The 72,089-nt window shown below is 48.1% G+C and overlaps 2 protein-coding genes across 13 annotated transcripts in view; both read right to left on the bottom strand.

Moving 5' to 3' along the window:
• LOC137439601 (cadherin EGF LAG seven-pass G-type receptor 2) overlaps positions 1–6,118 on the bottom strand; it is a 460,955-nt gene extending 454,837 nt beyond the window's left edge. For all 12 annotated transcript variants that reach the window (XR_010986965.2, XM_068135567.2, XM_068135551.2 and 9 more), the window contains exon 1: positions 2,385–6,118. Coding sequence is in view for 11 of the 12 variants with exons in the window: in XM_068135567.2 (XP_067991668.2) it covers positions 2,385–5,847 (3,463 nt within the window). In the remaining variant the exon portion in view is untranslated. The remainder of the gene's footprint in view (positions 1–2,384) is intronic.
• A 43,727-nt stretch (positions 6,119–49,845) lies between these two features.
• On the bottom strand, positions 49,846–55,787 carry LOC137419463 (perilipin-1). Its single transcript, XM_068105508.2, has 5 exons — positions 55,665–55,787; positions 53,342–53,537; positions 52,554–52,636; positions 50,358–50,580; positions 49,846–50,279 (listed from the first exon to the last, which is right to left on the bottom strand). The coding sequence occupies exons 1-5, from the start codon at positions 55,695–55,697 to the stop codon at positions 49,954–49,956; spliced, it is 861 nt and encodes a 286-aa protein (XP_067961609.2). The 5' UTR covers positions 55,698–55,787; the 3' UTR covers positions 49,846–49,953.
• Between the last annotated feature and the right edge of the window lie 16,302 nt (positions 55,788–72,089).

The following is a 72,089-nucleotide window of genomic DNA, read 5'->3' as shown; positions in this document are numbered from 1 at the left end:
TATGAATTCCTTAAGAATCACAAAGGGGCTATTTATTTTATTTTGTATTCATATTGGTTGATGTTGATTATGCTGAGAGAAATGGAGATGTCATAGCACCTGATATATCTGATAAGAAGTCTGTAAACAAAACAAGATGCTACAGTAAGAACAGAGGATGGAGAGACGGAATGGTTTGTGATTGGAAAATGAGTTGGTCAGGATTTCATTCTCTCCCCTTGTTCAATCTGTACATAATGAGGAAATTAAACTTGGATGACATATAGGCTGGAGTCAGGATTGGAGGAAGATGATTCTACAATCTAAGATATGCTGATGATACCACTCTGCTGGCAGAAAAATAAAGAGGTCTTGACGAAACTGCTACAGATAGTGAAGAAGAAGAGTGGAAAGGCTGTCTTCATTGAAATCTAAAAAAAGACTAAAATTTTGTGAAAGATGTACAGATAGTGAAGAAGAAGAGTGGAAAAGCTGTCTTCATTGAAACCTAAAAAAAGACTAAAATTTTGTGAAAGATGTACAGATAGTGAAGAAGAAGAGTGGAAAGGCTGTCTTCATTGAAATCTAAAAAAAGACTAAAATTTTGTGAAAGATGTACAGATAGTGAAGAAGAAGAGTGGAAAAGCTGTCTTCATTGAAACCTAAAAAAAGACTAAAATTTTGTAAAGATGTGCAGATAGTGAAGAAGAAGAGTGGAAAAGCTGGTCTTCATTGAAACCTAAAAAAAGACTAAAATTTTGTAAAGATATACAGATAGTGAAGAAGAAGAGTGGAAAAGCTGTCTTCATTGAAACCTAAAAAAGACAAATTTTGTAAAGATGTACAGATAGTGAAGAAGAAGAGTGGAAAAGCTGTCTTCATTGAAAACTTTAAAAAAGAAAAATTTTGCCAAGATGTACAGATAGTGAAGAAGAAGGGTGTAAAAGATGGTCTTCATTGAAACCTAAAAAAGACTAAAATCTTGTCAACTGAGATGATTAATGTGTTCACATTGGGAGAAGATCAGGTGGATATAGTCAAAAGTTTCATCATTCCTGGATTCCAAGATTGAAGTGAGTAGATAATGTGGAGGAGAAATTCACAGAGGGTTAGTGTTGGGGGGAACATCAATGTCGGGATTGACAATGATCTGGAAAGACAAAGATGTAACAATACAAACCAAGAGGAGGAGAATGAATGATCTGGTATTTCCAGTTGCAAAGTATGGATGTGAGTCGTGGACAGTGGAGGATATGGAAAAGAAGAAGATTGACAGTTTTGTAATGTGGTGTTGGAGACGAATGTTAACGTTCCATGCATGCAAGAATGAAATGAATAAGAATGAAATGAATAAGAATGAAATGAATGAATGATCGTTTTTAGGCCATTTTCTCCACTAGACCAGGGGTTAGCCTTGCGTGCCCCATGACAATCATGGTTCCCTGTTTGAGGCAATGTTTTTATGGCCGGAGGACCTTCCTGACACCAACCCTTGGTCACGCTCTTACTATGCGCAGGGATACGGTGTACCTATTCTAAACCAGGGCACACACCAGGATCATTCATCCCAGCAAGCTGGTACTCAATTTGCCGACCTTGGAAGGATGATCAGCTGAGTCAACTCCCCTGGTTGTTAATTCAGCGATCGACCGGGATTCGAACCCAGGATCCTAGGATCCCAGGATCCCAAGCCAGCACCCTAACCGCTAAGCCAACACCAGGTTAAACTGTTCATATTAAATATAATTATATATTATAGTTCTATAATATAATTATATATTAATATTATAGTTCATATATATAAATATAATTATATAAACTATAGTTTGCAAGAAGAACAAACAAATCAGTGATTGAAGAAATTAGGCCATCATGAACATTAGAAGTGCTGATGGTAACACAGAAACTGTTATACTTTGGACACATCATGGGTGGAGGAAACGAAAATCTGGAGAAGTCAGCCAGGCTGGGTATGTTTGAGGGAAGAAGAGGAAGAGGCAGACCGTATATGTGCTTCAAGGATGGGGTAAATGCTGGATTCAAGCAGTCTCTGCCAGAGCTTCAGGAAGTAGTGCAGGATAAATCTCATCATGAATGTCACCAGAAGTCATACACGACTTGCCGAACAAGATAACTACTCATGTTGGAGAGGTGGGGATGAGATTAGAAGGTTGAAGGGTAAAAATTTGAAGAAAACATAATTAAGAAAAAAAATGAAGATGAAGGAGTGAGGAGAGAATGGAAAGGATGTTTGGAGCTGATAAGAGTAAGGGCAAGAGAGGAGAATGGCATAGATGGGGCAATCAGTGGTACAGTTTTGCATACGTAATAAATAAACGACCACAATCAGCAGACTGAATAATAATCTGTAGACCCTTCTCGTCAACACGGTACACTTGACATACCTGTTATGAAGACTGTAAGGGTGACCAAGCGCTGGTGATTGCTGTCGAGGTTCCCACTGAGTCGTAGATCTCCAGTGCGGTTGTTGAGGATGAGGAGGTCGTTTCCTTCTTCAAAGGTGTAAAGCAACTGGTCTGAAACATCAGGATCGTAACCTGGCACCCGACCGATGATCCCCGAGGGAAAGCTGTTGGACTTGTTGGTCATGTAGTTATTGAATATTATCTCAAAGTTCTCAAGGACTGGACTGTTGTCGTTTTTGTCAATAAGCCGAATGTTTACAGTGGCTCGGCTGACCAATGGCGCCGACGTGGCCTGCACCACAATGGTGTATTGCGGTTGAGACTCGTAGTCCAAGTCCGTCAACGCCGTAAGTTCACCAGAATAAATGTCCATTTGAAAGGCTTCAGGAATATTGCCCTCTACAATTTGGTAGTTTACGATGGCATTTCTGCCCTCATCGGGGTCCACGGCAGTAACCCTAGCAACCACAGACCCCACAGGACTGTTCTCCTCAATGAAAATGTCAAATTCATCGGCATGGAAGACCGGAGGGTTGTCGTTCACGTCAGAGACGGTGACGATCACTTTGACCGGAGTTTTCCGGGGTGGTGTCCCACGGTCTTCCGCGTAAGCGGTGAGGTTGTAAAGCCATATGGTCTCACGGTCCAACCTCCGGGCGGTACGGATAAGGCCCGATAAGGTGTCGATCTCGAAGTCCCCGTTCCCATCATTTCCACTTTGAAAAGTATAGTAGATCTGACCATTTATTTTTGAGTCCTTATCCTTGGCAGAAACTCGGACGATGCTGGTTTTCAACGGTGCGTCTTCACCTACCGAGGCGTAGTATTCATTTTGCAAGAACTCCGGGCTATTGTCGTTCACGTCAGTCAGAAGAATGTCCACAAACGTCGTGTCGGACTTCTGCGGTATGCCGTTGTCCTTCGCCGTTATGGCAAGCGTGTACCCGTTTTGGTATTCGTAGTCCAGTGGGAGCAAGGTGTTCACGGCACCGGTATCCGGGTCTATTTTAAACTGCGGAGTGTTGTCCTCCATGAGGTAAGTGATCCGGGCATTGTCCCCAATGTCTTCGTCGGTGGCACTGATCACCACCACGAGGCTTCCAACAGGTTGGTCTTCACCGATACTCACCGAGTAATGAGAGCTTTGGAAGACCGGTCGATGTGTGTTGGCGTCCGTTACATTGACGTGCACGTACGCCTTGCTCCACAGCTTGCTGTCCGAGGCACGGACCGTCAGCGAGTACCGTCGCTCCTGCTTGTAGTCGAGCGGTCGAGTCAGCGAAATGAAGCCGCTCTTGCTGTTCATGGTGAACCTGCTGCGGGTGTTTCCACTGATAATTTCATAGGTCACGATGTTGTTCAGGTCCTGGTCGGTCGCCGTCACCGTGAGCACACTCGTGCCCACGGCGGCGTCTTCGTTCAGGCGGACGTCGTAAGTATCCCGCGTGAACTTTGGCTCGTTGTCGTTCACGTCTCGGACGGTGATGCCCACTATCGCCGAGGAGTTGAGACTTCTCTTTCCGTGGTCTTGTACCACCACCGTCACCTCGTAGCGATCCGAAAGCTCACGGTCGAGCTCAGAGGCCACCGTGACGAGTCCCGTGACGTCATTGATGGCGAATGGAAGTCGTGGTGGAACGTTGGAAAATGAATAGGTCAGACGAGAATTTTCTCCAGAATCAAGGTCGGTAGCATGGATCTCATGGACAGAGTGACCAATGGGCATATCCTCGTAAACGGTGCTTTCAAAATATGGATTAAGTAACGGTGGGTTGTCATTGACATCGTCAACTTTAATGGTAACGACGCTCTTGCTCGAGCGGTGGGGTCTTCCGTTGTCCTGCACCCGGATGTTCAGCACGTAGTCCTTCTCGATCTCAAAGTCCAGCGGAGAAACAACTTGGATCTCTCCAGTGTTGGGGTCAATGGAGAACTGCCTGGCTCCATTCCCACTTATGATACTGAATTGTAATTTTGCATTGTCCCCTTTATCGGCATCGGTGGCAGACACTGTGAGCACGGTATTCGGGATACCGACGTCCTCAGGAACAGACACGCGGTAGCGGTCTTCACTGAACTGCGGTGCGTTGTCGTTCTCATCCAATACGACGATAGAAACCACGACCGTGCTGCTCTGAGGACCCGGGTCGCGGCCCTCGTCCCTGGCCTCCAGGACCAAGCGATAGCGCTCCGCCTCTTCTCGGTCCAAAACGGCCGCGGCGGTCAGCTGGCCGGTGGTCTCGTCCAGCCGGAACATTTTGTGCATGCCGCCTTCCTCGGACACGATGCGGTAATGGATCCGGGCATTGAGGTCCGTATCCTGGTCCGTGGCAAGAACCTGAAGGAGGGGTTGACCCTCATAAGGGTTTTCACTGATGGAGCCGTGATATTCTTTTTCCTTGAACTGGGGTGTATGATCGTTTCGATCTTGGACGTCGATGAGCAGGGTGCACGAGGCCTTGCGCCTGCGCCGATCGGTTCCGAGCACAATGAATTGATGTTGGTCCATGCTCTCCCGGTCCAACACCTGTCTGGTACTGACTACACCCGTCACATTGTTGATCATGAACATGTCGTTGGAACGAGTATCCATAGATGCAGACATCGTGTACTCTATGCCCGATGACGCAGGACCTGCTAAAAGCTGGATCACCATAGCCCCCGAAGGGTCATTTTCAGGAACTTTCTCCAGGTAAATGCTTTTCTCGAAGCGAGGATATGTGGCAGCGGCCCGAACTAGCCTCGGGCGTTCAATTCGCTCATCTCCAGTTTGAGTTGCCGCCGCCAGTGCCCAACGCAGCGCGACGTGCACGGGGAACTCGAGCGACCCGTCCGGATGATGCGCGACCAGAGCCACTTGAAGCGGCAAGCAGAGGAAGCGTGCCGCGCGCAGCACTCCCTTGGAGGCGAGATCCTCAAGGAAACGTCCGTCCTGGCACCGGAGCTCCCAACGACCGGCGGTCAGCGACTCGGGCCACAGGTCGCGCAGGTCCACCAGGTAGCTTCCGGCGGACACGCACTGACTTCCATCGCGAGGCGGGAGAGACACCGCGAGGCGGCTCGCGGGCCGAGGTGGCATGTTTGCGCACACAGGTCGGCACGACGGTGGTCCGTCCTGGGGTCGCCGAACGCGCAAGGGGAAGAGCGCGCGAAAGCCGGGACGCCTCGCACGCACGGCCACGAGGAGCCCCCCGTGAGCAGGAAAACTCCGGGTCGACACGACGGACACCAAACCGCTCCGGACGCCCACGGACAGCAGGTCGGCGGCTTCGTGTCGGCTTCGCGCTCCTTCAACAGAATAAGTCCAGCCAGGTCCCCGCAGGGACATGTTGAAAAGGAAAGACCCGCCGGAATGGCACCGGTCCGCGCACAACAAAGGACTCGTACCGAGAGCGAGCAGCGAAGGCAGAAAAAAGATCCACGGCGCGGCGGCTGCGCCCATGTTCGCTCCCAAGGTGGAGACCTTTTTTTTTTTCCCCGCTCACGGATCGGAGCGCGTCTCCTCTTGCTCGGCGGTCACCTTCACATCGGCTTCCATCGTCTAGCGTGCTGTGCCCATCATCGCGCCCAGGAGCGCGGGGAGACGCACGATCGAGCTCCGCGGGGTCTCCACCATTCGCGCGTCTACAGTCCACCCCTCACTCCTCCCTCCGTCTCTCTCGCACCTCCGCTCGCGTCTCAGGCGCTTTCAAGATGGCTCAAGCGCGTCCGACAAACACCCCCGACCTCGGAGATCCCCTCCCCGCTCTTCCCCTCCCTCTATCCTCCTCTAGCTCTATTTCCCACCTCCGCGCATTAACATAATGAATTCCCCGATGGAGCTCAGTTTGCGACGCCCTTCATCTTGCAGGGGGTTAGGGCGGGTGGGGGTAAATGGAGAAGAGGAAGGGAGGGGGATGAGCGGGTTCGAGCAGGTGCCGGATGGACAAGCTCATCCCGCCCGTGAAGGTGGTTATTAAAGGTTCGAGAGGTGTGACTCATCCAGGGTCTTCATTTCATGGTCTAGGTGGGAATAAAAAGCGAAACTTCGTGCTTCCAGGGGGCACAGCACGTGTAACAAACACGTTTATCACATTCGCAACTAAACTGAGCAGTTTCGGTCTCGCTCAAAACCGTTTAACCCCGCCCCCAACATGACGTCACGTGCTTGTTGTTGGACGTGGCAATTTACGAGGTGGATTTATAAATCCGTGGCTGAGCAAACAACTATAAAAATGCCGTGACGTGAGGGTGGTCGCTCAGTTAAAAACAAAATATCTGTAAAACAGCCCATTTTGAAAAATTCCTGCAATTGTAAGGCCACGAAGTTTTTGACCAACACGGGGATTTTAATGTGTTCTCTTCGTGAAGACCTCGTCACGTGAATCCATTGAGGAGATTTTCATTATCCATCTTTGCCTTACAGAATGTCTGCAAGGTGTGGAGAAGCATCGTGACGAATGAAAATGAGACTCTGCAATTATCACAGGGGCACTGTGATCCCAAATCGCTCAAATAACCCGCTAACCCGAACTTCAAACATCGAGAACATCGAAACCGCGAACTGATGACGTCATGGAACTGATGTTACACACACACGTACACCTTCCACTGGAGCTGATAAATATTTAATCATGAATCACGTGGTGTGGACTGTGGAGGAAGGGAGTGGATATGTCGAGCAATATGCTTTTCTGCTACTATTACTGCTGCGACTGCTATTACTGCTACTATTACTACTACTACTACTGCTGCGACTGCTATTACTGCTACTATTACTACTACTACTACTACTGCTGCGACTGCTATTACTGCTACTATTACTACTACTACTACTGCTGCGACTGCTATTACTGCTACTATTACTACTACTACTACTACTATTACTACTACTACTACTACTACTACTACTACTGCTGCGACTGCTATTACTGCTACTATTACTACTACTATGCACTTTGTACGGTCTCCCCACATGATACTTTGCTCGTATTTGTATAAATGTGTTCTTTGGCGTCCTTTTTTTGGCGTTCTTTTACCTTCCCCTTATCTGTCTTGGTAGTACTTTCTCTTCAAAATGCTCTACCTTGTCGACTGTAGTTCAAACCATGGACTTGCAGAGATGAGGAATTGAGCGACATTAAACTGGGAACATATGTTTGCCTGAGCTTGCATGAGCTCTGAACGCAAATCTCTATAGCCTTTCCAACAAAAGCACTACTACTACTACTACAACTACTATTACTACTACTACTATTACTACTACTACCACTACTACTACTATTACTACTACTACTACTACTACTATTACTACTACTGCCTACAACTGCTACTACTACTACTATTTCTGCTACTATGACTATTACTACTACGACAACTATTACTGCTACTACTACTACTATATACTGCTACAACTACTACTATATACTGCTACCACTACTATTATTGCTACTACTGCTACTATTACTGCTACTACTTATATTACTGCTACTACCTCTACTATTACTGCTACTACTACTACTATTACTGCTACTATTACTGCTACTACTTATATTACTGCTACTACTGCTACTAGTATTACTACTACTACTACTACTACTATATACTGCTACAACTACTACTATATACTGCTACTACTACTACTATTATTGCTACTACTGCTACTATTACTGCTACTACTTATATTACTGCTACTACTTCTACTATTACTGCTACTACTACTACTATTGCTGCTACTATTACTGCTACTATTACTGCTACTACTACTAATACTACTACTACTGCTACTACGACTATTACTGCTACGACTACTACTGTTACTGCTACTACTACCTCTACTCCTGCCTACTATTACTGCTACTACTCCTACTATTACTGCTACTACAACTACGATTACTGCTACTACTGCCTACTACTACTTCTGCTATTACTGCTACTACTGCTACTATTACTGCTACTACTACTATGATTACTGCTACTACCTACAACTGATACTATCACTACCACCATTAGCTACTAGCTACTGCTGCTACCACAGCTACTGCTACCACTACTACTAGTACTACAGCCACTGCTGCTACTGCCTACAGCTGCTACTGCTACTGCCTACAGCTGCTACTACTACTGCCATTGCTGCTAATGCTCCTACTACCACTACTACCATTGCTGCTACTGCTACTACTGTTACTGCTGCTACTACCACTGCCATTGCTGCTACTGCTACTACTGTTACTGCTGCTACTAGTACTACAATTACTGCCACTGCTGCTATGACTACTGCCATTTCTGCTACCGCTACTACTGCTGCTATTACTACTGCAATTTCTGCTACTACTACGACTGCTACTATTACTACTACCACTAGCTAAAATACCTACTGCTGCTACTTCTGCAACTGCTACTACGACTACAGGCACTACTTCCGCTGCTGCTATTACTGCTACTGCCATTGCTGCCACTGCTACTATGTCGATAATGCTTCTACTACTACTACTACTACTACTACTACTACTACTACTACTACTGCCACTGCTTATACTACTGCTACTGCCATTTTTTCTACTGCTACTACTACTACTGCCATTGCTGCTGCTGATACTCCTGCCTACTATTGCTACTGCTACTATTACTCCTACTACTGCTTCTATTACTGCTACTACTGCCTACTACTGCTACTATTACTGCTAATACTGCTACTACTGCCCACTACTTCTACTATAACTGATACTATTACTGCTACTGCTATTATTACTGCTACAACCTACAAATGCTACCATCACTACTACCATTAGCTACTACCTACTGCTGCTACCACAGCTCCTGCTACTTCTGCTATTACTACAGCCATTGCTGCTACTGCTACTGCCATTGCTGCTACTACCACTACTGCCATTGCTGCTACTGCAACTACAGTTAGTGCTGCTACTAATACTGCCATTGCTGCTACTGCTACTACTGCTGCTACTGCCACTTCCATTGCTGCTACTGCTACTGCTGCTATACTACTGCTACTGCTGCTATTACTACTGCCATTTCTGCTACCGCTACTACTACTGCCATTTTTCTACTGCTACTACTGCTGCTATTACTACTGCCATTGCTGCTACTGCTACGACTGCCTACTACTGCTACTATTACTACTACCACTAGCTACTATACTGACTGCTGCTACTACTGCTACTTCTGCAACTGCTGCTACTACTACAGGCACTACTTCCACTGCTGCTACTACTGCTACTGCCATTGCTGCTACTGCTACTATGCTACTAATGCCTCTACTCTACTACTACTACTACTACTACTGTCACTGCTTCTATTACTGCTACTGCCATTGCTGCTACTGCTACTACTACTGCCATTGCTGCTACTGATACTACTGCCTACTATTGCTACTGCCACTATTACTCCAACTGCTACCTATTACTGCTACTACTGCCTACTACCACTATACCTACTGCTGCTACTGCTACTGTCCTTGCCTCTACTGCTGCTACTACTAATGCCATTGCTACTGCTGCTACTACTGTTGCTACTACTAATGCCATTGCTGCTACTACTGCTACTGCTACTGCTGTAGGGATGAAGGAGGCAAAAATACAAATGGCGTCTTCTGGCATCGAGCCAGAAAGCTGGTTGGAGGTATAGACTAGACGGATTTCTGAGAAATGTGAATGTTAGGTGCATGTTTGGGTAAAAGTTGGGAACCTCACTTTTTAACATAATTTGGGTATGCTGAATTTGATTAACCCGGTTCCCAAGCCGAATTTTGAGTTTTTGACCTTCTAATTAGCATGAACAAAATGGCCTCAAAAATTGCTATCTTTGGACAATTTCTTTGAACAAGCATTTATATATTAGCCTAGTCAAAAAATCTGAAAATGTGCCTTTATAGAATGATTGAGGCATTTTTGAGTAAAAGCAAACAAACCACTTTTTCTGGGGTAGTTTTTCATGCTGAATATGAATCTGTTGTTTGCCAAGCCCAAAAATGCGTAATTAGGTCACTAATCAAGGTCAAAGGTCAATGAGTGCAAAATTCAATTTTTTTGAAAAAATGCTTTATTTTACATCCCCTATCTGTACATTTCAATTATTTTACAATATTTTGTCTAGTAAGGTTGCTAAAGCTTTTCAAAATCTTATTTTAAAAGGAAAACGTGAGGACACATCTATGCTCATTTGCCTTTATCTCTGTAAGGGGCGACAATTAGTTTTTGCGTAATTTGCTTGCAGTTTAACCTCTAAATGCACAATGGGGCAGAGTTTTTATGCTCCTATTGATGGTCTAGAGATAGATTTTATAAAGACAGAATCTAAATGTCACCGGTAAACAACATAGGTCAAAGGTCAATGAGTGCGAAAGTCTTGCAATGACGTAACAGTTACTTGCACTTGAAACCATCCCTTTCACTCAACAGTGAAAGTGGCTTCATCTTTCTGACCCCAATGCATTTGCCATGTTTGTCAAATCATTTCCATTCAGACAGAGCAGGGTGTTCTTCAATAGACCCTTAATGATGAAGAATGAATCTAATAGCCTAGCATAAGCCATCTAGTTCGTACCCAAGGCATCAGGCATTAAACATTTCAGGAGTACAGGTAAGGGTCTTTTTAAGATTGTTAAAAAATGAAATATAAAATCAAATGAAAGTAAAGGAATGCATTCTTCTTTGGTGAGATACATGTACATACAAATGTGTAATGTATGCTTGGCATCTCACATCATAGGCAGGCCTACATACATGTACATTTACCTAACAGTAGTAAAAAGACAGGCAGGGCATGGGCATTGACGATGAGTGCCTAATGCATCTACCACTAATGAATTAGTGATATCGGTTAGATGTTTTGTCTTGAAGAAGCTTTACTTTGTGTCTTTGAGAATAAGATTAAAACCCGGGCCAACACTGCCTGCACTTATTCGATCATTTAAGGGCTGTTGCAGTATATCATACAACGTTGTAGTTTTCATGGTCAGAACATGCGTGCCTGGTGCTTAGTTTGGTTTCTGTTTCTCCCCTCAGGCCAACCATGGAACCTATTGCCAGCCTCAAGCGACAGCGTGAGGATGTGTCGTTTGAACTTTGTATCATTTGTCAGGGAACTAGCCAGGTCAAAGATACGATTTTCAACCAGACAAACCAGGGTATTGCTGCCATCAGAGAGGCGACCGAGCTCCGATGCAAACTTAGACACTATGAATTTCGATCAGCCGTGGACAGGCTTTCGACTCTCTTTGCAGAGCCTCCAGAAAGTCTCCCCAAACTTAAATGGCATAAGCTATGTTACTCTGCATACACACACAAGGGGAAAATAAATGCTAAGCTAGCCAAGGAACAATCGAAAAACGAAAAAGATCCTGAAAGAAAGAGTGTTTCGGCTGAAGCATGTCCGTTTTTACGCAGTAGTACTACTAAGATGAACTGGACATTGTGTATGTTCTGCCAGAACTTTGACAAGAAGCAGAAGACAAGTCGTGTCACAACCTTCAAAATGAGTAATGAAATTACGGAAAAAGCTAAATTTGTACATAACATCTTAGTCCGTACTGCAAATGAGAATGATTTAATCTCAGCTGAGGCATGTTACCATGTTAACTGTCTTAGTAAATTCTTTAGGGATGTCAAAAGGGCGGAAACTGAAAGCAAATCAGCAGACATGGCGATATCATGGTTGTGTCAAGAGCTGCGTCACTCTGCTGAGAAAGGGCACGTATTTGAACTATCTGCAGTGTTCGAGAGGTACAAAGAGTTAGCCAGTGAGTGCGACGGCACAATTCCTACATCGTATCTTAGTAGACTGGGGACTTTTAAAGAAACTTTGTCGAATTGCATTGGGGACATTTATGAATTTCTTGTGCTAAGAAATTTGGCGCCTTCAGAGAAACAAACTTTGCTTCTTCCACGACATTTCAGTCACATACCTCTTTCAGAAATGGTGTGCGGTCAGAACAGTGCAGACTATATTCCCATATTTAGACAACAGGATGATCATTTTCTGTCTTTAGTGCACGTTGCTCTGCAACTCCGCAGTGATATCATGTCACATCCTGCATTCGAAGGTTGCGATGTAAGCGAAAAAGCAGAGTTGGCAAGTGTACCACCATCTGTACTCATGTTTGTGAATATCTTGCTTGGAGGCCAAAGTAGTGTCGATGCTGAGTTTGACGAAAGTGAGATGTCTGAAACTGGTTGGGTGAAGAAGACAAGGGTCCTTAGCATTGGACAAGACATGGTCTATGGTGTATGTGGAGACAAGAAGGCACCGCCTAAACACGTTGGAATGGGTATGACGCTGCACCAGTCAACTCGATCAAAGAAATTAGTTGAGCTATTCCATAATGCTGGGCACATAATCAGCTATAACCGGGTTCTTAGGTATGACACTGCCATGGCTGAAAACACTCTGAAAGCGCTTGATCAAGAAACTGGGGCAGTTGTTACCAGCAACCTGGTTTTGGGACGATTTGTGCATTTTTCTGGCGACAATATTGACATCAATGACTCTACCCTAGATGGCAAAAATACATTTCACGCTACTCAGTTAGCTGCCTGGCAGAGGGGGCCATCTGCTGAAAGCGGTCTTGGAGACATCAAACCATCCAATACGTCAACGTTGGATATACCAACAGCAGTTGAAAAGATCCAACAACAGCAGTTTCCGACACCATCAAAGAAGGTCACAGAAGATGCTGAAAAGTTCATTTGCCATATCTACAAGGAACCATCTGAGAACTGTAATCAAGCCCGCATTAAACTGTTCAACAAATGCCATGCAACGGAGACCCTACCTCCATCTAGTGATGCAGCAAAGTTCCACATAGAGCGTGCAAACTACCAAAGTTTCATTTGGAGAGAGGCCAGTAATCCAATGACAGATCTGCCACCGCCGACTGATTGTGGATGGAAACTCGTTGATGACAAGTTGTCACCGGTTCTTACAACTTTACCGTCAATTCCAAAGGGATGCCGAGAACTTACTCAGTGTGGTTGCAAGAAAGGTTGCAGTTCTGATAGTTGCTCTTGTCGGAAGTGGGGGAAACAGTTCTGCACTGAGGCCTGCAAGTGCAATGCCAGTGAAACACCATGTCGAAACAGGCCAAAGTAGGGGGGGGGGGGGTCAGAGCTTACACAGTTAAGCTAATTGGCATTCCCCTGGATGGCTCCTCCTTCCAGCCAATCAGTCTGACAGACTGCAATTGATTCAGGATTAATTAAGAATACATGTGATAATGATCAACTGCCTGCACTCCAAACATGTTTGCCATGAAGTGCATTTTGCGCCTTGTGCCATGTAAGTGCACTTTGCGCCTTGTGACCGTTAGCCTTAATTAAGTGGCTAATTAGTCAAATATTGACATTTAGTGTAGAAAACAATCTTGCTATTATATAGGACTCAGGTAAACCACTTCACTGATGGTATTTAAGGCAACAATTCAAGTGAATTAAAACAGTATGTCAAAAAACGAAAAGTTGCTTCATTACGGATATATTCACAAAAATCTGATTTTTTCCCTTCACAATTCCCTTTACTTTCATAATTGTGAAAAGCTGTAGTCACCTTACCAGACAAAATACTGTAAAATAATTGAAATGTACAGATAGGTGATGTAAAATAAAACATTTTTTCAAAAATTTTGAATTTTGCACTCATTGACCTTTGACCTTGATTAGTGACCTAATTACGCATTTTTGGGCTTGGCAAACAACAGATTCGTATTCAGCACGAAAAACTACCCCAGAAAAAGTGGTTTGCTTGCTTTTACTCAAAAATGCCTCATGAATTCACGTTTCCCAGAAATTTGACTAGACTATATCATGTATATATATATGCAGCTCTTTTACTTTAACTTTACAACTTTTACCCCAGAATGCACCTAGAAGCTTATACATGGCCTTTTTTCATAAATCCGTCTAGTCTATATATGGTTGGCGACATATTGAAAGAGACATTCAATCTGATATTGAAATTGGACACTATAAAATGGGAAATGGTTTTAATAAGACAATGTCTCATACAACCATTTATTCTAAAACTAGCAGAAGTACCCGGCATTGCCGGGCGGGGGAGGGGAGGGGAGGGGAACGGGGGGGAGGGGAGGGGAACGGGGGGGAGGGGAGAAGAGTGGGAGGGGAGGGGGAGAGGGGAGAAGAGGGGGGGATGGGGAGGGTGAGGGATGGGAGGGGGGAGAGGGGGGAGGGAGGGGGTAGGGGGGAAGGGGGGAGGGGAGGGGGAGGGGCCGGAGAGGGGAGGGGTGAAGGGGGGAGGGGGAGGGGGGAGGGGCCGGGGGAGGGGCCGGAGGGGGGAAGGGAGGAGGGGGGGAGGGGGGAAGGGAGGAGGGGGGGAGGGGGGAAGGGAGGAGGGGGGGGAGGGGGAAAGGGGGAGGGGAGGGGGGAAAGGGGGAGGGGAGGGGGAAAGGGGGAGGGGAGGGGGGAAAGGGGGAGGGGGGAAGGGAGAGGGGGGATGGGGAGGGTGAGGGATGGGAGGGGGGGCCCGGCAGAAGTACCCGGCATTGCTGGGCGGGGGAGGGGAGGGAGGGGAACGGGGGGGGGAGGGGAGGGGAGGGGAACGTGGGGGGGAGGGGAGAAGAGGGGGGAGGGGAGAAGAGGGGAGGAGGGGAGAAGGGTGAGGGAGGGGAGGCGGAAAAGGGAGGGGGAGGGGAGAAGGGGAGGGGGTAGGGTGGAGGGGGAAGGGAGGGGGAGGGGAGGGGGAAAAGGGAGGGGGATGGGGAGGGGGAAAAGGGAGGGGGAGGGGGAGGGGGAAAAGGGAGGGGGAGGGGGAGGGGGAAAAGGGAGGGGGAGGGGGAAAAGGGAGGGGGAGGGGGGAAATGGAGGGGGAGGGGGAGGGGAGAAGGGGAGGAGAGAAGGGGAGGGGGGATGGAGGGGGGAGGGGAGAAGGGGAGGGGGGATGGAGGGGGGAGGGGAGAAGGGGAGGGGGGATGGAGGGGGGAGGTGGAAGGGGGAGGGAAGGGGATGGCCAGTCAACAATGACGTTGCAGTTCTCATGGTCGGAGAGCAGCACAACAATCGGACATAGTCCTGCATATTCGCAACAGCACGAAGCGGATTTTGGAGACTCACCGATCCTGTGACGTCCTCCAGTACCGGCGTTGCCGGGCGGGGGAAGGGAGACCCGTACATTCCCAACCCGTACATTCGCCCTCTCGACTCAAGCTCACTCGGACAAAAGCCTCGCACAAATTACACCGTGAGGGCCCAATGGTCATGTCTATGCCACAAATCACGGGCGCACTGAATTGAAAATATATAGAACGCTCATACTCCGTGAAAAGTGAAGCCGCCGTGTCGCCATCTTGGTCAGCACGACTCGACCAACTCGCTTCGCGGATCTCGTTTTGTGCGGCAATAAACTGCTCCAATCGGTTACGGAAGGGTTGTGGAAAGACGTTTCACAGCTGTTTCAAAGACATTTAATTCATATCGCACAAAATCGATACAAAACACGATCGCATAAAAGGTGAAGTGACGTGTGACGGGATGGAACATCACGTGATCGCTCTGAGCGAATCAGTCTGGCGGCGGGAATGGAACATCACGTGACCGCTCTGAGCGAATCAGTCTGGCGGCGGGAATGGAGCATCACGTGATCGCTCTGAGCGAATCAGCGAGCTGCTCTGGAACCGGCTGAGATTAGCGGGTACTTCGCTGAAATGCGCTGAGGTAAATATGAATAAAAAATATGGATCGTCAAATATTTTGAGTTCGGCCATGTTCGTCCCAGGCTCAATGGCCATGTCTATGTCAAATATCAAGCACGTAAGCCTCTCCGTTTAGGAGTCTATCGGTAACATTACACACACACACACACACACACACACACACACACACACACACACACACACACACACACACACACACACACACACACACACACACAAACTGTATTTTATATATATAGATTAAGTATACATGGCCATGAAGCACAAACATTCAGGAATGTCACACATGTTGTTTTGCCAAACTCCATCAAATTCATACAAGGGGTCTGATCATCACTCTGTTTCCGACAGGCACACATTGATGTGCACCTCAACTCTGAATAGCGACATTTGCAGCGTCGAGTCTTGCATTGCTTCTGGCATGCACAACAAATCATCTCGAGGCAACTTTCTGGGATTGGACACAGTGACATCAGAATAGGCTCTAGTCCTGAATCACCACGTTTCCATCCCATTTCCACAGGTGCAGGAAGGTCAGGTATGGCACAATGAGCATTTCTCCATACCATGGCTTGATAGTGTACTCGCATCAAATGGAAATGAAGAGCATCACTTGTCGGTGCCATTGCTTCTGGTTTACCAGTCTTGGAGAACAACATATGTCGTGCTGAATCAACAGAGGTTGTTCTGTGCACATTATATATTCCGCAGACGAACGCTTCTGCAGATTTGATTGTCTCCTCTGTGAGTTCACCAATGCCCAAGTTCTTCAGCAGTTTTTTTCAAAACTCAAAAAAAAGTTCTACTATTACAGGTGGTCCGTCTCCGCAATTATCACAGGCTACTGCTGCTACTACTGCCTACTAGTATTTTACCATTGCCAGGTAAAGTATGTAACCATGAGCCAGGTGCAGTGGGAATAAGAGATGGTGGTGAACAGCTGTTTTAAAGACCTGGAGGGAGGAGAGGGATTGAAGAGAGTGAGGGAGTTTGTTCCAGAGGAGGGAGAAAAGAGGAATGAAGGAGTGAAGGTGAGCAGAGAGTCTTGATTTTGGCAGTTTCACCATAAGAGGGTTGCTGGCAGATCTTGTGCAAACTGCAGGAATATTTGGGGGACAGAGCCCAGAGAGAGCTGGGGGAGCAAGGCCGGAGAGGCGTCGGTAGAAGACAGAAAGACCACCAACCTGCCTGCGGTGAGAGAGAGAAATGCTCTCAAAATCAGCTTCATCACAGGAGATTCCAATGATTCTGAATGCTTTGGTTTCAACAGCGTGAAGCCGAGCTAGGTGTGAGGCAGGAGCACCAGCCCAGAGGGGAGAGCAGTATTCCATTGAGCTGCGGATGAAAGCTTTGTATGTGGTGAGGAGCTCAAAAATGCCCAGAAAGGACTTCGCACGACGGAGGATGCCCAGTCGGCGACTGGCTTTGGAGGCCAGCTGGGAAATGTGGTTTTCCCAGGAAAGGTTCTGCCATCTTATCATCATCATCATCATCATTCATCGTTCATCATTTTCTGCAAGGAAAATGTGGTTTCTGCCATCGAACTGGCAAGCTGGTTAGAGGTAGGGATGGGAGGAGGCCAAAATACAAATGGCGTCATCTGTCATCGTGCAGGCAAGCACCAATTCACATTTATTGTCAAATACTCGAATGGTGGCAAGATGCTCCATTTGAAACTGTTTGTTTGATATATGTAGCTTTTTGATGCCGAGGGTGCATAATACAAATTAGAATTGGTATCAAAGCCAGTACCCAATTGCAAATTAATCGTAGGATTGCAGATAACTGTGATAGATCGCGACCGAGCGAGGTGAGGTAATAACCACGGGAAGAGCATGTACACAAGTAACCATGAGCCAGGTACAGTTGGTTGCAAGAGGAGCTGTTTTGAACAGTGCACCGGAAGAGGAAGTACCAAAATGTCATTTTACTATAATTCACCAAATGTCCGTCTGTCTGTCGGTTCCCAGGTACCGCAAAAACGGCTGAACCGATCGCAACGACATTTTGGGTGGGTAATCCTGGGACCCCCTGGGGTAAAATTGGCTATATTGTTTTTCCAATTTCAGCTTTGGTCTCCAGCATTTTCAGGTTTGGACTCCCGCATAACGTTATTGTCCCGGGTACCGCAAAACGGCTGCACTGATCACAACAATTTCCTGGAACCCCTGCAGTAAAATCCTACGATAATTCACCAAAAGAACATGACATGAAAATAAAAAACGGCTGAACAGTATTTCATGAACATTTCATTGTGGAATTGAGGAAAAACCTGATGAATTATGAACCTGCCGCGAATGCGGAAGTGGACAGATTACGGCAATGAGCTGGTTTGATAATATGCCAATACAACCGTCATTTAAAACAGTATTTTGTTAAAGTATCAATTGATGATTGGAATTGAGTGAATACAATTACGATTTTGAATTCGTAATTGTATTCACTCAACCGTACGGAACTTCACATCAGGATTTAAGTATTTGTTTATGTCACGATTGTTGTTAAAAGTTTATTTTTTATATTAACGCTATTTAATTTGTGATTGGAGTTTTGCTGTTTGGAATGAGAAAAGAGATATCGAGTTCAAGTGAATGACGAAATGCAGTGACGGTTTCTACTTTTTAAACGTGAAATTCGCGGATCGCCATATGCAGATTCGCCATTGACTGGGTATGGAACAAACGTACCCGTTTGTTTGCGAACAGGTACGTTTTTCATGGAAGTCCTTCACGAACCTGCTGTCCATGTCTGACGTCTGACTGAAGGTGCTACAGGAATGTGGAATTTATTGGTTTCATGCTTCAGCATTCGCCATTTCTGCATTGTCTGTTTGCTTCTGGCCTCCCACCCATACGTAGCACGGGTACCTCACTAGTGAGTATAATAAACTCAACAAAAGCACTGGAATATCTGAGTAAATAATATACAAGTTATTATAGCACAGAATTATTGGTAAAAGACCCATTAATAATTCAGTGGTTGACATCCCCCTTCTTCTAAAATGAAGCATGATGATAATTACCAAAAAGGACAGCGAGCTGCCAATGCCCCATTCATGCTACACATCAAAGCATGGTAGTGGCTTGACCAAACGGCCAGAACGTGTACATTGACCAGTGGGAATGTTATTGTCAGTCATGATGTCTGGTGGTGGAAGGTTGTGGTTAGGTGAAGTATCTGGCTCGATGAACCGTACACATTTAGGTGACACTGGTGGAAGAGTTTTTTTGGGCACTTCGGTGGTTGTCATCAGGCGATGGCTTCAGATGACGGCGGTTCCGGCGTAGCATGGTTGTTACATTGTATGAGTAGTTACATATAACTCAGTAGTTACATTGTATGAGTGGGGTTCTGGGCAAACACCCGTCACAGCTGCTGGTAACCATTGTCCAGTGTTGCTGTGTTGGATATGGATGGGCTGACCCAGGTTGAGGTTGCACATTTGTGGTCCAGCATGTTGGTCAAAATATGTCTTTTGCTGCAATTGGCATTGTTGAAGTCGAAACGCAACATTGTCCTTCCCTGGAGCAGTGTTACAGATTCGCATCGGGATGTTTGTTTTGAGAGGGCATTGGTTTAGTAGTTCCGAAGGTGATGGAAGGGAGTGATCAATAGGCGTGGAGCGCAGGATCAGAAGAGCCATAAATGAGTCCACACCAGCATGATTGGCTTTGGCAAGAATGTTCTTAACCGTCTAAACTTGACGTTCGATGAACCGTACGAGGATGGGAAGTGAGGGGTAGAGGTAACATGGTGAAATCCCCATTTCTCGGAAAAGGTTTTGGATGCAAACTGTGGTCCATTGTCTGTCACAATACGATCAGGTATGCCGTGCTCCGAAAAGAGGGACCTAAGCACCTGGCAGACTGCACGGCTGCTCGGACTACTGCTGATCCTCTTGACTAAAGGGAATTTTGAGTAGTAGTCAAATAGGAGCAGGTGTTCTGCATTGTCGAAGAAGAATATATCAACTGCTGCCATGGTCTGGTTGGGATCTCGTGTTGTAACTGGTTGCTGGGATTTGTCATCGTCCTTCACAGAGCAGTTGAGCACCACAAGCCGTAGGGTGGATGATGTCGGTAGGCCAAATATGTCTGAGCCATCAGACTCTGTGACATAAAACTCAGCATCGGCTGGTCTGCCTGGTATGAGTAGGGTATACAAACAGCCCCGAAGTGTGGTATGTTAGATCCCCAATATGCATGGAGGGTAGTCTTCTTAGGAATAGTTGCACCATTCTGGGGAAATCCCATTGAGGAAGTTAGGAGTGGAGGAATGGTTGATCAGTGTAGTGATGGCAATGCACAAAAGAGCGCGCACAGCTGGAAGGACGAAGGACGGGAACAGTGGTGAGTTTGAGGTGAAGTTGGGAGTGCATCAGGGGTCGGTACTAAGTCCACTACTATTTGTAGCTGTGATGGAGGTGCTGGCTTGGAACATAAAGGAGGGTTTACCCGGGGAGTTGTTGTATGCAGATGATCTGGTGTTGATTGCAGAAAGTATGGATGGACTGAAGGAGAAGATGAACAAGTGGAAGGAATGTATGGAGACAAAAGGTCTGAAGGTGAATATCGGAAAAACGAAGGTGATGGCAAGTGGTAAGGCATGTGGTGAGGTGGAAAGAACTGGGAAATGGCCGCGTGCTGTGTGCAGGAAGGGTGTCGGAGTGAATTCCATTCAATGTACAATGTGCGCTGAGTGGGTTCATCAAAAATGTAGTGGCTTGAGAGGGTCATTAACCAGTGTGGCAGCTACATTCAAGTGTAAGGTGTGCACAGAGGGAGCTGCAGATGGAGGAAATATTGAGTTGGATCTTGGAGACGGCGTGAAGCTGGAAGATGTGAAAACATTTTGTTACCTCGGAGACATGATGAATGGAGAAGATGGATCAAACTCAGCAACGGTTGCTAGAGTGAGATGTGCATGGAAGAAGTTTTGGGAACTGAGTGGCGTGCTGACGAGGAGGGGAGTGTCATTGAAGCTGAAGGGAATGGTGTATGCTGCATGTGTGAGAAGTGTTATGATTTATGGGAGCGAGACATGGGTAATGAACGTAGAGCAGCAACAAAGGCTGGAAAGGGTGGAAATGCGAATGGTTCGGTGGATGTGTGGAGTATCGTCGAGAGAGAGGAAGACAAATGATGAAATGCAAAAGATGATGGGAATAGAGCCTGTGACGGATGCTGTGAAGAGAAACAGTTTGAGATGGTTTGGTCATGTGTTGAGGAAGGATGAAAGTGACTGGTTGAGAAGAGTGATGGAAATGAATGTAGAAGGAAGTAGAGGACGGGGAGGACCGAGAAAGACTTGGCTAAAGATGGTCGAAGAAGAAATGCGGGCAAGGGGGTTAACAAGGGGAGATGCAGAAAATAGGGCAAAATGGAGAAGATTGTCATGGAGACTGCAAGGCTAACCCCCGCTCTTGCAGGGAAAATGGCCTTAAAATGCCTGTTGTTGTTGTTGTATGCTGGGGAAATCCATGAGAGTCGATCTTGCCTGGGAACATTCTTCTGAATATTCTGAATGGTAAAACATTTCCCTGAGCACCTGTGTCTATCTTGGCTTTGAGAGTGCCTGGAGTGTTGGGACGGTTGTCCAGTCAGATGTCTATGATGGCAATGACTTAATCCCGCTCTTCGCTCGGCGCGAGGCCAGCAGAAGCAGCCCACACAATATCGAATGTCAGAGTCTCAAACCCTTCCTCCAGAGTAGGGGAGGCTGTAGCATGTGCAGGTTGCCCAGTGACAGGGTGCATCCGGCGGTCCTGAATGCTGGATCTCCGTGAGGCGCCTCTGGGTTGCTGTCGAGTTCTACTGGGTGCGCGCTGTCGCTGGGTGGATTTGCAAACGGATTTTAGTGTCCCTACTTGCTGCATTCATCACATGTCGATCCCGAAGCTGGGCACTTGGTTCTGGGGCCCCGGGAGTGATCCCCACCACACCATCGCCAATGATCCTTTTTACCATTGGACCGCTGCACAGCGTACACCGCAGTGCCATGAGCGAATTGTTCCAGGTGGGCCCGGGTGGCCTCTTTGTTATGAGCCAGGTCCACTGCATTGTCCAATGTGAGGGTTTCGTCCTTGCCTAGCAATGTTTCTTAGACTTTCTTGTGCCTGGTGCCGATTTTTAACAGTTCAATTAGACGGTGTTCCAGCTCTTTAGTGGTGTAGAACCTGCACTTTTGAGCCTGTAACCGTAATCTTGTCATGAATTCATCGATGGATTCAGCAGGTTCCTGTTTATAATTCTACAGGTGGAAACGGTTCATTCGGAAATTGCTCCTCGGCTCTGAATGTGTTGTGAGCTTCTCCCATATTTTCTTGGGTTTTTTGCGATCATCGTCAGACAGGTCCCACAAATTGAACATGTGGAGGCCTTGCTGTCCTACCCACAGTAGGATGTAGGTTACTTGCTCCTATGGGCTCATTCCAGCGAGAGGTCCCTTGAGTACAAGTTCAGCATACTGCTTAAAAGCCGCGAATGCAGAGGGCAGGTCTGGGGCCCGCCAGTCCATTCTAGGTGGATCAATGCCGGACATGTTAGCCATGCTGGTCGCGGGAGAGTGTGCATGTGTCGGCGAAAAACAAAATCGTCCGAAGAACGTGTCGGGAATGGCGCCCTCCCCGAAGCAGGCCTGAAGCACGCAGGGGTTGGGGCACCATCGAGGTAAATGTTCTCTTACCCTGTCGAGGTGGTTTAGATACCATGAGATAGATCGGGACCGAGCGAGGTGAGGTAATAACCACGGGAAGAGCATGTTCACAAATAACCATGAGCCAGGTACAGTTGGTTGCAAGAGGTGTATTGAACTGTGCACCGGAAGAGAAAGTACCCAAAATTCATGAGTATAATAAACTCAACAAAAGCACAGAATTATATGAGTAAATAGTATACGAATTATTATAGCACAAAATTATTGGTAATTGCAAAGACCCATTAATAATTCAGTGGTTGACAATAACCTTGGGTCGAACTGCTCACCTGACTGAGATTACCAGTGGAAGCAGGGCTGGCAGGACAGCCTCGGCCCGTGGTTCTTAACCTGGGTTCTACCGAACCCCAGGGGTTCAGTGAGCCAGTCTCAGGGGTTCTGCGGAGGTTCTCCGAAACGCATTGCAATTTGTTTTTAGTTTTTTTTAGTTTTGTATCAATTTTGAATGTATATGTAATTACGCTTATTATTAATAATATTATTATTTTGCTATGTATGTTCCGAACGAATGGAAATGTTATTTGTAATTATTCTATTCCCATCCCATTCATGGTTTCTCCGGTCTGTGTTTAAGATAAGTTGTTTCACACTGACTGTAGTAAGTTGAATCAATGAGCAACTTGCTAATTATTCTGTTGATGGTGCTTACTTGCTTACTTACTTACTTACTGGATTTTGGACTTTGCAGGTGTTCGAAAATTCCAGTGAATAGCCTCGATTAGCTTGCCGTGTGCCGTGCGTCATTGGTCGCGCCTTACTTTGGAGTTACTGATTAATTGAAAAGTAATTTGGAAATGTTTGTGGATATGCAGGGCGGGTTCAGAGTTATATTAAAGTCAAAAGTGGATGGTGATTATAAAATATGATTGAATGACTCAGAAAATTAGGTGGAGGTGACATAACTCCTTTGGTCGCAATTCAAAACTAACAATTCACAGTTTTCTATGTAATATTATAATGGGATTTGAGGTGACATAGAGTTGACATAGAGGTGACATAGAATCCCGTCATCATAACTATAAGTTATGTTTTCTTCGTTAAAATTTCTCAGTTTTCTGAGGGTACTGATTATATTTAAGCATGTTCCTTTTCAAATTTTTGTCATATAATTATTTGCCCGAACTCAATTAAGATCAGTTTGTTACTTTTTTTCTCTTTTTTTTTGCCGTATAACGAGCAAAAAAAAAGGAAGTGGTCGGAGGATTACGTGCGGTACAGGTTCACGTGTTTGACGGAACAGGACGGAAGTCAGCGTCCTCAATGCATGCTTTGCAATGTCAAGTTGAGCAACTCCAGCCTAGCACCAGGAAAACTACGGGAACACTTCAAAAAACTGCACGGCGAGGGGCAGTACAAAGACGCAACGCAACGCTGGATGAATGAATGAATGATCGTTTTAAGGCCATTTTCCCCACTAGAGCGGGGGTTAGCCGTGCGGGCCCCATGACAATCATGGTTCCCTGTTTGAGGCAATGTTTTTATGGCCGGATGCCTTTCCTGACGCCAACCCTTAGTCGCCTCTTACGATGTGCAGGGATACAGTGTACCTATTCTAAACCGGGGTACACACCGGCAACGCTGGATGAATTAAAATTGAAGAGAGTCCGATTTGACGCAAGTGCGACCTTGCCCACTCTCGGCTTCGTTCCAATTGACAAACCAATCCTCACCGCGTCGTATGAAGTTGCGTACCTGATCGCAAAGCAGGGCAAACCGCACACCATTGGCGAGACACTCATCAAACCGGCCGCGTTGAAGATGGCCAACATCATGCTGGGAAAAGCTGCTGAAAACAAGTTGCCTCTCGTTCCACTCTCAAATGACACCATCAGATGCAGAATCGACGACATGAGCGACGGCATCCTCGCCCAGGTAGTTGCAGATTTAGTCGTGAGCCCGACGAAATTCAGCCTTCAACTCGATGAGACCACTGACGTTTCGAATTTGAGCCAGCTCATCTTATTTGTGCGTTATGTCAAAGGAGATGAGATCAAGGAAAACTTTCTGTTCTGCAAGCCTCTCACAACAACGACGAAGGCAGCTGACGTGAAGAAGCTTGTGGACGACTTCTTCAGAAGCAACGGCCTCTCGTGGAACATGGTGTCTGCAGTCTGCTCGGACGGAGCTCCAGCCATGCTGGGATGCAACTCCGGTTTTGGAGTGCTGGTTAAGGCCGGTGCACCACACATCATCGTCACGCACTGCGTCCTGCACAGACCTGCATCGAAAACCCTGCCTCCAAAACTGGCCAATGTTCTGAAAATCGTCATTGAAACTGTGAATTACGTGCCAAGCCGTGCTCTGAATCATCGCATCTTCAAAGAGCTGTGCAATGAAATCGGCTCTGAATTTGAAGTCCTTCTCTACCACTCTAACGTTCGATGGTTATCACGAGGGAAGGTAGTGAGCCGTGTTTTTGCCTGTCGTGTCGAATTAGCCCTGTTTTTGCGAGAACACCAGCATAGCCATGCAACACACTTCCAAGAGTCAGAGTTCATCCTCGCCTTGGCGTACTTGGCTGACATCTTCGACGCACTCAATCATCTCAATTACCAGATGCAAGGTGGTGGAGTGAATGTCATCGAATCTGAAGAAAAGCTGAGCGCTTTCCGAAAGAAGTTACCGTTGTGGAGGCGGCGAACAGAGAACGACAACTTCGCGAACTTTTCGCTGCTGGACGAGTGCGTGAGCGGGATCGAAGATGAGTCTGAAGTTGGAGGCACTGCTGTACCGGGGGAGCTGAAGCAAGCGATTGCCAAGCACTTGGATGAGCTGGGAATGTCATTCGACGGCTTCTTCCCCGACCAAGAGCAATACCCAGCATGGGTGCGGCAGCCATTTAATTTCGACGTTGCAACGGCAGATGTCAATGACCAATACCTCGATGACCTCATCGAACTTCAGCAGAGCCAGACTCAACAACAACTCTTCGGCACAACAACGCTCTCAACGTTTTGGTGCCGCCAAATGGAAGGGTATCCTCACATCGCTAAAATTGCCCTTGAGATCCTCACGCCATTCGTTACAACGTATCTCTGCGAGCATGCGTTTTCGAAACTAGTGGACATTAAAACAAAGAAAAGGAGCAGGCTTGTGTCATGTATGCAGTGCATTTTTGAGTGTGTATGCTGCGGTAGGAGAAACATTGGCTGCCCGGAGTTGATGAATGCTTTCCCACTTCAGTCGAATTATGCTCAACCAGTTCCTGCCGAGTAAGGAAGGGCCCTTTCCAGGAATGACGATCAGGGGTAGGTGAAACTCACGGTTATCGTAGCCCACCGTGACATCACATGTACCGCAGGGAACAATCTTCTCACCTGTATAGGTGGAGAGTCCATAGGTAGTAGGTTTCAGATGGGGTCGGTCAGCATCACTCCACAGGTTTGTGAAAACAGCATGGCTGATGAGCGAGACGGCCGCACCAGTGTCGACCTCCATTTGCAATGGTCGATTGTTGACGACAACATTGGCAAGAAGAGGGTCCCGCCTATGGTGAGAATCAATATGAAGCAGGTCATACGATTCTGAGTTGTCGGAAACAGAGCTCACCTGGTCAAGCTCGGGTTCCTCCGAACCGATAAACTGATGAATCTTGTCAGCAGCTTTTCCTTTTCCCGATTTGCGAGTGATGCAAGCTGGAGCAATATGGCCAGTTTTCGAACAGAAATGGCAGGTGGCATCTTTGAACCGACACGTCTCCGGAGGGTGCTTTCCGTTGCACCGAAAACAGTTGTTGTGGGTTTGAGACTGCACTGGCTTCTGACGAGGAGCCTTGTTCCAACGTTGTGGCTGAACATGATCCAACCGATTCACAGCAGGGCTGGTACCAGATGAGCGAGTGGCACCGATGCTTGTAGCGTTGCGTTCAGCACTTTCCATGGAAATTGCGGTGTCTCTGGCATTTTGGAACGTCAGTCTTCTCTCAGCAAGCAGGCGTCTACGAGTGCGGTCATCGGACATGCCAACCACCAGCAAATCACGAAGCATGTCATCAATCGTGTCCCCAAACTCACACAGATGTGACAGTTTTTTGAGGTGTGCAATGAAGTCTGCGATCGACTGACCTTGCTGCTGTCTGCACATGTAAAAATTAAACCGACACAGGATGACTGAAGGAGATGGGTTGCAATGTTCCTTCAAAGCGGCCTTGAGCTCTGCATACGTGAGCTCCTGGATTGTCCGAGGCCGAATCAGGTTTTTAACGAGTGTGAACGTCTCACCTCCGCAAACGGACAGGAAGACGGCCTTCATCAGGCCTTCGGTCGCAATGCCGTTCGCCTCGAAGTAGAAAGACAAACGCTCAGAATACGTGTCAAAATCCCCCTCATGAGGGTCGAATTCATCGATATGGCCGAAAGATGTCATGGTCTAGATGTTTACCTTCGTCGCCATGTAAAGTATCTCGACAAACTGCGATCAATTGTCGTACGCGTTTATTCACTCTGCCAATCAAGGCCCGATTCACAGCAGCGCCATCCGAGCTCTGGCGTAGGGATACAACCCGGTCCCGGTGTAGGGATACAACGGTGAACATTTGCACTGCATACATGACATCCTCCCCTTTAAGTCCAAAATTACCAAGAGCAATATACGTGCTAGATTTCCAGAATTGACATTTCAAAAGCAACATTTCCAAAACATGTGAAAATATGTGTGCAAACGGTTATGAGAATAATGAAAATACGTGAAAATAGAACATGTGTCAACGTGAAAAAAAACATCTTCAAAGATTCAACCGGTCGGGTGCTTTTCTCTCACGCATTGAGCGTCGCGGTGTACCAGTGGATACAGAGTCCGAGGTGATTCCTTTGGGTCGCGGTGTACCAGTGGATACAGAGTCCGAGGTGATTCCTTTGGTCTCCACGAAGGGTGTAGCGTTTGCAGAGGTTTTCGGGGCATCCGAGCTGGCTGGAGCGGCCACGACGATCTCCGGCAGTGGCGGGTCGAACTGTTGTCCTGACTGTGACGATGCTACAGGCTCCATCGACTCACAGTGACGGTAGGTTATGTGGTCCTGATGTCGACGAATTTTGCGGCCGTCCTGCAGGCGAATCACACTGGACAGTGGACCTGGCTTCTCGATGATGTCTCCCGGTAGCCACGTCGCACCTGCACCAAAATTTCGGGCAAACACTGGATCTCCAATGTTGATACATCGACTGTTGGACGTCTTATCGTGCACCAACTTTTGATTAAGCTGGCTCTGATAAACATTTGATGATATGTCTGGTTTGAGATTGTCAAGTGTCGATCTCAAGTGTCGTTTCATCAATAACTCAGACGGAGCTGCTCCGGTTGTTGATTGTGGCGTGATGCGGTATTTGAACAGGAGACGAGACAGCTTTGTTTCCAGGGTTCCCTCCTGAAGTTTCTGCAATCCGGATTTGATGATTCCCACGGATCGTTCGGCCAAGCCATTTGAAGCCTGGTGATGTGGGCTGACAAACTTATGTTTGATGCCGTTCCGACGTGTGAACTTGGCAAACTCGGTACTGGAAAAACACGAACCGTTATCACTCACGATCATCCTGGGCAGACCATGAGTGGCGAAACAGCGTCTGAGTCTTTCGATGACAATGGCTGACGTAGTACCACGCGTCACATAGGCATCAATCCATTTTGTGTGCGCGTCCGTAATTATTAGAATCATGCTGCCGTTAATAGGCCCGGCATAATCGAGATGTAGGCGATGCCACGGTTCGCTGGGCCATTCCCAGGGATGCAGTGGCGCTTTCGCAGGTGTATTCCGGGTGCTCTGGCAGGGGTAACAATGTCGAACATGATGTTCGATATCAGCATCAAGATTCGGCCACCACACATAGTTTCTGGCGAGTGACTTCATCTTCACAATCCCGGGGTGACAGTCATGGATTTCATCCATGACCCTGGAACGCAGATTTTTCGGGATCACGACACGACATCCCCAGAGTAGGCAACCATTTTCCACGCTGAGTTCGTTTTTACGTGCTTTAAAAGCCGCAAAATCTGGGTCACCCTCAGGTAGCAAATGCCATCCAAGCTGTACAGCCTGGACAGTTCTGGACAGAACGGGGTCTCGTCGAGTATGAGTGCGGATCTGGCCAGAATCGACAGCACAATCTTCCAGATGATCCATCAGTGCGATAATGGATCCTGGTGTAGGGGAATCATCAACGGATTCTGGAAGGGGTAACCGACTCATGGCATCTGCATTTGTGATAGACGAACCGGGCTTATAACATATGGTGTAGTCATAAGCAGCGAGAAACAGGGACCAGCGGATGATCCTGGGTGGTAGTGTGTCAGATGTCGCCTTAGTTGGACCAAACAGACTGATCAGCGGCTTGTGATCAGTGCGAATCGTGAAATGATGTCCAAGAAGGTACTGGCGAAATTTGCCAACGCCGAAAACGATTCCCAATCCTTCCTTGTCAAGTTGGGAATAGTTTTTCTCTGCCGGGGTCAACGTTCTGGATGCAAATGCAACCGGTCTTTCTGTACCATCAGGCATCACGTGCGATAATACACTCCCCACTCCATACCGACAGGCATCGCATGTCAGCACAAGATCCTTCTCTGGATCAAAATGAACGAGAACATTGGACGATTTGAGCAGATCCTTAGAGGTCTGGAATGCTGATTGTTCACTAGACCCCCAGCTCCAGGAGACTCCTTTCCTCAAAAGCCGATAAAGGGGGCCCAAAACGTCGGTCACATTCGGGATGTAACGACCATAGAACTGAAGCAAACCGAGGTATGACTTCAATTCGGTCACATCTCGTGGAGAAGGAGCATCCTTGATAGCTCGGACTTTCTCATCTGTCGGGTGTAGACCCTCGGCATCAATCGTATGACCCAGGTACGTGACTGATGGCACCATAAACTTGCACTTGTCTCGACGCAAACGTAGGCCGGAGTCCGAAATCTTCTTCAGAACTCTCTCCAGGTTCTGTAGATGTTCCGCGTCCGTACGACCAGTAACCAGAATATCATCCTGGTAACAAACGACGTTGCGTTCGGCGGCAAACAAACTGTCCATGACACGCTGATAAATTCCAGGTGCAGATTTCACTCCAAAACTAAGTCGGTGGTACCTATACAACCCACGATGCGTGTTGATGGTAAGATACTGTTTCGAATTCTCGTCCAAGCAGAGCTGTAGATAGGCGGATTTGAGATCGAGTTTCGTAAAAGTCTTGCCTCCCGTGAGACGAGCATAGAGGTCTTCGATCCTCGGGATTGGATATTTATCCAATGAAGAACACCTGTTCACGGTCATTTTATAATCTCCACATATGCGGATGGACTGGTCCGATTTTATGACTGGAACGATGGGCGCCGCCCATTCGGCATACTGGATTTGCTCGATGATCCCCAGATTTTCAAGATGATCCAGTTCCTTGTCAGTCCGCTCACGCAGGGCGAAAGGGACTGGGCGAGCCCTGCAAAATATAGGATTGGCATCCCGGTCAACCCTGAGTTTAGCCGTATGTCCTTTCAAGGTTCCAAGCTCATCCTTGAAGACATCCGGGTACGTATCCAGCACAGGGATACTTTACATGGCGACGAAGGTGGGATCAATTGTCGTACGCGTTTATTCACTCTGCCAATCAAGGCCCGATTCACAGCAGCGCCATCCGAGCTCTGGCGTAGGGATACAACCCGGTCCCGGTGTAGGGATACAACGGTGAACATTTGCACTGCATACATGACAGCTTGCATGCGAAAATGATTTGAGGGTGGCCCTTGCCAAAACACAACCACGCATTTCCCAGATCGCCTCCCGAAAAGAAGAACAGAAAACGCATTAAGATGCAATTCTTCTTAATTTTTTTGGCAAATTTGAGGGGTTCCACGAGTGTTCGGTGGGTTTCGTTCGGGTTCGGCGCCTTTAAAAAGGTTAAGAACCACTGGCCTAGGCGTAGGCCTAGGCCTAAGACTAAGAGCCTCTGAGCTGTCTTGCCTTTGTTTGAATGCCAACCCAACTATAAATTGTCACCTTGGTGTTTCACATGCATGGGCGTTCAGCCAAGGGACCAGTTAAGGACCTTTTGTGAAGACCATAAGTGAGGTGGGAATAATTGGGGCCATTGTGGTAGACTGGTACTAGTGGTAGTAGTGGTGGTGGTAGATAATCAGTGGAAGGAAATTAATTAATAAAAAATGTCAAGCATTTCCAAAAGCACATTTAATAATAAAAAGGCAATAAAGAGGAGCTGCTCCAATACCAAAGGGCAGGTTGTTCTGTTGCCAGGCAAATGTTTCTAAAAAGACAAACAGGCTAATTATCCGACGGGATATTAAACAATCTATTTGATCTTACCCTCATGGCGACTCCTTTCAACCAAGTGAGAAGAAATAGGTAAAAGACGATAATTGTTATCATCTTATAATAGGCCTGGACCTCTTCTTCTTCTTTAGTGGGCCAAATATTAAAATCAAACAAGGTGGGCCACAGCTTGGATACCGTAAAATGGGGTGAATAGGGACAGCAAGGTGAATAGGGACAGCAAGGTGAATAGGGACACAAACTGAAAAAAAGTTCGGAAACTTTTTTCGCTGAAAATGGATAACCATACTGATTTGTTGATATTTGGGTTGAAAGTGTTCTCTTTTAAAAAATAGCAACTTATAGTCCCTATTAACCCCATATATGGGTTAAATAGGAATAAATAGGATTTTTATGGCTGTCCCTATTCACCCCGTTTTACGGGTGAATAGGGACAGTCACTAATGAATGAATGATCGTTTTAAGGCCATTTACCCCGCTAGAGCGGGGGTTAGCCTTGCGGGCCCCATGACAATCATGGTTCTGAAGGAACTGCGCTCCAACGCGAGTCGAAAGAATTGACGCGACCAAAGACGGAATTCGTCCGAGTTGCTTTATTGAAACAAAACAGCTCAGGTATTCTGACAAGCCCGTTTTTCGGGCAGCAATATATATACACATATATGCCGGGGCGTTTGCCCGGGAAAACCGAGACCGGGCATGCCCGGGTGTCAAGGGCGAGTCCTGGAAAGGCGAGTCTGGACATGCCCGGGCGTCCTGGACGCGGCCTGGCAAGTCGAGGCTGGGCGTGCCCGAGCGCTCTGGGCGAGCCCTGGAAAGGCGAGAGCGGGCATGCCCGGACGCTCTGGGCGAGCCCTGGAAAGGCGAGAGCGGGCATGCCCGGGAAAGACGAGACCGGGCGTGCCCGGGAGGTTCGGGCGTGCCCGGGAACAGCGAGTCCGGGCATGCCCAGGAGAGGCGCGTCTGGGCCCGTCCGGACGAGCCCAGCATGGCGATCGCGCCCTGGCCGCGTCCTGGCAGGTGCAAGGCGATTGTGTACCTTCAGCGGGAACCGCTACACACGCCCCTCCAGAATCGACCTGCACCAGCAGGGTCAATTTAAGGGGGGTCCGGATGACCCGACCTAAGCGACCCCTGGAGGGTCGTGGGGGGGGGGGTCCGATCCGGTGGTGGGTGGTCGAGCGGGGGGAACTGTGGACGGGGGGCGGCCTCGCCGCGGAGGAAGGGCCAACCGTGGTGGTCGGTCGACGTCCACGTGCGCCGGTTTGAGGCGGTCCACAGAGATCCGGTCCGACCGGCCGCCGACGTCGACGAAGGACTTGTCGCCCCATCGCAGGACCCGGAAGGGCCCGTCGTACGGCGGCCGGAGTGGCCCCCGGTGCGCGTCATGACGCACAAAGACGTACTCCGCTGTGCGAAGCGCCGGGGGGACGTAGGACTGGGGGCCACCGTGACGGGACGTTGGCATGGGGGCAAACCGTCGGGCGGCCTCCTGGAGGTCCGAGCGCTGGTGTGCGGCGGACCAGGGACTGGTAGTGTCGGGCACGAACTCGCCCGGGACGCGGAGCGGCTGGCCGTAGAATGGCTTGGCGGCGGACGCCCGGAGGTCCTCCTTGGGGGCCGTGCGGAGGCCCAAAAGGACCCACGGCAGCCGGTCGGTCCAACCGTCGTCCTGAAGGCCGGCCATGAGTGCGGCCTTCATGGAGTGGAGAAACCGCTCGCACAACCCGTTGGCTTGGGGGTGGTAGGCCGTGGTGCGGTGCAGCGTGACCCCCAACGAGCGGGCGACCGCGCCCCAAAGTTCGGACGTGAACTGTGGGCCGCGGTCGGACGAGATGTCCGCCGGTGCGCCGAAGCGCGCGACCCAGGTGGCGATGAACGCCTGCGCCACGTCGGCGGTGGTGGTGGAGGTGAGGGGCACGGCCTCCGGCCACCTGGTGGTCCTGTCCACCATGGTGAGCAGATGGGTGAACCCCCGCGATGGGGGCAGGGGACCCACCAGGTCCACGTGGACGTGGTCGAAACGCCGTGCAGGCACGGTGAAAGGTGCTAGCGGGGCCTGGGTGTGGCGGTGGACCTTGGCCCGCTGGCAGGCCGTGCAGGCGTTGGCCCAGTCGCGGACATTCCGTCGAAGGCCGTGCCAGATGAAACGCGCCGACACCAGCTTCTGAGAAGCTTTCCGGCCCGGGTGAGAAAGGCCGTGGATGGAGGCGAAGATGCGGCGCTGCCAGGAAACGGGCACGATGGGGCGAGGCTGGCCCTGGGAGACGTCGCAGAGCAGGACGGTGCCCGCGAAGGGGATGTCGGCCAGGCGGAGGCCCGTGTCCGCCGCCCGGAGGGCCTGCACCGAGGTGTCGGTGGTCTGGTCGGCCGCCATGAGCGCGAAGTCCACATCGAGGTGGACCGCGTTCGCGCTGGCCCGAGAAAGACAGTCGGCCACGGCGTTGTCTTTGCCGGCGACGTGCCGGATGTCCGTGGTGAATTCCGACACGTCGGAGAGGTGGCGCTGCTGGCGGGCCGACCACGGCTCCGTGACTTTGGCCATTGCGTAGACCAACGGCTTGTGGTCGACGAAAGCCGTGAACGGGTGGCCCTCCAGGAGGTGTCGGAAATGGCGAACGGCCAGGAATAGACCGAGCAGCTCGCGGTCGAACGTGCTGTATTTTAACTCGTTCGGCCGGAGCTGCCGGCTGAAAAAAGCGAGTGGCTGCCAAACCCCGTCCACCCATTGTTCATGGATGGCGCCCACCGTGTAGTTGGAGGTGTCCGTAGTGAGGGCGATGGGCGCGTTGAGCACCGGGTGAGCCAGCAGCGTTGCGTCGGCGAGGGCCCGTTTTGCGCTCGCGAAGGGCACGTCCATGGCCGCGGACCAAACGATGTCATGCTTGGCCGGCTTGCCCCAGAGGGCCTCGTAAAGGGGCCGCATGAGCTGAGCAGCGCGGGGCACGAATCGGTGATAAAAATTCACCATGCCGAGGAACTCTTGTTGGGCCTTGATGGAACGGGGACGCGAGAACGTGGTGATGGCCTCGACCTTGGTCGGCAGTGGCACGGCCCCGGTCTTGGTGATGCAGTGGCCCAAAAAGTCAACGGTCTTCGTGCCGAAGTGGCATTTGGCCGGGTTGACAATTAAGCTGTGCTCGCTGAGGCGACCGAACAGTGTTCGCAGGTGGAGGAGGTGCTCAGCGCGGGACGTGCTGGCGACGAGGATGTCGTCCAGATAGACGAAAAGAAATGGCAGGTCGCGCAGCACGCCGTCCATTAAGCGCTGGAACGCCTGGGCCGCGTTCTTGAGGCCAAATGGCATCCTCAAAAATTCGAACAGGCCGAACGGCGTGATGACGGCCGTCTTCGGGACGTCGGCCACCCGGACAGGTACCTGGTGGTATCCCCGTATCAGGTCAATTTTGGAAAATATGACCCGTCCCGCCAAACGGGCGGAAAAGTCCTGGATGTGCGGGATCGGGTACCTGTCGGGGGTGGTAGCGTCGTTGAGGTGGCGGTAGTCGCCACACGGGCGCCATCCGCCCCCCAGCTTTGGCACGATGTGCAGTGGTGAGGCCCACGCGCTATTGGAGCGCCGCAGGATGCCGAGGTGCTCCAACGCGTCGAACTCGGCCTTTGCCATGGCGAGCTTGGCCGGGTCGAGGCGGCGGGCCCTGGCGTAGACCGGTGGGCCCATAGTGGGTATGTGGTGCTCGATCCCATGCCGCACTGCGACGGCCGAAAACGTCGGCCGCGTGAGGGCCGGGAATTCCGCGAGCAGGCGAGCGAACTCGTTCGCCGTCGGGAGGGCGCACGCCAGTTCGGTCGGTGTGGAGCTGCTCATCGTGCACGCCAGGGAGCTGAAGGTCTCGGCATTGACAAGGCGACGACGTTTGACGTCGACCAGCAGCCCGTGCGCGCAGAGGAAGTCGGCACCCAGCAAAGCCATGGGGACGCAGGCGGTCACAAAGGTCCACTGAAAGCGCTGGCTGCCGAAGCAGAGGGTGACGTCGTGCGGGCTGAAAGTGCGTATGGCCGAGCCATTAGCAGCGACCAAAGAGGGGCCGCAAACGGCGTCCCGCCTGTCCTGCTCGGAGGCGGGTATGACGCTCTGTTGGGCGCCGGTGTCACAAAGGAAACGCCGCCCGGACGCTTTGTCCCGAATAAAAAGCAAGTTGCCCGAGTGGCCGGGGCTCATGGCTGGGAATGAACGCCGGCCCGGCCGTTTCCCGACTTGCTGAAAGTGCACGGGGGTCGGCACGTCCGAGCCTTGTGTCCGAACCTGGCGTGGTAATAACACCACGCCTGGTCAGGTGGAGGCCCCGGCCGTCGTGTCGGAAGCGGTCGGCGCGGCGTGGCGGCCGCCAGTTGCACCGGCAGTTCGGCCTCCAACCGCGCAGGGTGCTCGGGCGTCGTGGGCATCGCCTCGGACGGCGGCAGGCTCCAGGTAGCCGCGCCGATGTGTTGGCCCGCCGAGGAGATCTTATCGGCTTCCCTGGCGAGGGCGCGGGGATCGGTGATCGACGTGCCAGCCAGGGCGAGGCGTACCGGGTGAGGCAGCTGGCGAAGGAACAGCTCGCGGAACAGAAAATCCGGAGAGTGCTCACCGAGCAATGAGAGCATATAGTCCATGCGCTCGGAAGGGCGCGTGTCGCCGAGCTCGGGCAGGTCGAGCAGGCGCCGTGCGCGTGCCGCCAGTGAGAGGGCGAAAGCATCGAGGAGGAGCATCTTCAGCGCGTCATACTTGTCGGCAGCCGGCGGGTGCTCGAGGAGGCTCAGGGCGCGGGCCGCGGTGGCGGAACCGAGCGCTGCCACGACGTGGTGGAAGCGGGTGTCGTCCGTGGTTATGCCTCGCAGGGCGAACTGGGAGTCCGCCTGGGCGAACCAAACAGCTGCGTGAGCCTCCCAGAAGGTAGGCAGTTTAAGAGTCACTGCCGTGTCCATGTCGGTAGGTCACCAGTGAAGGAGCTGCGCTCCAACGCGAGTCGAAAGAATTGACGCGACCAAAGACGGAATTCGTCCGAGTTGCTTTATTGAAACAAAACAGCTCAGGTATTCTGACAAGCCCGTTTTTCGGGCAGCAATATATATACACATTTATGCCGGGGCGTTTGCCCGGGAAAACCGAGACCGGGCATGCCCGGGTGTCAAGGGCGAGTCCTGGAAAGGCGAGTCTGGACATGCCCGGGCGTCCTGGACGCGGCCTGGCAAGTCGAGGCTGGGCGTGCCCGAGCGCTCTGGGCGAGCCCTGGAAAGGCGAGAGCGGGCATGCCCGGACGCTCTGGGCGAGCCCTGGAAAGGCGAGTCTGGACATGCCCGGGCGTCCTGGACGCGGCCTGGCAAGTCGAGGCTGGGCGTGCCCGGGTGCTCTGGGTGAGCCCTGGAAAGGCGAGAGCGGGCATGCCCGGGAAAGACGAGACCGGGCGTGCCCGGGATGTTCGGGCGTGCCCAGGAACAGCGAGTCCGGGCATGCCCAGGAGAGGCGCGTCTGGGCCCGTCCGGACGAGCCCAGCATGGCGATCGCGCCCTGGCCGCGTCCTGGCAGGTGCAAGGCGATTGTGTACCTTCAGCGGGAACCGCTACAGTTCCCTGTTTGAGGCAATGTTTTTATGGCCGGATGCTCTTCCTGACGCCAACCCTTGGTCACGCTCTTTTGATGCGCAGGGATATGGTGTGCCTATTCTAAATCGGGGTACACACCGTGATCATTCATCCCAGCAAGCTGGTACTCAATTTGCCGACCTCAGAAGGATGACAGGCTGAGTCAACCCCCCTGGTGTTAATTCAGCGATCGACCGGGATTCCGAACTCAGGATCCAAGGATCCCAAGCCGGCACCCTAACCGCTAAGCCAACACCAGGCTAAGGAGAGGGACAGTCACTAATACAAAAAAATAATAATCAAGAAACAATCCTGAGTTTCCAACTTATTGCTAAATTGATAGCTCAGATGGATGCACATAATATGCACCCATAATATAAACCACGGTGCCAATGAAAAAAAAAAATGGGATAAAAAGTTTCTCCAAACTTTCCCTATTTCTTGATTATTATTATTTTTGTATTAGTGACTGTCCCTATTCACCCGTAAAACGGGGTGAATAGGGACAGCCATAAAAATCCTATTTATTCCTATTTAACCCATATATGGGGTTAATAGGGACTATAAGTTGCTTTTTAAAAAACAAGAGAACACTTTCAACCCAAATATCAACAAATCAGTATGGTTATCAATTTTCAGCGAAAAAAGTTTCCGAACTTTTTTTCAGTTTGTGTCCCTATTCACCTTGCTGTCCCTATTCACCCCATTTTACGGTAGAGGTTTTAACCAACTATAAAAGCTATCAAAAGTAAGTTAAAGTAGTTTTTATTTTGTTATTTCCAACAACCCAACTCAAGTCAAAAGCCTCTCGTTTGTGGCGTTCATGAGGCGCCCTCTCCTGGTGCATGCTAGTGGTGTAGTAAGGATGCAGAGCACTGTAATCAAACCTGATTAGTAAATTATATATATACACAAGTGAAAAAAAAAATTATGCTAAATTAAAAAGGCAATGTGGGGATGACAATCTACAGTCTAAAAAAGGTCCTAAACAAGATAGGGATGATGTTGGTTCAGAGAGTAGCTAACAGTATTGCCATCACATAACAATCAATACATCACTGCCTCAATTACTGCTTCAAACTTCTACAAACACTCCACTGGTTAACACAGTACTTGATTACTCTTGTCGTGTAGCCACATACTGAGACTGTACAAATTAGCAGCCAGAGTACAATGTTATAATATCAGTACATTGAAGGAACTGCGCTCCAACGCGAGTCGAAAGAATTGACGCGACCAAAGACGGAATTCGTCCGAGTTGCTTTATTGAAACAAAACAGCTCAGGTATTCTGACAAGCCCGTTTATCGGGCAGCAATATATATACACATTTATGTCGGGAAGTTTGCCCGGCAAAAGCTATACCGGGCATGCCCGGGTGTCAAGGGCGAGCCTTGGAAAGGCGAGACTGGACCTGCCCGGGCGTGTTTGGCTGCGGCCTGGCAAGTCGAGGCTGGGCGTGCCCGGGCGCTCTGGACGAGCCCTGGAAAGGCGATAGTGGGCATGCCCGGACGCTCTGGGCGAGCCCTGGAAAGGCGATAGCGGGCATGCCCGGACGCTCTGGGCGAGCCCTGAAAAGGCGATAGCGGGCATGCCCGGACGCTCTGGGCGAGCCCTGGAAAGGCGATAGCGGGCATGCCCGGACGCTCTGGGCGAGCCCTGAAAAGGTGATAGCGGGCATGCCCGGACGCTCTGGGCGAGCCCTGGAAAGGCGATAGCGGGCATGCCCGGACACTCTGGGCGAGCCCTGGAAAGGCGAGAGCGGGCATGCCCGGGAAAGACGAGACCGGGCGTGCCCGGGAGGTTCGGGCGTGCCCGGGAACAGTGAGTCCGGGCATGCCCGGGAGAGGCGCGTCTGGCCGTGTTCTGGCCGGTGCAAGGCGATTGTGTGCATCCAGCGGTAACCGCTACAACATGATCATCAACTACTTACAAACTGCATGGACATCTCTAATAACAGCAATCTATAATTACCTGCATTTGTGATTGGTTACTCTAAGTTGATAAAAAAAGAAAAGTAGGAAAGACAACTGAAGCTGCAAGCAGTCCCTGAAATTATACAGGAGCTTCTTTCTTATACTTATGCAGAAATGAAATATAGGAGCTTCTAATACTTCTAGCTCGGCCTAGCCCAAGACAATAGTCTAGAGGCAGTGATGTAGGGATTGTTATGTGATGGCAATACTGTGAGCTACTCTCTAAACCAACATCATCCCTATCTTGTTTAGGACCTTTTTTAGACTGTAGTTTGTCATCCCCACATTGCCTTTTTAATTTAGCATAAATTTTTTATTAACTTGTTTCTGTAATTTTTTGCAATGTGGAATAACACAATGGTACATGGTACTCAGGGGATACCCAATCTTGGAGCAAAAATGCCAAGATATCTTCGTCGGCAATGTCAAACACTGCACATGTGTTCCTTTGTCTTAAGTAACCCTGACTGTATCTTGCAGCTCTGTCTTATTGCTCGTTTCTCAAAGAGTAATGTCTTCATCCAGCCTCACACAAGGACCTGCACTTAGAAATGCCCAAAATAACTGATGTGGTTTCCCTTTAACCAATAGGGTGGGGACAGAGGGAAGGGGCGGAGCATATATTAATTAATTGACCATTCACCACTCCAGGCAATGCAGTATGCCAAAACAAAGATGAAAGAACACTAAATGTCAGTTCAAGTATTTATTATAGGGGCCCCGTTTGTCCATTGGACCAAATTTTAATTGGTGACTTTTGAATCTTCGGGGCCTTTTGGGTCTTTGGGAACTTTTGGGTGTTCGGGGACTTTTGAGTCATCAGCGTCATCTGGGTCTTTTTGGTCCTCGGGGACTTTTGGGTCATCTGGGTTTTTTGGGTACTCAGGGACTTTTGGTTAATCAAGACTTTTTGGTCATCTGGGTCCTCGGGGACTTTTGGGTTATCAGAGACTTTTTGGGTCCTTGGGGACTTTTGGGTCCTCATGGACTTTTGGGTGATCTGGGTCATCAAGGACTTTTGGGTCATCTGGGTGTTTTGGGTCCTCAAGAGTCTTTTGGGTCCTTGGGGACTTTTGGGTCATGTGGGTCTTTTGGGTCATCAAGGACTTTTGCATCCTTGGGGACTTTTGGGTGATTTGGGTCATCGTGGACTTTTAGGTGATTTGGGTCCTTGGGGACTTTTGGGTGATTTGGGTCCTCGGGGACTTTTGGATCATCTGGGTCCTCGGGGATCTTTTGGGTCAAGTGTTAAAGGGTCTGCCAAGGTCTATGGGGTCTCAGAAGTCTAAAGGGTTAAAAGGCACATTTGAATAGTACGTAATTAATTAATAGACGTGAAAAAGTATGACACACGCACACACACACCTCCATTTATAGTGGATTCCTTGTTCAGGCTGTTTATACGACGCCATCAGTGATGAGCCGACGTAGCGAATCTGGCGCCAATAAACCGCGACTCGAGAAGGTTTATTGATCACGTGGTTTGCTTTTACCTTGTCCCGCGACTAGAGGGTTCGTGATCAGGTGTCCCGTGTGCGGGGTATAGCACTGATACCTCGCTATTATTTTATTTTCATAAATATAAAACTGAAAAAGAAGGCATTTCCCTGAGACATGATATTTCTGCTGATATTATTTGATTCCACATAACATTATCACGCAAAATGCCGACACTGAGGCAAATGTGTCTAGCGGCTCCGCCCCCATCAAGTTGATTGACAGTCATAGCCACGCCTACCCCAGTCCTAATCTTTACATAGGAATGTAGTTTTACATACTTTTCGTGGAATCCTTTCAAGCTACGAGAATTATAAATACCAAAGGATGTTGCAGGAAGTAAAACTGTCGAATGGTAGCAGAATCATTGCCATTGATAGAGGCAGCTCGGAAATATGCCGTCTGAAGAAGATTATTATTATTATTATTACTAGGGCATGCCCGTACTATATATATATCTAAAATTATATCCCCCTCCCTCTATTTACATGAAATGGTTTGGTCTATTCGCCTAGGACGTGCCCGTACGTGGGTGCCCGTTCCTTGCCAAAAAAAAAAAAAAAAATGTCTTCGCCCATGCATGCATGGGCGTGCCCATGGGCCCATGGGCGTGCCCGTAAGTGCGTGATGTGACCGTACAATGAATGTATCGTCCCGACGCCGCAGCTCGGATGGCGCTGCAGTTAATCGGGCCTGTATCGGCAGAGTTATTATAAACGTGTACTACAATCGATCGTACCTTACAGCGTTTGCTCGCCACGTTCAGCATCAGTACGTCGTCACTATGACTATCCGTAAGTCCGGAAGTGACGTCCTCATTTGACTGTCCGGAAGGTCGCATATCGCAGTTACGATGAATCGCAAATTAGTTTTAATTAGTTTTAAAACATAGTTTAACGCCAACATAGTTTGCCAACGTGAAATAAATGAATACGCTCTCAAATGTGCCGTCCGAGGCAGAGTCTGTTCGGCACGTTCGGCACACGTGATAGCTCGCTGCTCTCTGATTGGTTGAATCGTTTTTTGGACATAGCTCGGTAACTACTTCTCCGATTAATATGAAACCTTGAAAAGGCACATCCTCAGGTCCCCAGCAATATACCTGGCAAGTTTCAAGTATATCGGACCCGTGGTTGTCGAGAAACAGCGGTCACAGACACACAGACATACACACAGACAAACACACACACAGAGATTACTGGAATTATAGATAGATTACTAGGGCATGCCCGTACTATATATATATCTAAAATTATATCCCCCCCCCTCTATTTACATGAAATGGTTTGGTCCATTCGCAAAGCCAAAGCGAACGGCTTGCGAGTACGGTGACAATCCCCCCCCTCTATTTACATGAAATGGTTTGGTGCATTCGCAAAGCCAAAGCGAACGGCTTGCGAGTACGGTGACAATCCCCCCCCTCTATTTACATGAAATGGTTTGGTCCAAAGCGAACGGCTTGCGGAGTTTGGTAAAGAAATCGCCATAGCTCGGTAACTACTTGTCCGATTAATATGAAACCTTGAAAAGGCACATCCTCAGGTCCCCAGCAATATATCTGGCAAGTTTAAAGTATATCGGACCCGTGGTTGTCGAGAAACAGCGGTCACAGACAAACACACAGACATACACACAGACAAACACACAGACATACATACACACATACACACAGAGATTACTGGAATTATAGATAGACTAGGACGTGCCCGTACGTGGGTGCCCGTTCCTTGCCAAAAAAAAAAAAAAAAATGTCTGGGCGTGCCCATGGGCCCATGGGCGTGCCCGTAAGTGCGTGATGTGACCGTACAATGAATGTATCGTCCCGACGCCGCAGCTCGGATGGCGCTGCAGTTAATCGGGCCTGTATCGGCAGAGTTATTATAAACGTGTACTACAATCGATCGTACCTTACAACAATCAACACAGATTGCAACGTCAAATAAATGAATACGCTCTCAAATGTGCCGTCCGAGGCAGCGTCTGCTCGCCACGTTCAGCATCAGTACGTCGTCACTATGACTATCCGTAAGTCCGGAAGTGACGTCCTCATTTGACTGTCCGGAAGGTCGCATATCGCAGTTACGATGAATCGCAAATTAGTTTTAATTAGTTTTAAAACATAGTTTAGCGCCAACATAGTTTGCCAACGTGAAATAAATGAATACGCTCTCAAATGTGCCGTCCGAGGCAGAGTCTGTTCGCCACGTTTGGCACACGTGATAGCTCGCTGCTCTCTGATTGGTTGAATCGTTTTTTGGACATAGCTCGGTAACTACTTCTCCGATTAATATGAAACCTTGAAAAGGCACATCCTCAGGTCCCCAGCAATATACCTGGCAAGTTTCAAGTATATCGGACCCGTGGTTGTCGAGAAACAGCTGTCACAGACAAACACACAGACATACACACAGACATACACACAGACATACACACAGACATACACACAGACATACAGAGATTACTGGAATTATAGATAGATGAACAAGATTAATTCCCGGGTTTGAGCGATCCCGTTTTTGCGCTTTTGTCTTGGTCTGGAGAACTGAAAAGTGATCCCTACCTCGACAATCAGCTGAACAGACCAGGTACGCTCTCATATGTAGCCTAAGTGAGTTTTTAAAGAAAATAATCCAACTTTAGTTTTGCATGTTGCAGATGGGACCGACGTTTTTTATCCGTGCCATCCCGACAGGGTACGACTACTGTACTCTCTGATAAGTGTTTATAGCTGGAGTACCCTGCGTTGCTCAAGCGAAAAAGAAACAACATATTTTAAATGAGGCAAATATAATGGAAAAGCAATTACATCCAAATCAGAATCCATCACAAATGTCAAATAATCATTTCACCTTTTCGTTGAATATCTGCTGGTGAATGTGCTGTTCATCACGTTTCTGAGTTAAGTATGATGACTTTCAGGAGGAAGAAGAAGCTTTACTACCAACTTTGTACACTTCCAGAATTGTTTGCTTTTTTGTGTTCAAATGTGTGTTTTGTATTTATTTATGTGAAAGTGTACTTGTATATAATTAATGTCATCAAAAAGGCTTCGGCACTATAGAGATTTTTTTTATCCAAAAACTTTAAAAAAAAAAAAAAATTTTTTTGCCTAAAACACTCCCAGGCATTGACTGATGAAGCTCTGAAAGTTTGACAAAAAGATCCGTTCAGCCATCTGAGAAAAATGGCGACACACCCACACGGCTCTCTTATATCGTAGATAAACCTCGTAATGTAGCGACCCATGCTACCCAAGCGAGACCAGCAGCAGAATCTCCTTGCTCCAGCCGGTGACGTCACCGGCGGACAACCTCGGCACCGGGGTGGCTGGTCACGTGACCACCAAAGCGTGCCGCGCGTGCGGTTATAATCCTTTGCACCTGTCGGTCACGTGACCACCGAAACCCGCCTCGCCTGAGAAGCGTGGCTTTCGGTTTCGGTTATGCTTTCTGGTTTTGGATATATATGCAGCCCGATAAACGGGCTTTTCAGAGTTCCCGAGTTGGTTTTTACAATAAACATCTTCTCGGACGAGTTTGTGTCTTGCCCGTCACTTCGTCCGTCTCAAGCAAGAGCCCCGGCTCTTCACTGGTGACCCCGAATTTACGAAGCCCAATGGACACCGCAGTGTCCCTCAACCTGCCCACCTTCTGGGAAGCACATGCCGCCGTCTGGTTCGCGCAGGCGGACTCCCAGTTCGCCTGCGTGGCATAACAGAGGACGCCACTCGGTACCATTACGTGGTCGCCGCGCTTGGCTCCGCGACCGCCGCCCGCTGCCTGAGCTTCCTCCAGAACCCGCCCGCTGACGGCAAGTACGACGCCATCAAGGCACTTCTGCTGGGCGCTTTCGCCCTCTCCCCGGCTGAGCACGCACGACGCCTGCTCGACCTTCCTGAGATCGGCGATACGCGCCCGTCCGAACGCATGGATTACATGCTCGCGTTGCTCGGCGAGCACCCCTCGGATTTCCTGTTTCAGGAGCTCTTTCTTCGCCAGCTCCCGGCCCAGGTACGGCTCGCCCTGGCAGGTACGACCATCGTGAACCCCCGCGACCTCGCCAAGGAGGCCGACAAGATCGCTTCGGCAGGCCAGCTCGCCGGAGCGGCGAGCCAGCTCGTCGGGGTGGCGGCCGGGAGCCTTCCCGCCCACCCGCCCGACGCCCGCGACGCAGTTTCCTTCCCGGAGGCCACTGGGCCGGCGCGACTGGCAGCGGCGTCGCCGCATCGCCCGGACCCGACGCGTCGACCGGAGCCCCCGCCGGACCCGGCCTGGTGTTATTTCCACGCCAGGTTCGGGCGGCAGGCCCGATCATGTCGACCCCGTGCAAGTTCGGCAAAGTCGGGAAACGGGCGAGCCGGCATTCCCTACCAGCAATGAACGCCGGCCGTTCCGGAAACCTGCTGTTCATCGCGGACCGAGCGTCGGGACGGCGCTTCCTCTGCGACACCGGCGCTCAGCTGAGCGTCATTCCCGCTTCGGCGGAGGACAGGCGGGCCGCCGTTTGCGGCCCCCCCTTGGTCGCGGCCAACGGCTCCGCCATCCGCACCTTCGGCCCACGCACCGTCGCCCTCCGCTTCGGCAGCCAGCTCTTTCACTGGGAGTTCGTGACGGCGGACGTCCCCATGGCTTTGCTCGGGGCCGATTTCCTGTGCGCCCACGGGCTGCTGGTCGACGTGAAACGCCGGCGTCTCGTCAACGCCGAAACTTTCAGCTCCCTGGCATGCGCCTTGAGCCGTGCCATGCCCACCGAGTTTTCCTGCGCCCTCCCATTGGCGGACGACTTCGCACGCCTCCTTGCGGAGTTCCCGGCCCTCACACGACCGACGTTTTCGGCCATCGCGGTGCGCCATGGCATCGAGCATCACATCCCCACTACGGGCCCGCCGGTGTACGCCCGGGCTCACCGTCTCGACCCCGCCAAACTCGCCATCGCCAAGGCCGAGTTCGCGGCGCTGGAGTGCCTCGGCATCGTGCAGCGCTCCGACAGCGCCTGGGCCTCGCCGCTGCACATCGTCCCGAAGCCGGGGGGCGGATGGCGGCCATGCGGCAACTACCGCCGCCTCAACGACGCCACTACCCCCGACAGGTACCCCGTCCTGCACATCCAGGATTTTTCCGCCCGGTTGGCGGGGCGGACCATTTTTTCAAAAGTGGACCTGATTCGGGGGGTACCACCAGGTGCCCGTCCGCCGGCCGACATCCCGAAGACGGCCGTTATTACACCTTTCGGCCTCTTCGAATTCCTCCGGATGCCCTTCAGCCTCAAAAACGCGGCACAGGCGTTCCAGCGCCTGATGGACGGCGTGCTGCGCGACTTGCCGTTCCTCTTTACCTACCTGGACGACATCCTCGTCGCCAGCACGTCCAGAGCCGAGCACCTCCTCCACCTCCGGACGCTGTTCGGCCGCCTCAGCGAGCATGGCTTGATCGTCAACCCGGCCAAATGTCACTTTGGTGCGGCGACGATCGACTTTTTGGGCCACCGCATCAACCGGAACGGCGCTGTGCCGCTACCGGCCAAAGTCGAGGCCATCGCCGCTTTCCCGCGCCCCCGCTCCGTCAAGGTGCTGCAGGAGTTCCTCGGGATGGTGAACTTTTATCACCGCTTCGTGCCCCGAGCTGCGCAACTCATGCGGCCCTTGTACACCGCCCTCCGCGGCCAGCCGGCGAAGCGTGACGTCGTCTGGTCCACGGACATGGACGCTGCTTTCACCGGCACGAAACGGGCCCTCGCCAATGCCACGCTGCTGGCCCACCCGGTACCCCATGCTCCCATCGCCCTCACCACGGACGCCTCCGATTACGCCGTGGGCACGGTTCATGAACAATGGGTAAACGGGGCCTGGCAGCCGCTCGCGTTCTTCAGCCGGCAACTCCTGCCCAACGAGTTGAAGTACAGCACTTTCGACCGCGAGCTCCTCAGGCTGTGCCTGGCCGTCCGCCATTTTCGCCACCTCCTGGAGGGCCGCCCGTTCACGGCTTTTGTCGACCACAAGCCGTTGGTTTTCGCCATGGCCAAGGTCACGGAGCCGTGGTCGGTCCGCCAGCAGCGCCACCTCTCCGCCGTGTCGGAGTACACCACGGACATCCGGCACGTCGCCGGGAAGGACAACGCCGTGGCCGACTGCCTTTATCGAGCCGGCGCCAACGCCGTCCACCTCGGCGTCGACTTCACCCTCATGGCAGCGGACCAGGCCACCGTCGGCACGGTGCAGGTGCTCCGGGTGGCGGACACGGGCCTCCGCTTGGCTGACGTCCCCTTCGCGGACACAGTCCTGCTGTGCGACATCTCCCAAGGCCGACCTCGCCCCGTTGTGCCGGTCACCTGGAGGTGTCGCATTTTTGCTTCGCTCCACGGCCTCTCTCACCCGGGCCGGAAGGCGTCCCAGCGGCTGGTGGCGGCGCGTTTCGTCTGGCATGGGCTGCGACGGGACGTCCGCGACTGGGCCAACGCCTGCACACCCTGCCAGCAGGCCAAGGTCCACCGGCATACCCAGGCTCCGCTGGCTCCCTTCACCGTGCCCGAGCGACGCTTCGACCACGTCCACGTGGACCTGGTGGGTCCCCTTCCCCCATCGCAGGGGTTCACCCACCTGCTTACCATGGTGGACAGGACCACCAGGTGGCCGGAGCCCGTGCCCCTCACCTCCACCACCACCGCTGACGTGGCCCAGGCATTCATCGCCACCTGGGTCGCGCATTTCGGCGCACCGGCGGACATCTCGTCGGACCGCGGCCCACAGTTCATGTCCGAACTATGGGGCGTGATCGCCCGCACGTTGGGCGTTACCCTACACCGCACCACGGCTTACCACCCCCAGGCCAACGGGTTGTGCGAGCGGTTCCACCGCTCCATGAAGGCCGCACTCATGGCCGGCCTCCAGGACGCCGGCTGGGCCGACCGGCTCCCGTGGGTCCTTTTGGGCCTACGCACGGCCCCCAAAGAGGACCTCCAGGCGTCCACAGCCGAGCTGGTGTACGGCCAGGCCCTCCGCGTACCGGGCGAGTTCATGCCCGACGCCACCAGCCCCTGGTCCGCCGCGCGCCAGCGCACGGACTTCCAGGAGGCCGCCCGACGTTTCGCCCCGGTGCCCACGTCCCGCCATGGCGACCCCCAATCCTACGTCCCCCCAGCACTCCGCTCGGCGGAGTACGTCTTCGTGCGCTACGACGCGCACCGGGTGCCGCTCCGACCACCATACGACGGACCCTACCGGGTCCTACGATGGGACAACAAGTCCTTCATCATCAGCATCGGCGGCCGGGCGGACCGGATTTCGCTGGACCGCCTCAAACCGGCCCACATGGACGTCGGCCAGCCGCCACGGCTGGCTCTCCCACCGCTGCGCGGCCGCCCCCCGTCCACTGCACCCCCCGTCCGACCACCCACCACCACACCGGACCCCCCCCCCCCCCGCGACTGGCCAGGGGTCGTTTCGGTCGGGTCATCCGGACCCCCCTCAGGTTGACCTTCCTGGATCAAGTCCATTCTGGGGGGGCATGTGTAGCGACCCATGGCTCCCCCAAGCGAGACCAGCAGCAGAATCTCCTTGCTCCAGCCGGTGACGTCACCGGCGGACAACCTCGGCGCCGGGGTGGCTGGTCACGTGACCACCAAAGCGTGCCGTGCGTGTGGTTATAATCCTTTGCACCTGTCGGTCACGTGACCACCGATACCCGCCTCGCCTGAGAGGCGTGGCTTTCGGTTTCGGTTATGCTTTCTGGTTTAGGGTATATATGCAGCCCGATAAACGGGCTTTTCAGAGTTCCCGAGTTGGTTTTTACAATAAACATCTTCTCGGACGAGTTTGTGTCTTGCCCGTCACTTCGTCCGTCTCAAGCAAGAGCCCCGGCTCTTCAGTAACCCCTTATTTAATTGAACTATATACTTGCACTGTAGAAACACAAATCGCCAGGTAGGCTCGCGTCTCAGAAACACAAATCGCCTTCTGATTATTTCGAAGAACCACGTTATATATATCGATATATAGGATTTCAGGGCGTGGCGTGTGTATTGGGGTGAAGAAGAGGCCGTCACAATATCTAGACACCCATGGAGTTTGGACAGAGGCCATTCGGCCCATCCATCATGCTTGTCACAAGACCAGAGCAATTTGTGAAAAAATAATTTTCAATGCTGATTGCCTCCGATGCGTTCGATGGTGATCAATTAAGCCTCCATGTCCTAAATTGCGACTCAACATATTACAATGGATCGAATTGACATCCGGTGGATGTAAAACCAAATTCAGGATAGCGAGATGCAGGTGTTGTCGTGCAGGTCAGATTTGCATGTATGTGCGAATGAGCGTAAATACAATGATCGTAGAGGTTGCTGCAGATCGACATTTTATTCGATGATGAACTATGGAATATCTTACAACTGAGTCAGCTCTGCTGCTATCGTGAAAATACGTACCATAACTGATATTTGGAAAATACAAAATCATGGTTTTGAAAAGTTGAAATAATTTCAAAATACAAGTACCATCCAAAATTCTTTTGTATATTTCGATTCGAAATATTACGTAAAATTAGTGAAAGTCGTTTGAAAAACAAAAATTCAAGCAATCAGATTTTAGTGAAATATCTTGTATTCGACCTTTGACGAATTTTTTATAAATACACAAAATACCACAGATCTATCGATTTTAAGCCTATTTGAGGTTTGATCTGTACCAATATACCACTACTTATAAAATACCCCCCCCCCCCCCCCAGATGACATTTGACCAGATAAATAACCTTAAATACAAAAATTGAGCACGGCGGCTCCCCAAGTGATGGTAACTTTTTTTTTTGTATACAAGATTGAGGCTCGTGGGGGGTGGGCGATTTTAAAAAGAAAAAAAAAAAGACGATGAAACAAAGGGAGCAGGAGACAAGATGGGGTGAGGGAGAAACAAGGGCAACATTTGAAAGCAAGGACATCGGGAGACCTATGGGAGGGAGAGGGCTTGGGGAGGAGAAGTATAAAACAAGGACACTGCAAGGACTTCCAGGAAAGAAGTTGATATTTCAAAAAAGTGGATTTGGGGTGCAATTAACGGGGGTAGAAAAGATCAAGCTTTTGGATGGGGGAAGATAAGAGATGGTGGTGAACAGCTGTTTTAAAGACCTGGAGGGAGGAGTGGGATTGAAGGGAGTGAGGGAGTTTGTTCCAGAGGCGGGAGAAAAGAGGAATTAGAGGGAAGGTGAGCAGAGTCATTTTAAGGATGACCTAAAGGACCATTTATTTTTTTTATATACTGAATCGAGGCTTGTGAAAGAGCTAAAGATAAATCATCGTGTTAATTGTTAACATCGAGGTCGACTGTTTAGTTAACTGTTCAATTAGTAAGGTTTATTCAAGCCCGTACATGCCTCCCTAAAAATATTTACATCATTTTTGAATGGCACCATATATGCTCGTTTCCAAAGCGGGGCACTACCGGATTTTTAAAGCTTAGCTTTAAGTCTGCCCACAATTTAAACCTCAGGAAAATTATATCGACACGAGCATTGCATTTTTAACTTGGAAAAGGATAATGTTAGAAAATGTAAATTGATGGACTTGAGAAATTAAATCTAGTGATAAATCGAAATCAGGTAATGCCACAACCAAAGCTTCGTTAAAGGTTTTCAGGTTAGAAATAAAAATTTTCAACCTTAAAAACACTTGATCGAAATGACAAGTCAAGGAAGAGAACAAATGGAGAAACTCAAACAAATCGCTTCCAACAAGATTTTAATTTCCATCACTCAAATCAAGAAAATCCAATCAAATGCATTAAATGTGAAGCTGCACAAAACAAAACACCATCATCTTCAGCAGATGTAACAAGAAATCACCGTCAGACCTTCAACACTTATTTGGCTTGTTTACCCTGAACCTTCGCACCAGTTGACGCTTTACAGGTATCACTGGAGCGATCAGAATCAACACGGTCCTGGTGCGTTGCATCGATCACCTGGTTCAACTGAGCTTTGTGCATGAAGGAGTCAAATGCCATATTGAAAGACTGGAAAGCGCCGGTTAAATGGACACGCCCGCTCTCTGCAACACATTGGATCCCGACAGAACTCTTCTTGAACACTTCTCGCCCAGCCTTGCTCGACACAGCAATAAGCCGACGGTAAAAGTCAAGGGACAAGGAGCTTGGTTCAACTTTCTCTCCATCAGGACTTTCACCTTCTGCAGGATGCACAGGTATTAGTGTCTACATAAATACAAAAAATAAAAATAGCATCACGTCCACACAAAGTGACATACCTGGCTTATCTTCTGGCAGGTATCGAGCCACCTGAGACAGCATAGAATCTGCACCTGACAAAAACACCTGTCCAAACTTGGTTTTCAGTAGCGAGTCTGTACCATCCAACATGGCCTGCTTAGATCTCTCAAAACCCACTCCGAGCTGGGACGTGGACCAATCCAGAAAAACACCCATACGTTTATGGGCAATTTGCAAGTTCTTCTTCACATCATCAAGTACCTGCAAACAAGGAAATACACACCAATCACTGTACAAAACATTAAAATTACTCAGATCACAACAGGTACATTTATCAGGGCAAATTCGGACAAGCATTACTACAAGAGGTTTTTTTGTTTTTTTTGTAATGTCCAAGTGATTGTTCATCATCGAGTGAAGGGGCTAAAAACGATAGCATATTTCAAAACTGTGGGCAACTTATGACGAGTTGATTTGGTAGACAAATAAAATTGGGAGGCAAGTTGATTCGGCGACAAGCCAATTACATTTTGGTTTAGGTCCAAATCCAGATCCTGTCTATTGTAAACTCTTCAGCCTGGCAGAAGTATGCCCTCTAAAGAGTGCCATTTAAGTTTCAAAATGCATTGTCCTGTCCGTAGCCAATGAACACCAGCTTTGGACGAATAGCCGAACCAGCTTTAACTGAGGTGTCCCCCGAAGATGACCGTTATCTTTGGCGCGCGTGGGAATGAAGGAATTCAAGATGGTGAAAAAACGCGCGGGTTTAATTCGGAAACCACAATGAGAGAGAGACACTCTTCTTCCTCTCGAAGCTTCTTGTGCCGACTTCACCCAAACCAATCGCAAAGCGCTTTCAAATCACGCTCGACCAATCAGGAACTTCAGGGTGTGGCCTGGCTGTTTTGCTTGGCGTGAGTGTTCAAGGCAAGGCTTACTTGTCGATCGGCAATGTCGGGACCTATTTGCATGCAGTAGACGGGTATTGTTTAATGGAGGCTTTGCATGGCTGGCCTGGTTGTAGTTGTAAAAATGTTGGGACAAGATCACAGTGGGAATATCAGGTACTGGGGAGACCTAACCTTAATCCCGAACAAGTTAACACAGCTTCACCCCTCGTGTGAAGAAAAAACAATCTTAAGCTCCAGTTTCCCTCCTTAAATACATCGAGATGTCTCCTACGCAACCACGGTCCATGCTCTAACTAAACAATCTTATCTTTACTGTGGGTTTCCATAATCTAACCCCCACAAACGTAACAGTATTCATGTCTCCAATTGCAAACACAAGGGGTCTCCACTGAATTTTAACATAAGCCACCAAACCATTCTCAATGATCAATATTAAGAGATAGTGAGACATTGGCATGCAATGTGGCATCAGATTTGTACATTAAGTTTTGGATTAAAGGTCTGAACATTCAAAACCTTTCACAGGTATTTAAAGAATAAATTTTATTACTGGGAAGCAAACAGTCTAAAGCATGTAAGTTTACAAATTAAATTTAAACTCGAGCAATGCGACTGTCACCAATAGGTCTCCACATAGTCCCAACGGGTAGATGCCCATATTCACCGTCCTAAAAATAAGTGATTTAAATCCCTTCAGCTGTTTTCAAGTACATTACATTTTCACCAGCCATGACAGGTTTCAAATTGATAGGTGAAGCTGTTTCACAGAAGGGATTTTTTTTTTCATAAATATTTGCTTTCAAGCTAATATGGCTGCCACACCACGTAACCAGTCATAAATTTGATATTTCAATACAAATGGGTCATATATAATGTACATGCAATTAGATTTTTTCGGATAAGGAATTTCATTAAAACATTTGCCAGGTATACCACTTCACCTATATCATTATCATGCTTTCGTTCCCCATTGGGAGGACTTGACAATGTGCCAAGGTTCAATTTTTATTTTATTTTTTTCCATTCAGCAGTTTGAGAAATAATTTATTTGTGTATTCCAAGAAGGCTGCCATACCAAGTGACCCATGACGTCCCAAATGATAATTCTGCATGGATGCGACTCCTACCCTGAAAATTGTCTCAATTGGACCTGTAGTTAGAGGGAGAAAAGAAAGAAAAGAAGGAAAAAAAAAAAAAAAAAAAAAAAGGCATGAAAGGTCCACAAATCGAACACGAAGACCAAATAGATGGAGAAAATGTATGAGGTCTCAAAGGGTGCAGCACCTTAAGGAGATACAGAATCAATGCCTCTATTCCCCATACCTTGTTTGCAGGTTGGTGCAAGAACGGAACCCTTTCTTCCACGAGATCCAAACCCCGGCATGCAAGCTCATCGACAAACTCAACTGGAGAAAATAAATTATGGAAACTCAATCACATCGATTTATCGATGAGGCGAACACAAAGGGGTCGATTTCAAAAACTACCCAAAACAATCTCCATCCTTCTCCAGAATAGATCACAAAACAAAAATTGCAATTGAATGGAAAAAGTTCCACAAAGTTAACGAGAACAATACGACTGTCGCCAATATGTCTCTGCATAGTCCCACAATAGGTAGATGCCCTCATTCACTGTCCTATAAACAAACTAGTTTGATTCAAATCCCTTCAGCTGTTTTCAAGTATCACATCTATTGGTGAAGCGGTTTCAGAGAAGGGATTTTTTTTATTTAAAATAAACATTTTTGGCTGGTATACCACTTCACCTATGACATTAGCATGCTTTTGTTCCCCATTGGTAGTACTTGACAATTTGCCAAGTTTCACATTTTTTCCCTTTGAGAAATAATTTTTTAATTATTTGTTTTTAATCCAAAATGGCTACCATACCACGTGACCTATGACGTCACAATTAGAAAAACCTTCTGCATGGGTGTCACTCCTACCCTGAAAGTTTAGTCTCAATCGGACAAATGGTTGCTGAGAAAACGAGGTTTAGCCCATACGGACGGATGTACGGACAACCCGAAAACAAGTCGGCAGAGGCGTAAAAATAAATGTCTAAACAGAAGTTTGGACATCACGTCCGATCTGGAAAGATTCACTCACTCTGTGGATGAAGAATGTTAGCGATTGGTTGGATCCCATTGGAGGCGATCGCAGCTACCCTCGTGACGCCCTGTTCCACCATATTACCAAAAGAGAGAAGTCCAGGCCTCGACTCCTTCCCACACTTGTAGGCCTGAACCAACTCATCCACAGCAGAACTGAACAACGGCAGTGAATACATTCGCTGAAGGACATTCTGTGGACAAAAACAGGAAGGTAAAACAGAGAGTGGACATGTCAACTTCGAAAACATTATGGGATTGGCTGATTGTCTTCATAACAATTGATGATCGGTGCCAAAGGGACAAACTAATCTTCTCAATCAGGTTAAATGAACATTCATCGAATAGTTCGTTCGTTTACATCAGTAAAAAGCGAGTTATCGGTTAAACACCGAGTTAGTCACCCACCCACCACTCTATCCAAACAGCACCTCCACCACCCCGACCCACCCATCCAAACAGCACCTCCATCACCCCCAACCACCCACATCACTCCCACCCACCCATCCAAACAGCACCGCCAGTCCTAGCGGGAATCGCCCCGGCCGGCCTCCGACGGGAGGCTGCTATCCTCGCCCTGGCAAGGAATGCCCAGAAACACAACTGGCACATCCTGCACAACACCACAACGATAGTGGCGCCTCCAAGCAGACTCAAGTCCCGCCATCCCTACAAGGTGGACACAAGAGATGCTCAGTTCTATCCCTGAGGACCTGTCTAGAAGCGCATGGCTGGCGGCATCTTGGAAGCAGGTGTGGGAAACGGCCGGGCCCACCCGCACCCACCGCTACATTTGGGACCCAGGAGGTGGCATCGTAGGAGAACACCTACCACGCCTGCAATGAACCTTGCTGAACCGTCTACGTACGGGGGTCGGCCGCTTCAAATCATCGCTGAAGATGTGGGGCCTGGCAGACAGCGCCGCGTGCGAGTGCGGCGAGCCTGAGCAGACTGCCGAACACATAATTACCACCTGCCCCCTATACAGACCACATTCAGAAGCTGGCCTCTGACGTAGGACCAGAGACGAGGGCATGGCTGCACGACAGAGCTGGCCATCTGATACACGAAAGAAGCACCTCCATTACCCCCACCCAAAAAGCACCTCCATCACCCCCACCCACCCATACAGCACCTCCATCACCCCACCCATCCAAACAGCACCTACATCACCCCGACCCACCTATCCAAACAGGATGGATGTTTCCCCACCCATCCATCACCCCATCCCCACCCATCCATCACAGCACCTCCACCACCCCCACACAGCACCTCAACCACCCCCACCCAAACACAGCACCTCAACCACCCCCACCCAAACACAGCCCCTCAACCACCCACACCCATCCAAACACAGCCCCTCAAACACCCACACCCATCCAAACACAGCCCCTCAACCACCCACCCATCCAAACACAGCACCTCAACCACACACACCCATCCAAACACAGCCCCTCAACCACCCCCACCCATCCAAACACAGCCCCTCAACCACCCCCACCCATCCAAACACAGCCCCTCAACCACCCCCACCCATCCAAACACAGCCCCTCAACCACCCCCACCCATCCAAACAGCACCTCCACCAATCCAAACAGCACCTCCACCAATCCAAACAGCACCTCCACCAATCCAAACAGCACCTCCACCAATCCAAACAGCACCTCCACCAATCCAAACAGCACCTCCACCAATCCAAACAACACCTCCACCAATCCAAACAGCACCTCCACCAATCCAAACAGCACCTCCACCAATCCAAACAGCACCTCCACCAATCCAAACAGCACCTCCACCAATCCAAACAGCACCTCCACCAACCCAAACAGCACCTCCACCAGCACCAATCCAAACAGCACCTCCACCAATCCAAACGCAGCACCTCCACCAGCCGCCAATCCAAACGCAGCTCCTCCACCAGCCGCCAATCCAAAAAGCACCTCCACCACCACCCAATCCAAGCAGCACCTCCACCACCACCACCCTATCCAAGCAGCACCTCCACCACCACCACCCTATCCAAGCAGCACCTCCACCACCACCCTATCCAAGCAGCACTTCCACCACCACCCAATCCAAACAGCACCTCCACCACCACCCAATCCAAACAGCACCTCCACCCAATCCAAACAGCACCTCCACCCAATCCAAACAGCACCTCCACCACCACCCAATCCAAACAGCACTTCCACCACCCCGACCCAAACTCACCCACAACCAATCATGTTTAACTCCCCGCGGATTTGCCGATGATCCACTCCCAATTATTAACCCATTCGAAATCGATCCAGGATGTTCACATGAAGAACCAAAGAACTCACCTTGGTACCGACGGTCTGAACCTCCGCGGACATCTCGTTCAAAACAAAAAAACGCTTTCACGGGGACAGAAACGAGCAGGATAACCTGGACCAATCAAGGTGCCCAACACCAGGAAAAGACCCGGAACGACAGCACAGAGAAAGGAATAACAAAACGAATGAATTTCTCCCTTTTTATACAAGAAGCACAAACACCTGCTCCTCTGACGTCACACCACAGCACACTTTCAATCAAAAATTTCACCGAAATAATCATTTTATTTCCCTCTAATGACTTATTTGAAACAATTAAATTTACCCAAACATGGAAAACCCTCGATGTTTCCACGTGACCCCATTTGTGTGTTTCTCGTGTACTTGAAGGTGTTCAAGAAAACCCGCACGTGGCAGGTGGACATTTGGCCCACTACACCTGTGCTTCATCAATTACTGACGTTCAATGCATCAACCCATCCGAACCACGCACCTTCAAACTTCCCATCTGGATCCTTTCAACATCTCCAGGACAGGATACCGGCACACAATGGCCGTCTCCTTTCGAGGGGACTTTCATGTTCACATCTTCATGCAGAGGAGACAACCGGCTTTACATCCTGAATGTCCCCAGAGCACGTGACTTTTTCTCTATCCACGACTTATTTGATAAAATCAAAATGTCAATTTGTGGAATAATGACGTCATGTCTGTGACCGAGAGATGTTCCTTGTTCGTCTTCACCCCCTTTCAAAAATTTAACCTTTTTCTGCTTTATAGCCTGGAAATAAAAAACATAAATTCAGACATTTTTCCACCTTCATTTACACATCATAACCCACAACTTCCAAGTGAAAACCAAATTCTACAAATTTCAGAAAATTAATTAAAAATATAAACCCAGAATATCTTGGTTGGATAAGTGTCCACCAGATATGCAAATGCTCTTCAAATTTCCAGTCAATCGGATGAAAATTGAGGATTTTATAAATTTCGCTTATGTTGACCTTTTGGCCTATGGTGACCTCAAAAATACATGGTGGTTGAATTCAGTGACCAGTTATGCAAGTCCTCTTGAAATTTCAAGTCAATTGGATGAAAACTGAGGATTTTAGAAATTTGGCCTATGTTAGCCTTTTGGCCTATGTTGACCTCAAAAATACTCGGTGGTTGAATTGAGTAACCATATGTGCAAGTCCTCTTCAAATTTCAAGTCAATTCCATGAAAATTGAGGATTTTGAAAATATGTTCCATGTTGACCTTTTGGCCTATGTTGACTTCAAAAGTACTTGGTGGTTGAATTCAGTGACCAGATATGCAAGTCCTCTTCAAATTTCCAGTCAATCGGATGAAAATTTAAGATTTTAGAAATTTGGCAAAGTTGGTGACCTTTGGCCTATGTTGACCTTTTGACCTTTTGACCCCAAAAACATTAGGCTTCTTGGTTATGACCAACTCTACCATTTGGTGAAGTTTTGTGAAGATCGGTTGAAAATTGTGACCTGTAGGCCGGTGACAAACAGACAAACAAGAAGACGTAATGCTGAGCACGATACTTGCAAAATCCGCCCCCCAACCCCTCAAAAACGTTATCCATCGGAACAGCAAATTGTCCATTTCATCAAGATTAAAATTGACGATCTTGATCGAAGCTTGGGTCAACAGGATGAAAAGTGACGATTTTTCAGATAAAAAATGATGATTTTGGAAGGTTGACCTTGAGTTGACCTTTGACCTTTTGACCTCAAAAATAGTTAGTTTCCCTATTTAGTGACTCAATGTGCAAATGCTGTTCAATTTTCAGGTCAATCGGATGAAAATTGAGGATTTTAAAAACTTGGCCTATGTTGACCTCAAGAATAGTTGGTGGTTGAATTCAGTGACCATATATGTAAATCTTCTTAGAATTTCAAGTCAATCAAATGAAAATTGGTGATTTTAGAAATTCGGCCTATGTTGACCTTTTGGCCTAAGTTTACCGAAAATATAATTTGTGGTTGAATTCAGTGACCAGATATGCAAGTCCTCTTCAAATTTGAAGTCAATTGGATGAAAATTGAGGATTTTAGATATGTGGCCTATGTTGACCTTTTGGCCTATGTTGACCTCAAATATACTTGGTGGTTGAATTCAGTGACCACATATGCAAGTCCTCTTCAAATTTCCAGTCAATCGGATGAAAATTGAGGATTTTAGAAATTTGGCCTATGTTGACCTTTTGGCCTATGTTGACCTTTTGGCCTATGTTGACCTCAGAAATACTTGGTGGTTGAATTCAGTGACCAGATATGCAAGTCCTCTTCAAATTTCAAGTCAATCGGATGAAAATTGAGGATTTTAGGAATTTGGCAAAGTTGGTGACCTTTGGACTATGTTGACCTTTTGATCTTTTGACCCCAAAACGAATAGTCTTCTTGCTTATGACCAACTCTACCATTTGGTGAAGTTTCGTAAAAATACGTAGAAAATTGTGACCTGTAGGGTGGTGACAAACAGACAGACAAACAGACAAATAGACAGAACCACAAACGCAACCAACCAATATACTTGAAAAATCTTCGATTTTGCAAGTAACAAGAAGACGTCATGCGGAACACGATACTTGCAAATTCCACCCCCCCCCCCCGCCTCCCCACCTTCCCCTTCCTCTCCTCTCCTCCAAAAGAAGGTTGGCATTGATCAATCAAATTGATCAATCAAATGAATCAAAATCAAATTGCGCATACCTCCGCCAGGTTGAACAGTTTACATTTTGTATCCCACTGATAGGCCAGATCTGGATTTGGACTTGAACCAAAATTTAATCAGCTTGTTCGTCACCGACCCAACTCATCCACCAAGTTTGTCATGACTCATGAGTCATCCCAAACTTTTTGAAATATCATGTTATAAATCTTTGTCTATTTCATCAAGATTAAAATTGACGATCTTGATCAAAGCCCGGGTCAATAGGATGAAAATTGATGATATTATAGAAGTTTGACCTTAAGTTGACCTTTGACCTTTTAACCTCAAAATAGTTATTTTTTCTAATTCAGTGACTCAATATGCAAATGCTGTTCAACTTTCAAGTCAAATCGGATGAAGAATGACGATTTTAGAAATTCGACCTCAAGATGACTCTGACCTCTAAATCAATGGGCTTCTCAGTTGAGACTACCTCTACAGCTTGGTTAAATTTCATGACGATCGTTTTAGAGTTGCGACCTGAAGGCGAGTGACAAACAAACAGACAGATGGAATAACAAAGTCAACTGACCAATATATTTGAAAAAATCTTCGATTTGGAAGGTAACAAACAGAAAAACAGAGACAGACAGAATCACAGACCAGACCAACCAAAAAATATCTTCAATTTCGCAAATAACAAACAGAACTAAAAACTGGAGCAACACTTGGTAGAGCGCGAACCTCCGCCAGGTTGAACAGTTTACATTTTGTATACCACTGATAGGCCAGATCGTGATTTAGACTTGAACCAAAATTTAATCGGCTTGTTCATCACCGACCCCACTCATTCACCGAGTTTGTCATTAGTGTTACGTGCTCCTCCCCAAACCCCCTGGTCACGGTGTTCCTCCGAGCCCCGAGAGGAGTCATGGCAGAAAAATGTGTTATTCTGTATGTCAAAGATCAATGGTGAAGCCACACCAATTGTTACAAACAAACAAGTATTGTATTAAGATCACACAAGAATAACAGTACAACAACAATAGTAATCAATTGTACAACCAATATATATTTCCTATGATGGTACCATCAGGTTCGTACAATATAACTCACTGTGCTCCAAGTGAGTGGAAAGAAGAAGATTCCCCATGTCTCTAATCCCGGCTTCAAGCCAAAGTTGATTCCGGCTTCAAGCCAAAGTCGATCCGCTCCAGCGATCGTCAGAACAATGTCCAATCGAGACCAGAATCCCGTTGGGTTGGCAGTTACAGTCCTGCTGCCAAAGATGCGCAAAGGCACCCTCAAGGCGACTGGGAAATCACACCCTCGGGTATGGACGTTTCACGGCTCCAAATCGGTGACATGCAGATTTTCCACTCAAAAGCCACGTTACACACACACACACACACACACACACACACACACACACACACACACACACACACACCAGATCAACGTCTGAATGCGGTGAAAATGGTCGAAGCGAGATGAAACCTTGAGCGAAGCGCATGTCCTGCGCGAGGTAAAAATGGCCGACGGCCCGTTCTCGTGGTGTAACGGCACTCCAACGATCTCTTCAGAACCGACCGCAAAACCTGACATGCAGGTTGATCTGTCACAGCGATAACAACTCTGTCGCAGGAATCCCTTTCCCGGGAAACCCAAAGTTCACTCGTGACTTTCGTTCGCCAATCGTTCGCACCAGACCTCGAAGCAACTAGGCTTCTTCCCCGACTCACTCGCTCCGCCTTCTTTTCCTCCTCTTCCTCTTCGTCATTGTCCGGATCCAGTTTCATTTAAAACATTGACTTTTTTACCCTTTGAAAATAGTAACCTCTATCTCCCTTAAACGACAGCAATAATAGAACATGGAATCAAAAATGTTTACAGTGGAAGAAAACCACAACAACGGTTGTGACGAATCCGTAACAATTAGTCATCCCAAACGTTTTGAAATATCATGTTATAAATCGTTTTTGGCTCTCAGTCTCAATAAATCATCAATGAGATGGAAACGCGTGTTTGTGTCATTGCCTTGCAGAGCAGATGACACACAGATTGTGATCGCCATCATGTGGACCTCTGTGGTATTTATCGTGGGATGATTGGTCTCTTTAAATCAGTCTTGGATATGCAACATTGCTCAACAACAAAATGATAAATAACTGTCGATCATCATCCTGAAATATCCGGAATAATTGGGGCCATTGTGGTCGACTGGTACTGGTGGTAGTAGTGGTGGTGGTAGATATAATCAGTGGAAGGATATTAATTAATAAAAAATGTCAAGCATTTCCAAAAGCACATTTAATAATAAAAAGGCAATAAAGAGGAGCTGCTCCAATACCAAAGGGCAGGTTGTTCTGTCGCCAGGAAAATGTTTCTAAAAAGACAAACAAGCTAATTATCCGACGGGATATTAAACAATCTTTTGTTTTTTAGTATGGGATATTGCCGCCACAAAGCCTACAGGGCCACTCGAGGTGGGAGCTGCACAAATAAAACAAAACCAGAGCAACCAGGCCCTTGGATTGAAACAAGACAAATATAGAAAAGCCTCTTCAGAAAACAAAAAGGGCTGGCAGGGATGAACTAGTCTGCTTCGAGACAACAGTGACTCTCCCCTCATCTTACTATAATTCACCAAATGTCCGTCCATCCGTTCGAAGGTTCCGCAAAAACGGCTCCACCGATCGCAACGATATTTTGGGTGGGTATTCCTGGGATCCCTTGCAGTAAAATAGGCTTCATTGTTTTTCCAATTTTTCCAAATTTTCCAATTTTCCAGTTTTTCCAAACATGATGGAATAATATTTACCGATATGAACAGTGATGTGGCTTTTGTTGAAATTCTACAAATACTGTTTATTCTACGTTCCAGGAGAGAGTAGATCGACTCCTGACAAACTCTTCCGATATAAACGTGCGGCTCCGAAGTAACAGAGCAGCATGTGCAAAGCGACTGAGAAACACGTGTAGCATCCGCTTCCGTGATACAGATTCGGCACGCACTCTTCACACATAAACGTGCGACTGAGAAAGACGTGTAGCGACCGCTTCCGTTTTGCAGAATTCGATCTTTTTTCAAAATGGGCGCCATGTACTGTTTAGATTTTGATGATTTGCATGTGATATGATTCAACGGATGTTTATATGAATCGTTTAAAATAAAAAAAGCCTTCAATATCTGATATTTTGCCTTTTCATTTGGGCTTCCCAATTGAAGCCCCGCCCGTAGGGCGGGTACCGTTGCTAGTTTACTCAAATACGCAACGTGAAAAGCATGGTTAGGCAATTGGCTCATGTCCATCCGTCAGTCTTCTCAGTTTATGATTGTCAGTTTATGATTGAGGAACAACTTATTTAAATCGAATGTTATATTTTGAACACGAATCGGAACATGAATATTGAATAGGTTTGCCGTTTAACAGTACCTAGGCTTAGAATTCGTCCCCATCACACATCTGCAGAGAGGAGTGAGATAATATTTTTAACTCTGTTTCCTGGCTGACAATGAAACAAAATTAAAAATCATTCCAAACAGGACACCACTGTTTTCAGGACTTCATAAAGGACACAAACAACAGGCATGAAGAATTAATGTTAAATTAGGGTAGTGTAACAGACACTGCATAAAATGACAGTAAAACCCAGAATTGATGTTTTTATATGCCTCCTAGCAGGAGTTCCCGACGTTGCCGGGTGAGAGGGGGAGGCTGGAGAGTGAGGGTTGAGGAAGGGAGTGGGGTGAGTGGAAGGGGGTGAGGTGGGAAAGGAGTGGGATGGAAAAGATATACTACATATACATCTTTTTGGAGGGGGGATTTGATAGGCTCCTCCGTTTTTGGGGGAGGGGGAATGGAAGGAGGAAAAATTTACCCGTGCAAAGAGTGCTGTAACCTCAGTGTTGCCCAGGTAAAAAAGGAAATTGTAATACCCTCTGCCACCATCACCAGGAGGCACTACACGGTACACATTTACATGGAGAATTTACACCCCTTTCCCGGTCCCCCACACCCCTAAAGGAGACCGCGGCTACATGGCCTATAAATGTGTGTTTTTTGGCTACATGCTACATGCTACATGGCCGCGTATATAAGACCGCGGCTACATGGCCTATATAAATTTTACAGTGAACACCCCACCCCCAGACAGTTGTATTTGTATCACGAGTAAAGTATATAAGCATTTATAGCTGGAGTACCCTGTGTTGCTCAAACAAAAAAGAAACATTAACGTATTTGAAATGAGGGAAAATATAATGGAAAAGCAATTACATCCAAATCAGAATCCATCACAAATGTCAAATAATCATTTCACCTTTTTGTTGAATATATGCTGGTGAATGTGCTGTTCATCACGTTTCTGAGTTAAGTATGATGACTTTCAGGAGGAAGAAGAAGCTTTACTACCAACTTCGTAAACTTCTGGAATTGTTAGATTTTTTGTGTTCAAATGTTTGTGTTTTGTATTTATTTACGTGAATGTGTACTTGTATTTAATTATAAGTGTCATTAATCAAAAAGGCTTCGGCACTATAGAGAGATTTTATTTTTAATCCAAAAAAACGAACTTTTTTTGCCTAAAACACTATGTGCTCACTGACCTCCAATCAACCTCCCAGGCACTCACTGATGAAGCTCTGAAAGTTTGACGAAGATCCGTTCAGCCATCTCTGAGAAAAATGGCGACCGACAGACAGACAGACCAACGGCTCTCTTATGCAGTAGATAAACCCCGTAAACCCTTATTTCATGGAACTGTATACTTGAACACTGGAGAAACACAAATCGCCTTCTGATTATTTCGAAGAACAATGCTATATGTCGATATATAGCATTAGAGAGCATGGTGTGTGTATTGGGGTGAATAAGAGGTCGTCACAATATCTATACACACATGGAGTTTGGACGAAGGAGGCCATTCGGCCCATCCATCATGCTTGTGCCACATGAACACCAGAGCAATTTATGAAACGTAAAAAAAAGAATTTAAAATGCTGATTGACGAGGCATTCGATGGTGATCAATAAAGCCTCCATGTCCTAAATTGCGAATCAACATATTCTTATTACAATGGATCGAATTGACATCCGGTGGATGTAAAACCAAATTCAGGACAGCGAGATGCAGGTGTTGTCGTGCAGGTCAGATTTTCATGTTTGGGTGTGAGCGGATGGATGCGTAAATCCAATGACCTCAGAGGCTGCTGTCCAATGCTGCAGATTGACATTTTATTCGACGAGTACACCCGCACACTGCGGGAGCGGCAGGAAGGGTCATTCCTCTTTGGGGTATATAGATTACAGTCGATCTATGGTCGGGTCTCAAGAACATTGTGTGTGTGTTCATTAACCAAGTTTCTTGTGGAGAGATCGCCAAGTGGTTTAAGCATTTGAGCAAGCACTCCATTCAAAACCGTTAAGGAACGGCTGGCTTTGCAAGCGCTAGATATCTGCTTGGTAAAGGAGCACAACTCGAGCTTCTCCCTTTCAGTTTCCTATCAAACAGCAGGAGTGAGTTTCAAAAGTTCGCTTCGAAAAATGCCAAGGTGGCGGCAGAACGGGCCATGTTATTAACCCAATATTTGTGGGTTTATATCGAGTACAGTAGATCTTCGCTCAGTTCTGTAAGTAAACCTTACTTCACAGATGTTGGGTTTCCTCCAAATTTCTTCATTTAGTGTTACAAAGAGCATTAGCGACTGTTTAAAAAGCTAAGCATACGTGTTTGTGGTTTATAATATTTTTACTTCCCGTAGAAGTCGTTGCTCCCACGGAAACGCCATTATAACTATATGCTATTTATACACTGCAGGAAAAACGGGTTGGGGAAGCGGGACATTATTAGTAGCCGGCGAAGCCGGTGTTGTCAATAAACGCGTACGTATTATGTCGAAAACCTGATTATGCCTTGGCTTTAGAATTCCGAAGCGCAATGGAGGCCGCCATCTTGCGGATGCGGAAGTATGCATTACAAATTGAAAACGTTCAATAGGAGTTTCTTTCACCCGTCATTGTTTGATTCACAATCTTATGCACCATCCAATTTATTATTAAAATACTTTAAGACCAACCTCGGCCCGCATGGGCCTGGTTATCTTCAACGAAACGCGTCACCAAACACCGGAACCAATGAGATTCGAGCATTTGAAAAAAAAATTCTAAAACCAAATCACACAATGGAGGCCGCCATCGACCGGATACGGAAGTTTGCATAAAACAATTGCGAAAAAGTTCGATAGGAGTTTGTTTCACCCGTCGTTCTTTGATTCACAATCTAATGAACCTCTAATTTGTAATTAAAATATGTTAAGACCAACCTCGTTATCTTCAATGAAAATCGTCACCAATCACCAGAACCAATGAGATTCGAGCATTTGAAAAAATATTTTTAAAAAGCTTATTACGCATTTCGGACGCTGAAAACGGCGTCAAATATTCTAAAATTGACGAAGAATTATTTTTTAGAAATCTCGTCGCCGTCGGGGATAGTTTTTCACGGCCAGAAATACGGTACAAGCGGTTTCCATATTTAGTTTAGAAATACGGATAGTTTTTCACGGCCGGAAATATCCGAAGTTGAGACGGAATTCACCGAATTAATCAAGAAGTAAATTTTATCAATTTAAATCTCATCCAGAATGCAAATTGTGTCATTTTAGGTCTGAATTTTCGAAATTTTGTGAGCTGACCAATCAGCGATCAGCTTAGGTCAGCCAATCAGCGCCCTCGACACAGGACATCTTACCAGGGCGTCGCCTGCGACGCCGGGAACGAGGTTGGTGCAAAACAACCGAATCACGCATAAGCATATGCTGCTCGAAATAGTTCTCATCATATGCTCAAATTTCCTAAGCTAAATCGTCATTGCTTTGGGCACTGTGAAACGTATCAAGTCACTCGCTTACTAGTGTAGCAGCATAGCAAACCTGTTGTGCATTTTGTGATACAAGCACCAAATTTGGCACAAATGTACATTAATATGTTGCGAACATTTTCAGATATTGGGCCACTTGAAATTCCGTAATTTTTTTTTTCAAATTTTTTCAAATTTCGTAATTTCAAATTTTTCGGGTGACACCGTCACAATTTCGATCTTCGAGGCCGGCCGATATAGTGGGGCGGCTTAGCCCAAATATTCAAAAGAATTGTGCATTTTGTGATACAAGCACCAAATTTGGCACAAATGTACATTAATATGTTGCGAACATTGTGTGGTCAGCAATGAAGACGAGAGTCTGAATTACATGTATGCAAAATACCTTGTGAACCAGTGAAGCAAATACACGGGTAAGCATGAATTAAATCTAGGGCATGATATAATTTCCATGATGTTTACCTCTACACTCAATGGTGGAAGGAGGTAATGTTTTGATCCCAGCTTGTCTGTATGTCTGTTTGTCTGTTAGTCCACAAAATTCCAGACAAAGCTTGTAGTAGTGGTAGTTGTAGTGGTAGTGGTGATAACAGAAATTGTTATATAGAACTGAACTTGTATTATTATTATATGCAGAAAATAACTTCATTTCTATATGCCCTGCAGTGGACAGGTTAATTGGTTTATGCACTGAAGGGGTCACCCTGGTGTGCACTGCTGTGTTCTGCCTCACTGAGTTGTTCAGGTATGATGTACTCAGCACAAGCTTCCAGTCGGCCCGGAGGTGGGGGTGCGGGGCCTGTCACGGAACGTCAAAACAAACGGCCTGCCGGGGCCGCCCAAAAGTCGGGCGTGAGGGGCGCGTCCACTAATGGAACGCCTCTCGCTTCCCAGATCGAGGGCCACGTGGTCAGGAGAACCTCGTCCCTTCCGGTCACACTTTGCCTATCGGCCGGCCTCGAAGACCGAAATTGTGACGGTGTCACCCGAAAAATTTGAAATTACGAAATTTGAAAAAATTTGAAAAAAAAAATTACGGAATTTCAAGTGGCCCAATATCTGAAAATGTTCGCAACATATTAATGTACATTTGTGCCAAATTTGGTGCTTGTATCACAAAATGCACAATTCTTTTGAATATTTGGGCTAAGCCGCCCCACTATACTGCACAAAGAAAAAGTACGAGCACTTGAACAACGTGTTTTTCGACTCGATTCTGCAAAACGCCATGTCACTCGGTCAAAGCCAAAACGAGGAACAATGTTTCGCCTCCATTCTTCATCGCCACACCGACCTATCAGATGTGGCATGAAGGACGACGTTTATGCTTAACCACGACATAAATGTACCCAAGTCTTGGGTACCCAAGCTAATTCGTGAGAAAGTGTCATGTGACTCCTGCTCATTCACCAGGTTACAATCTACACTGTTTCAATTACCAGTTTAAGTCTACACTTTAACTGTACACTGCTAAATTTCTCTAAAGCGTTGAGTGCTCGCACCAGCATATATGTGTTGTTGAGGATGTTCAAGAGTACTTACAGGTCATTATCAGCGTCTATCACCTTCTTTTCGCGCTAAAAAACAATGTTCTCACGAAACGTAATTGGAAAGTAAACCACTCTGGGCCATTTTCGAAATTTTTCTCTTCTTTAGTGGTAGACCTGAAAAGCCGAATTAGGCTTCAATCCCATGCTCCCATGCTCAGTAGGTTTGTGTGATTTATGATGTCCTGCACCTATCGGTATAAGCGGTTTACATAAAGAAAGCTCGGTTTGATTAACGACAGTCACACATTGCCGTTGAAACGGCGCTATCGTCTGATCTGTCGGCACTGATCTTACTGCAAGCTAACCTCTTCTGGTGGAGGAAGCCGCAGTGCCCGGAGAGAACCAGCCCTGACAGCGACTGAAGTTAGAAGACGACACACATACTGTGAAAACGTATGTTAAGCCCAGTTAAAGTTTCTTAAAATAGGCCCTAAGCTAGCACATCGTATAGTTACTTCCTTAAGCTTCTTGTGACATTTATTGTATGCAGGTATTGGGGAGGACTGTCTGCTCTTCTCTTTTACCAAGTCTTACCAGGTACGGTACCTACTACACCTACCTACTACCAACTACCTAACCTACTGATGGGTAAAATAGTGGCAAGAGGCTTTGGCTTCGCCGGCTCATTGCGGCTTTGCAGTCGGTACTAGTAGCCGGCGAAGCCGGTGTTGTCAATAAACGCGTACGTATTATGTCGAAAACCAGATTATGCTGTATCCCTTGGCTTGAGAATTCCGAAGCGCAATGGAGGCCGCCATCTTGCGGATGCGGAAGTATGCATAACAAATTGAAAAACGTTCAATAGGAGTTTCTTTCACCCGTCGTTGTTTGATTCACAATCTTATGCACCTCTAATTTATAATTAAAATACTTTAAGACCAACCTCCGCCCGCACGGGCCTGGTTATCTTCAACGAAAAGCGTCACCAAACACCGGAACCAATGAGATTCGAGCATTTGAAAAAATATTTCTAAAACCAAATAATAATAATAATAATAATACATTTATTTTATATAGCGCTTTTCAAGAAGCCCAAAGACGCTTTGACAGAGGCCAAAAAAACAAGTGCAAAAAGACAAAAATCAACAGGTAAATAATCAAAGCAAAAGGAAGGAGAAGGAGAAGAGATAGTCAGGGGTTAAATGCTGTGGGTTAAATGTTGAATGCATTGTTGAACAGGTGGGTCTTGAGTGATGTTTTGAATGTGGTGAGTGAGGAGGAGTCTCTGATGGTGTGAGGTAGTGAGTTCCAGAGAAGGGAGCAGCGATGGAGAAGGCCCTATCCCCCCAGGATCTGAATTTGGTCCGCATGGGGGGGGGGGGGCAGGAGGTTGGTACCAGCAGAGCGGAGGTTGCGGGTGGGAGTGTGTCTGGAGAGGAGGTCAGCCAGGTAGGATGGGGCCAGGTTATGGAGGGCTTTGTAGGTCAGGAGGAGGATTTTGTACTGGATTCTCTGGGGGATGGGGAGCCAGTGAAGCTTGTAAAGGACGGGGGTGATGTGGTCATGGGTCCGGGAATGGGTGAGTAGACGGGCAGCGGAGTTCTGAATGTATTGGAGTTTATTGATGATTATTGAGGGTGAACCAAAGAGGAGGCTGTTGCAGTAGTCCAGACGGGAGGTGATGAAGGCGTGGATGTGGGTTTCTGCAGCCATGGAGGAGAGGAATGGACGGAGACGGGCGATGTTTTTCAGGTGAAAGAAGGCTGTCTTTGTGATCTGTTTAGTGTATTTGTCGAAGGAGAGGGTTTGGTCAAAGATGATGCCAAGATTCCGGATGTGAGGGGAGGTGGATACTGGGAAACCGTCGATGTTGAGGGCAAAGTTATGGGTGGATTTGGTGAGCGTTTTTGGGCCAATGATGATTATTTCAGATTTATCATAGTTAGGTTTGAGGAAGTTGATTTGAAGCCAGGATTTTATTTCAGTGATGCAGTTTGTCAGGATAGAGTGGGTGGCGGTGGAGATGGACTTGGTGGAGATGAAAAGCTGGATGTCATCGGCGAAGCAGTGGAATTGGAGACCATGTCGGCGGATTAAGTGACCAAGGGGGGACAGATACAGGATGAAGAGGAGGGGGCCAAGAACTGAACCTTGGGGGACACCTTGGGGGAGGGGAGCAGTGGGGGATTTGCAGTTATTGATGGAGATGAACTGGCGTCTGTCGGAGAGGTATGATTTGATCCAAGAGAGGGCAGTGCCGGTAATGTTAAAGGTGGTTTCAAGTCGGGTGAGGATTGTGATTGATGGTGTCAAAGGCGGCGCTGAGGGTGAAGAGGATGAGAATGTTGAGGTTGCCAGCATCAGAGGAGAGGAGAAGGTCGTTGGTGATTTTGAGGAGAGCAGTTTCAGTACTGTGGTTGGAGCGGAATCCGGATTGGAATGTTTCATACAGGTTATTGGCAAAGAGGTGATGTTTAAGTTGAGTGGCTGCAGCGCGTTCCAAAACTTTTGACAGAAAGGGTAGGTTGGAGATGGGTCTGAAGTTGTTTAGGGTGTCAGGGTTGAGTCCAGGTTTTTTCAGAATGGGGGTAACAGCAGCAATTTTGAGGGATGGTGGGACGATGCCTGGAGACAGGGAGGAGTTTATTGTTGCAGTGATAAGTGGAGAGAGAGCAGGAAGGGAGGCCTTGACAAAGCTGGAGGGGATGGGTTCAAGAGTGCAGGTGGCAGTTTTCATTCCTATGAGGAGTTCAGAGAGGTCAGTAGGGGAGACTGGGGAGAACTGAGACAGGGGTTGGCAGGATAAGAGGGGGCAGGTGGTTTGAGGGGGAGCGGGTGCGGTGGTGGTTAAGCTGCTGTAGATGTTGTCAATTTTGCTTTGGAAGAATGAAAGGAAGGAGATGCAGTTGTCTACTGTGAATGACTGGGTGGTGGTGTCGAGGGGGCTGAGGAGTTTGTTTATTGTAGAGAAGAGTGCTTTTGGGTTTCCAAAGCCAGAGTGGATAATTTGAGAGTAGTAGGCGGAGCGGGCGCGGGAGAGGGCATTTTTGTAGTGTTGTCGGTGGTCCTTGTAGGCTTGGGAGTGAATTGTGAGACCTGTTTTATTGCGGAGTCTTTCAAGTTGGCGAGCACAAGTTTTCATCAGGCGGAGTTCAGGGGTAAACCAGGGAGCAGAATGGGTGAAAGAAACTGTTTTGGTTTTTATAGGTGCAAGCTGGTCAAGGCAGGAGGAGAGAGTGTGGTTGTAGTAGTCAGTGAGGTCAGAAGGGGTGTGGAGGTCAACGAAGGGAGAAGTGGACATTTTTTCAGAGAGGGTGAGGTGAATGAGGTAGGTGAAAGAGCGTTTAGCTTACGGAAGTTGATAGTGCGATAATGCCTTGGTGCTGGGGTGGGGATGTTGATGGTCATAGTGATGGCTAAGTGGTCAGAGAGGGTGAGGTCGGAGCCAGAGAGATGGTGCAAAATTAATCCAGTAGAGCAGACAAGGTCCAGAATGTGCCCACGGTTATGGGTAGGAAAGTTGACATGTTGAGTGAGGTTAAAGCAGGTGAGTAAATCAGTGAAGTCAGTGGTTATTGTGGAGTCAGTGGAGTCCATGTGGATATTGAAATCACCGAGGAGGAGGATTGAGGGGGAGAGGGAACCGAGCTGGGTCAGAAAGTAGAAGTCAGACAGGAATGATGGGTGTGGTTTGGGAGGGCGGTAGACGACAGCCATGACTGACTGTGTGTGACCAGAGAGTTTAAAAGCCAGGTGTTCAAATGATGGAGCAGATGAGATGGAGATGAGGCTGGTCTTGATGTCCTGTCGGTGAATTACGGCAATTCCACCACCTCGGCCCTCCGAGCGTGGTTTATTGATGTAAGAATATCCATTGGGTGTAGTGAGGTTGAGTGAGAAATCGCGAAATTGCGAAATTGCGAAATCACGCAATGGAGGCTGCCATCAACCGGATGCCGAAGTTTGCATAAAACAATTGCGAAAAAGTTCAATAGGAGTTTGTTTTACCCGCCTTTGTTTGATTCACAATCTAATGCACCTGTAATTTGTAATTAAAATACGTTAAGACCAACCTCGTTATCTTCAACGAAAATCGTCACCAAACACCGGAACCAATGAGATTCGAGCATTTGAAAAATATTTTTTTAAAGCTTATTACGCGTTTCGGAGGGTGAAAACGGCGTCAAATATTCTAAAATTGACGAAGAATTATTTTTTAGAAATCTCGCGGCCGTAGGGGATAGTTTTTCACGGCCGGAAATATCCGAAGTTGAGACGGAATTCACCAAATTAATCAAGAAGTAAATTTAATCAATTTTAATCTCATCCAGAATGCAAATGGTACCTACTACACCTACTACACCTACTACACTTACCTACTCCCAACTACCTAACCTACTGATGCCATAGTGATGGGTAAAATAGTGGCAAGAGGCTTTGGCTTCGCCGGCTCATTGCGGCTTTGCAGTCGGGTACTAGTAGCCGGCGAAGCCGGTGTTGTGAATGAACGCATCTTTATGTTGAAAAGCCAGATTTTGCTGGATCCTTTGAGAATTTCGAAGCTTTGACGCACCAAATCGCTCCACGGAGGCCGCCATCTTGCGGATGCGGAAGTATGCATGAAAAATTGCGAAAAACTTCAATAGGAGTTTGTTTCACCCGTCTTTGTTTGATTCGCAATCCAATGCACCTCTAATTTGTAATTAAAATACTTTAAGACCAACCTCGTTCCCTGGCCCCACACGGGCCCTGGTTATCTTCAACGAAAATCGTCACCAATTACCGGAACCAATGAGATTCGAGCATTTGAAAAAATATTTCAAAAAAGCTTATTACCGCGTTTCGGAGGCTGAAAACGGCATCAAATACTCTAAAATTGACGAAGAATTATTTTTTAGAAATCTCGCGGCCGTCCCGGATAGTTTTTCACGGCCGGAAATATCCGAAGTTGAGACGGAATTCACCGAATTAATCAAGAAGTAAATTTTATAAATTTTAATCTCATCCAGAATGCAAATGGTGTCATTTTGAACGAGGTACGGTACCTACTACACCTACCTACTACCAACTACCTAACCTACTGATGCCATACAACAACAACAACAACATGCATTTTAAGGCCATGTTCCCTGCTAGAGTGGGGGTTAGCCTTGCGGTCCCCATGACAATCTTCTCCATTTTGCCCTATTTTCTGCATCTCTCCTTGTTAACCCCTTGCCCGCATTTCTTCTTCCACCATCTTTAGCCAAGTCTTTCTCGGTCTTCCCCGTCCTCTACTTCCTTCTACATTAACTTCCATCACTCTTCTCAACCAGTCACTTTCATCCTTCCTCAATACATGACCAAACCATCTCAACCTGTTCCTCTTCACAGCATCAATCACAGGCAATATTCCCATCATCTTTCGCAATTC

Source organism: Myxine glutinosa, chromosome 1 (assembly GCF_964187855.1).
Source record: "Myxine glutinosa chromosome 1, kmMyxGlut1.1, whole genome shotgun sequence".
NCBI classification, from domain to species: domain Eukaryota; kingdom Metazoa; phylum Chordata; class Myxini; order Myxiniformes; family Myxinidae; genus Myxine; species Myxine glutinosa.
This window is presented reverse-complemented; position numbering and strand designations above follow the sequence as displayed.

Excerpts from the sequence above, each read along its gene's own strand:
- LOC137419463 (XM_068105508.2), bottom strand. The coding sequence starts at position 55,697 with ATGTCCGCGGAGGTTCAGACCGTCGGTACCAAG. Across the intron at positions 53,538-55,664 it reads TTCAGACCGTCGGTACCAAG|AATGTCCTTCAGCGAATGTA; the intron begins GTGAGTTCTTTG and ends TTTTGTCCACAG. Across the intron at positions 50,280-50,357 it reads CCTGCCAGAAGATAAGCCAG|AAGGTGAAAGTCCTGATGGA; the intron begins GTATGTCACTTT and ends TGCATCCTGCAG.